The 72,089-nt window shown below is 42.2% G+C and overlaps 1 pseudogene; it reads right to left on the bottom strand.

Moving 5' to 3' along the window:
* Nucleotides 1–40,060: 40,060 nt before the first annotated feature.
* Nucleotides 40,061–69,022, bottom strand: LOC149199515 (DNA polymerase epsilon subunit B-like; annotated as a pseudogene).
* Nucleotides 69,023–72,089: the final 3,067 nt, after the last annotated feature.

The following is a 72,089-nucleotide window of genomic DNA, read 5'->3' as shown; positions in this document are numbered from 1 at the left end:
AGCTCCTTACTCTTTCACTGGCCCAGCTACACCAAGATCCTACAAAATGGCAAGAGAGGGAAACTACAAGAAGCATACATTCATAATTGATTCAAGGATTAGAATAAATCAAATACACAAGTATGACAATACATCATTGAGACACATGCATATAGAAGAACCTCAAATGCTTTATTAATGGAAGAAGTAAAGTTCAGGAAGTGATACAACCATAAGAGGCCCAATCCAGCATCACCTTCCCAGCAGAAAGAAATATCCTCTTCACCTCCTTCAAAGCAAATCACCCAATAGCTCTAAACTCAAACCAACAGCACTTCCTTAAATTCACAAGATTCCAGCCTCCCTAGACCTCATGAGAGAGCTCTATATATAGGAGTTTTGGAGAAAGGATGAGTCAGCTTGAGAGCTGACTAGTGTCCTCTCTCACTTCAGTTATTCTTCAGTTATTGAGTCCACTTGGAGGTTCTTGCTTCCACTTGGAGATCTAGACCCTCTTACTCATCACCAGTCGAATTCCTTGATCCAAGTGTCATTTTGGAAGCTTCCTGGGCGTTGACACCTTGAGGAATGACTGTGCCACATGTCCCAACTCGCCCAGCGCAGGTAGCCTTCTTTGCAGTTGACATTCAGCGCAGGTAGACAGTGGAGCAGTTGACATTCAGCGCAGATGCTCAGTGGAGCAGTTGACATGATCCAGAATTGCCTTGTTTTTGAGTGTTTTCAGGTGGAGAACTGTTATTCAGTGTTGTGGTTTGCTGACCTTGTTCCTCTAGGGGTAGGAACAACATGTTTAGGGACTTTGGATCCCTTAGATTATGGACATTTCATGCTTCATGTTGTAAGGCACAAAAATGTCTATAACAGTTGCCCCCTAAAGTATGAGGTCGTTTATCGGGTGAAATGCTTTATCAGGAGGATCCGAAGTTCATTCAATCGCTGAGAGGTGACCTGTAATAAAATACAATACAATACATTATTTTTCATTCTGCTTTCATGATCTAGCTGAGGCGGGCATTCCCATGCTCAGCTTTATAAATTCATTTTGGTACATAGAACAGACGATCGTCTGATGGTAGACTGATAATTTTCTGCTGAAATTATCATCCTTTGAGTAGGATGATCATCTGCTGTAATGATGTACATGTCAAATGTCTTTATATTTCCTGAATATATATCGCAGCCCGGATGGATGAAACTAGATCCGGGGTCTTCAAACTCGTTCGATCTTCTCTCTAAGTACAAGTCGATCCATGTGAGAATTGCGCTGAAGTCGAACATGGAAAGACATCGCTTGATTACCGGTCAATGATGTAAACCGTTAACAAGCGCGAGAGGAATCACCGATAATGATAATGACCCTAAAGGTACTGCAGCACAATTCACGTGGTGTGAATAAAGGACTTGGCGTCGAACACCACGTAAAATCTTTCGGTCGAAGGTCATTGATGTATACCTGTCGCCGGAAGTGAGAAACTTGCCATTGAGGCATGCAAGCTTCAAAGTACTGGGGGTTTTGTTCCTAGATCAACTCCTTGGATAATGAGTTGAAGTCGACAAGAAGCGATTCGTCAAAGGAGGGCCTTAATGAATCCCACATCAGTGACACGGAACGGAGCTAATGATTTTAGTGGAGGTGAAAGCAATCTGTGACATATGATTCAGGGAGGCGGTCATGGATGGATGAAGGATAATGTATGGCAGTGGATAGGACACGGTTGACTCTTTCTGAACAACATCTCTTGAACATATAACGACACTGATGCGATGGATCGGTAGCATTACCCTAAATGGATGGTTTGGCGAGACCATGGTGATGAGACCGGTGAATGAAACAACCCAACCCGATGTGGTACGAAGGAAAAGTGTCATGTTCAAGAGCGACTTGCTACCATTAAAGCTTTGAGGTTCTCCCAATTTTTCCCCAGTCATTTCTGACCAGTACCTCTTTATTTTTGTCAAGCTTGAGGAGGATAACATATGCTTGTTCTATAACCTGCCCTTCGGGCAAGCCCATCGCTATGTTTTAACGAGCCTAGCGATAGGGAAACTCGTTCTCGTCTAAAGACAAGTTTGTCGCTATTTAATCATTTTAACGAGTCTAACGACAAGAAAAACTCGGTCCTTTTCATTTTTAGAGAGTCTGAAAAGGTACAGAAAGTTAACTCCAAAATTCCTTTTTCGTCATCTAATCCCTTAAGTCCGAAAAAGTGTAAAACAATACAGAAGGGATGAGTTTTCGATAACTTTAACGAGCCGAATAAAACAAGCGCTCGACCTTTTTGTGCAACAATCCCTCAGGTCCAAAAAGATTAAAATCTAGAGGAGGGATAGCTCTTCCGGTCACTTTAACGAGCTGGAAGGCCAAAACTCGGCAAACTTTTCATATTTTACGAGTCAGATGAAAAGAGCTTAAAGAAGACTCATCTTTTGAGGAACGAGTGATAAACAGGGATAGCAACTGATTCCAGGTATAGGTTGGAATTTTCCAATCACGGCAGTGTCACAAGGATGGCTAGGTGAAATCACTCTTCGCAGCTGTTCCTCAAAATGGGTAAACAATCATATGGAGGTGAACGATCGGCCAAATGACGGTGGAGGTGGCAGGTGCAAACACGACCAAGGCTTTTTATGGCTGATAAATTTACGATCACAGAGGTTATTTACCAGAAATAGGTTCATTTTTTATTTAAAAATGAGCTTAAACTCTGGGGGAAACATTGCTCACTGCTTTTATTTATTTTTTAACGAGCATGAAGACCGCGTTAAAACTGCTCGGATCTTGCGTTTATTTTTTAACGAGCATGAACTTTATGCTAAAATTGCTCGATATACCAATCATAAGATAAGAATCTCCTGAAAGATTCCATTTTTTATAGATCTTGCTCCTTACCAAAGCTATGCTCCCTCTCATCCTTTCTTTATGCAAGTTTGGAAACGGCTAATCCTACGAGTTTAAAGGGTTAGACCTACAGGTTTAAAGGGAGGACCTAAAAATTAAAAAAATAAATAGTCGCCCCTTGCTTTCACTCCAAAAGGTTGCATGCCCCCAGGTATAAAACAGAGTTTCAAGGTTACCTCTACTTACCCTCCGCCAAAACATTTTTTTAATCGAGAGAGGCTTACCTCTTTCTGGTTACCCAAAGATTATCTCGTTAATCTTTCAAACAAAACACTTCCTCGGCAATGCCTACCGAAATAGACAAGGGTGAATGACTGGTGCCAAACACGTAACTTTGACAAAAGAATCCTATTCTAGAACAACCCCTCTTCCATCCACGGACGGGGTACGGACTAGTCATATTCTCCCGCGGAAACCTACCCTATACCCAAGGTTTTTTCTGCCTAAAGCAGACCAGGATGCATGCCCCCTAGGTTCTAGTCCTATCTTTGCGAATCACTCGCACTCATCGGGAAGAAGGACGGGGGGTGGAGAAATTTCTTGATTGAATAGACCATTCAAGGTTGGTATGTGACTATTTGCGATGCGTGATCCCGGAAATGAAAGTTGGTCTACGAGCTTGACCATTCTTCCTTCGTGTGGAAAACACATTACTCTAAAGAGTGAGGAGACTATTGCTCCCATGCAATATATATAGTCTCGTCCAAGGAGTAGGTTATAATCCAAGGGTCCTTGAACAACCATCACGTTCATTTGAACGGTCTTCCCTTTCAATGTTATAGGCACATTGGGGAGGATCCCTAATGGTCGACTGGTTCCTTTATCGAAACCCGAGAGATTTCTTATCTCAGGCAAAAGCGCCGGGGAACCCAGTGCTTTCCAAGCAATAGAGGAAAGGATACTCACAGATGCCCCTTCATCAATGATAGTGCCAGCCATTACCATTCTGTATATTTGGACTATGATTCTGAATGGTATACTGGCTGGCAACCGGGGTCTGCCTAGTTGATTCCAATCAAAGGATACAACCAGGTTGCTTGGTGGTGGGACCGAATATACGGCCGGATATGACCCTGACGATGTTCCTTCCTGCGATAAAGGAATGGGCACATTGCCCTGATTCTCATCAGAGTCTGTGTTGATGAAAAGAATCTGGATGGTGTCATCCTTATTCTCTTCAGTGAGGGTGTCATTTGAAGATGAGTCTTCAGTGACGGTGTCATTTGAAGATGAAACTTTTGAAGGGAGAACCGGGTCAACTGCCGTTTCGACCTTTGGACTTTCGTCCGGTCTGGATTCAGTAGGTTCATTTTCAGTGACTGACACTTCAGCCGACCACTTGAGCGGGCCAGCTGTATTCTCAACCAACGAAGGACTTGGCATGAGTTTTTTGTATCCAGGAGGAAGTCTCAACAGTGAAACCGGATGATCTTCCAAAACTCTCTTCGCTTCGTCTAAGAAGGGACAACGGTGGATGGCGTGATCGCCTTCACACAGTCTGCAGGGGGATCTTACTCCCCCTCTTTGTCTTGAACCTTCACTTTCGCTGGTTGACGGTAAGCATTCAACATGGCTATCAGAGGTTGATGCTCCCGAGTTGTGCAAACAAGGGGACCAGTCACTTAGTATCCGGGGAATACAGGGACAATCTCTATGGAAGTGGTCTCCTCTACATATGACACATGGCGATTTAGGCCCGGTCTGTGCTGTGTGTGAATTTTTGTCAGATGTCTTTTGCTTGCCCCCAGTCGCCTTAGGCTCCTTCTTCTTCTTCTCTCTCTTCTTCTTCTCCTTCTTCTCCATGGGAGCTTGGCTTTTGCCGGCTCTACCTTGCGAAGACGAGGGATTGGAGGAAGAGTTATAGGAAGTAGAAGGCTGGTGGGCAGCTCTAGACTGATCTAACTGTTGACTCGACTGTTCAGGAACCATGGTGTTCTGAACTACATTGGTTGAGAATAGCCAAATTGGCAGGCCAATTGTCAGTCCTGGAAGCGACAATGTGGCCATGTGGGGCGCACCAACTTCTCCCCAAGAGGAGAAAGGACTAGGATTTCCATCATGGGGAATTCCTTGGTTGGGGCGTTCCATGTTCTCAACCTACAGATCAATGCAGGAATAGGAGGTGATTATGTTCCGTTTAAAATAAATTTTATAACGACGCTTTAGACACAACTTGCTTTTTCACTTTTTAAGAGTCGAGAAAAAGCTAAAGATGACTCTAGTCTCCTTCGATGTTTTAATGAGCCCGAAGTGACAAATGCTCAGATGGAATTTTTCAGTTATAGAGTTTCAAAAAGGCCAAAAGAAACTGCTCTGGAGATCTAGGCAGAGGGTGTGCCAAACCTTTCGCAAAACCACAGAATACGTTTTACGGTACGGGTGGTCGATCTTCGTGAATGCTGTGTTCACTGCATTGGGATCAGTAGGGCGGCCGACACGGCTTCCTATGGATAAAGGCTTTGTTCCTATAGGGGTCTCCCAATATATACGCGACGGTACGTGGGAGCACAAGTCCGTATTGATACTTATCGCTTCACCGTGGAGGAATCACCCAACCACTCAACGCTAAGATATCACGTTTAACGACACCGGAACACGTCTCTAGCTTAGACCTCTATGTGTTTGCGTTATGTTTCAAAGCGTTGTTATGTAAATTCAATTCATTTTAAGTTGATCTTGTTTAGCAGTTTGCCTTTATGGATCACCACGAGATGTATAATACAACTTCCTAAATGCAGTCTAAGATGATAAGCAAGCTTTTCAATCTTTCAACTTTGAAAATCTTAACTACTGAGGGAAAAGAAAGACATCATCTTTTCACACAGATCATAGAGCACACACTAATGCACTTTTCCCTAAATCAACATACAAGCTGTCAAAATGCACATGCACAATGCAGGTATTTCTTTTCTCTTTCTTAATGTTGATGTATTACAAAAAGAAAGTTGTTGTATAATTTTGAATTCAATTTCAAGTGAAAGCAAACAAGCTTTGTCCAAAATCAAAAGACACCTTAAGATTTACTTGTTTCAACACTAGAAATACATAAATTCAAACCATATGACGAAAGAAAAAGCTCAATCAGCTATGAACAGTAAACAAACTAACTCTTAAGATCAATACGACACTTATCACAGGTCTAGATCTAAGAGGCCACAGCAAGACTAGTTCACTTTTCGTTATGGGAAACTGCAAATGATATAAGAAATACACAAAGAACAAATACAGTTTCTTTATACAACCGAGGCGGAATAGTGGCAAGGAAAGGTGGTTTCAGATAGGTACATTGACTGATAACAGGCTGCAAAAACAAGGATGAAAACAAGGCAATAAACAGCAGGGAACCCCAGTTGCACAAGGAAAAACTGGTTCAGCGCAGGTAGTACACTGTCAGTTTGACATTCAGCGTAGGTAGCCCCTTCGGGACCTGCGATGAAATGCAGACTGCCTTCACAGTGCCTGCAATGAAGAGAGAAACTCTCGTTTCTCTTGGTTTCCGGGTCACAGATTGCTCAAAAATTCACAGTTTTTGGCCAAATCAAAAGCTATCAATCAAGTACACACTAAAGGGTAATTAGGAGGATGAAAAGCTATCACTAAGAGCTGTTCAGAGTCCTTGTGGATCAGCTCTTCAAATCATAAACATGCCCAGAAACTGAGCTAGAGTAGCTGCCCTCTACTTTGCATTTGAAAGATCCAAATGCAGTTCGATTCGGTACTCCCTATGTTTAGGAAATGAATAGCAAAAACACAAACAACCAACAAGATACGATCCCCAGCGGAGTCGCCAATTTGTTGTTGGGAAAAGTATCCAATACGGAATAACCCTATCCCACTCTAAGGGTGATAGTACCTCAGCAACAATCGAAGCAAAGCTATCTAAGATTTCTTCTTTATGAAAGTAAAATAGGGGAGAAAGAGATCCACTAACCGATGTCTTTCACTAATGGTTGATCCAATCTTCTCTCCTTGCTGCTTGCTCCCAGCTCCTTACTCTTTCACTAGCCCAGCTACACCAAGATCCTGCAAAATGGCAAGAGAGGGAAACTACAAGAAGCATACATTCATAATTGATTCAAGGATTAGAATAAATCAAATACACAAGTATGACAATACATCATTGAGACACATGCATATAGAAGAACCTCAAATGCTTTATTAATGGAAGAAGTAAAGTTCAGGAAGTGATACAACCATAAGAGGCCCAATCCAGCATCACCTTCCCAGCAGAAAGAAATCTCCTCTTCACCTCCTTCAAAGCAAATCACCCAATAGCTCTAAACTCAAACCAACAGCAGTTCCTTACATTCACAAGATTCCAGCCTCCCTAGACCTCATGAGAGAGCTCTATATATAGGAGTTTTGGAGAAAGGATGAGTCAGCTTGAGAGCTGACTAGTGTCCTCTCTCACTTCAGTTATTCTTCAGTTCTTGAGTCCACTTGGAGGTTCTTGCTTCCACTTGGAGATCTAGACCCTCTTACTCATCACCAGTCGAATTCCTTGATCCAAGTGTCATTTTGGAAGCTTCCTGGGCGTTGACACCTTGAGGAATGACTGTGCCACATGTCCCAACTCGCCCAGCGCAGGTAGCCTTCTTTGCAGTTGACATTCAGCGGAGGTAGACAGTGGAGCAGTTGACATTCAGCGCAGATGCTCAGTGGAGCAGTTGACATGATCCAGAATTGCCTTGTTTTTGAGTGTTTTCAGGTGGAGAACTGTTATTCAGTGTTGTGGTTTGCTGACCTTGTTCCTCTAGGGGTAGGAACAACATGTTTAGGGACTTTGTATCCCTTAGATTATGGACATTTCATGCTTCATGTTGTAAGGCACAAAAATGTCTATAACAAATTGGAAACAAAAGAAACCATTACAACCAGTGCCTTGGTGTTGTGCAGGTCCCTCCCAGGGTCCAGCAAGAGTTCTCCTTTACTTTGATCAGCTCACCCACTTCCAAATGAAGCTAAGAAAGGATGGGAATCTCTCCTCTCAAGCTCTATAAGGGAGTCCTAATTTCAGCAGCATCTACCCTTAGGAATGTTCAGCTTTCAACCTCCCCTCCCTCTAGCCCAATACCTGTATTTATAGTGCTTTGGAGGAAGTTAATCAGGTCCACCATCAATGGGATAAGCCCCTCTTTCAATGGGATATCTCCCCTCTTGATGGGATAAGTTCCTCTTTCTTTGGGATGCATGAACCATCTGGAGGCGCTCAATCCACGTCAAACCATCTTCTAGAATGCTCTAGATTCAACCACAAGTAACGTTTTTGAAGTAAAACTTGCGCCTTTTGACCTTTACAGGAGTACGCACCCACCCCTTTCCAGACAGAGCGTACAAGTACGCAGGTATTGTGAACTTGAGGTGCGTACACGCAGGTAAGGGTAAGAGAAACTGTGTAACCAGAGTTAATTGACTTTTTAAGGACTTTCTCTCTTCCTTGGGGTTTGACATGAGGAGTAGAGGTATAAGACTTGCCAAGGAGGACAGTATGACAGTTGATGGAGCCATACCGACTGCAAATAGTCATGGTGACAAATTTTAGTGTAACACTTAGCACTCCAAGCAGTTGAGATAAGGCGCGGGACAATAAACTACACTACCCGGGTTGTAGAGCTGCGCGACTGGGGAGCTGTGCGGAAAGAGGGAATGTCACAGCATCAGTAAAAGTGCAAGGGGAGCTGCATTATCGAAGGAGAGACCACGCAAGGCTGCTAGAAAGTGACTGTTACAGTCACTGTTCATGGTTTAACAGTAAGAAAATGGCTAATAGAAGCGAGGGGGGCAACATTTAAGGCTAAATTTAAGAGCGAGATCTTTGAAAATTTGTTGCCAATCTAGCATTTATGAGCAAGGTGGTAAACCTAGAATCTAATAAGGGCATAGAAGAAACAAGTATGGGCATAGAGGATATTGATATTGAGGGGGTAGATCCTATTTCCAAGTTACCAGAATACATCCCTTCGCTCCAAGGTAAGGTGAAGGTCCCGAAGGACCCAGATGAGGGAAAATTTTTACTTAACACATCGCTGCTGCCAAACTAGATCACATTCAAAGGTCCGTGCTTGGCACGCATCCCACATCTGAAGTTAGAGGATTGGGACTTGGCGAACACTGAGCGGTTCCCCCAGTTGGAAATTGATACATGTCTTCTATAAATGTTATGTTGTCACCATGCTGGAGCCAAGGAAGTGGATTAGAGGGGTGGACAAGGCAGGACTGTTAAACCTGCTATGGGTGTCACATTACAACCATGCGCCCATAAATTTGTTGGTGATCAAACAATTGGTATGCTTGGTGCACGACGGTTGCCTGTGGTTGGGAGAACCGATACCAATCACTGATATGTTGATCCATAGGATCACATTGTTACCACACTCAGGGTTGAATCCAGCCAAGGCATTTGGCGAAAAGGTAGGCGAACGCAACCTCACCAAGAGGATGAAGGACAAGTTTAAGCTTGTCAAGAAACTGCGTGGCTACTCAATTTCCATCATAACCAACCCCGTGGTTAAGGTAGCCACCTGAATCTTGGCTGGGAAAATAATGAGGAAGTGTCGCACAGATGAAGTGTCGACACTAGTTGTGTCATTAGCAGCCCAATGCACAGAGGGTGTACAATTCAATTGGGTACACTACCTCTGCAGTCCTCGTGAACTACAGAGAAGCACAATACCAAAGTAAGACTTTCCATTACGCATGGCTTCTGCTATCAATTGTACTAGTCACGTGGGAATTACCAGAGGACAACCAGTTTCCTCCAATTGCATCAGATCTGCCAGAAGAAGCGAAGTTTACTTCGCTCTAGGCCACAAAGGACACCGAGAGGGTCAAGGACAGTAAGATGTTTTGGGTGCTGATGGAGGCAAGGATCTGCACCGCAATAAACTACAAGCTAAGGCTCTAACCAACTGTCTTTGAGCAATTGTCGGGATCTGTGGAGTTCAAAGCAAACTTCCACAGTATCTCCATCCAAGTGCGAAAGGACCCTGAGCAGAAGTGGTATGATCTCCCATACCTTGCGACAGATGATGCAATCGCAGCGGTCCTTGAGCGTTGGCCAGCAGAGTGGCGCACGGCCTCAGATTTTTCAGCTGGGTCCAGTAAGTCCACAGGAAAGCAGAAGAAGGAAGAGGCCTGGCTGAAAATGTAGTAGTTGGATTCAAGATGGAAACAGGAGGCTGAGGACAAATCCAGATCAAAGCACGCTGCTAAAGAGTAGGCATAAGAGAAGGAAGGTGAGGAAGAGCGTGAATTTGACAGAAGCCAGAGGTCTCCTTTGTCACAGACAGAGGAAGAAGAGTAGCAATCAGAACAGGGTGGTGGAGACCAAGAGAATGCTCCATTCCGAGTGAAGCACACTAGGGAGCAGGAGAAAGAAGGGTCATGGAATAAGTCTAAGGCCAGTAAATCATCGCTCAACCCGATCACCTTGACATATGGTGATTTCGATGACATCAGGGAGAAAGTAAGGAATGTGACTGCAGAACTGCTGCAGCAGTTTGAGTAGCAATAGAAACAAGCCTTGGTCGTCATTCAGATGGGTCTGTGCGAGTTACAGATCCAGACTACTCAACTGCAGAATGGTGTAGGGCAAGGCAGAGCAGCGTCGACTAGTTTGGCGCCAGGAACCTCTGAAGTAGCGGAGATGGTTCTCTCTTTGGACCCCTGGGTTGTCCCACTGTCGGATGGAGCTTTGACTGCAGAAGCAGAAGCTAACAAGGGTACTGTCAGTGCTCTCAAGAAGGTTGGGTTGAACTTGGTCGCGCTTCCAAGTGAAGCCCTTCACACCCTGCTAGCAGGTGTGATCGGGTAACTTCGGGCTCGAGAACAGCGCGCGCTGAGCGTGATCAATGAACAAAAGGTAAACAATGCACAGATGTTTGTCAAAAATACTTCGAAAATTAAGACATGGAAGAAGGTGCAGCAGAAAAATGAGCACATCGTGGCAGTAGTCGTTGAAGCATGCAAAACTATTCTGGAACTGCGTATCCCAAAAGAAGCGTCGGTGGAGGCCAAAATTTGGAAATTAGTTGTAGGTGTGCACGATGCCAAGACCGAGCTCGGAGCTGGCCAAGGTTCAGTTTGAGTTGAACCTTAAAATTACAGAGCTCGAGTTGAAGGCCCAGCCTTTGACTCCACTTGAAGTAAAAGAATAGTGCAAGGAAGTTGTTAAGGATGTATTTGTTGCAGTGGATAATGTGGTGATGGACTGCACTGCGCTCTTCGAGCAGTCGTTGGAGGTACTTACCAGTCTGTAGGAAGATCCCAACTTGCAAAGTTTAGAAACTGAGGCAAAGGAATTGCAGCAGTGATATGATGAGGTCAGAGCGATGGCGTGCGCCATCGCCATCACATAGAGATTGGCGAAGTTGTAGGAAGCAAATGCATTGAAGGAAGAGGTGGACACAGCACAATGAAGAGAGGCAGTACTCAAGGCCAGATTGGGGCCTTGGCTGGATGAAGCCTATTTTCTCACCGCCACCATTGAGGGCAAGTTGGCTAGCCTGCAGGCAATGTAGAAGAAGATACAGGCAAATAGCACAGGACCAATATTGGAGCAACTAGTAGAGTAGGTTAAACAGGCGGCGACGCAGTCTACCGTCGAAGTTGTAGTGGTGCAAGTGGAGTTGGGAGGTCTTCACAATAAGATCTTCATGCCAGCTGAGTGACTCGGGGGCAAGTCACCATAATTGTGTTGGGGGCCTATTGGGAACAGGTCCCCTAGAGTCAATTTTGGGGTTAAAAGCCCAAGTTTTTGTATAAGAAGTATAAAGTATCTGCATTTTGTGGCCGTGGAGCACGAAGGTGTAAAGTGTCATAAAGGGTTTCCACCCTTCTTTTATGTAAGTCATGTCATCTTTAGGAGATCTACCCATGGTCCACGGACCATGGGATTGTATAAAAAGGAGAGTCTTAGAAGAGTCTAAGGCAGTTCTAAGTATGTGTTGAGTGATTGATGGATGTAATGGGTCTGTTAGAGCTAAGAGCGAAGAGTCCTAGCGTAGCAAAGAGGCTCTGAAGCTGTGTGTGTAGAGGCCTAGGGAAGTCCACAGCTGAGTGCTCAGACCCCTGCAGTTGTGTGCGTAGGGTAGTTAGAGTCTGTAAAGAAAATCTAAAGCATTAATAAAGAGGTTTATTCTAGAATTACATGTGTTTGATATATTTTACTTCTGTTATGAATTAATGTGATTAAGTTATGTTGAATAATGGGTTTGTGATTTAATGCTCTATTGATGTGTGAATCTATATGTTTTACCTTGTTATATGAACACAAGTAAGAATATATGTTTACGCGAAGGCCATCTTAATGCATGTTGAAGTTATCAGATACTGAAGCTAGCAGGGTAAATACAGAAGTAAGAGTAATTATAGAGGTGCGTAAGTGTCATATTCACCTATTTAGGGTACGCGAAGGATAGTCGCAGACCTTCGCGAAGGTCTAGAGGATGACTAAGAGAAGTATATCGATAATCCCTAAAAGGCTTATCGATCTGCGCAAAGGAAGGTGTATGGTATAAAACGACATCACTACCATCTCTAGGTGCAGAAACTTGGTTCCTACATCCCCCAATAATGCTTCAGGTGAGAGTTGAATCTGCGCTTGATGGATTGATGCCGAAAGGGCCAGTAGTGCAAGGATTTGCTTGGCTAATTAACACTGAACCTGGGTCAGGGCCCATCAAGCCAACAATGGGCATCCAGTGGCTTACCACAGTGAGACACTTTGAGACATAGTCCGAAAGTACCCCACTTACAACAAAGAAATGTACTCCATTGTGCACGCTTTCCATCAGTGGAAGCATTAAATTATGGGGAAGGAAATGGTCATCCACATAGACCACCAACCTCTATAGTTCAGACAGACACAAGGGAAGTTGCAAAATGGTCGCCATCAGAAATGGTCGACCTATCTACAATAGTTCCATTTGAACATTAAGTATAAGAAGGGCAACACCAATAATGTCACTAATTGCCTCAACTGACCACCAGTCATGGCGCTAATCACTGTGCTCGACTCATGTGGGCATGAGACATTGAGGTGGCCGCATCTTTATAAGAGTGATACAGAATTTGCCAACATATTCCATACACTCCTGGAAGGGAAGAAAGTTCCAAATTTTCAACTTCAGGATGCACTGTTATGCCACTTGGGACACATATGTGTTCCTTCAAGTGAGCGTGCCAAGATGATTGGGGAGGCGCATTACAGTCAGGTCACTGGACATTTCAGAGTAGAGAAAATAGTAGTGGTATTGTAGAGGTATTTTTATTGGCCGAAACTTAGTCAAGATTTTGGGAAGTACATTAGATCCTACACCACCTACGCCATTTCCAAACCAACCATCAAGAATAAAGACCTGTATACTCCTCTACCTACTCCTAGTCGGCCTTGAGAATCTATCTCCATCGATTAGATGTCAGACCTTCCTTCTACTAAGCACGACAATGTTTGCATTTTTGTGGTCGTCAAAAAATTCTCTATGATGGCCATCATGACAGCCTGCAAGAAGAGTATCACAATAGAGGTCACTATTAAGCTCTTCTTTAAGCAAGTGTGGATACACTTTGGTATCCCATAGTACATTATATCAGATCGAGACAGCATATTCCTAAGTCATTTTTTTCAATTCTCTGGTCGATGCTAGATACAAAACTCACTAAGTCCACAATTTTCCATCCCCAAACTGATGGCCAAACAGAGGTTGTCAATAGGATGATTGTACACATTCTGCGCATGTACAACTCAAAGCATCCACGCACATGGGATGAAAGTCTCCCCTATGTCCAACACAACTGGAATAGAGCTCTCCATAGCTCAACAGGCCACAACCCCTTTTAGTTAGGGTTGGGATTTTAGCCATTATGCCCCATTGATGTGGCCATACCACTTGTAGCCACTCAGGTAGATTTAGCTCATGTGCAGTCCGAAGCTAAAAGGGCTGACATATTCATTGAGCACATTCCACACATCCGCCGACAAGTCCATGATATATTGGATAGATCCAATGCTAAGTACAAGCAACACTATGATCATGATGAAAATAACAACAAGAAATGATAAAAAATGAATCCATAAATTCCAGTTTAATTTGTCCTTGAATTAAATTGAGAATTAAAATCGAATTTTATTCTCATAGAAACTTGTAATAGTTAACTAGAGTGAGTTGACTTAGTTAACTTAGGAATTTCGAGTTGGATGTCTTTCTGAAGTCATCTATATGTTCTCCCTATATTATATGTGTCCAAGATGAGTTAAGTATGAGTGTTAATTAGTTAACTTAGTTTATTGAGTTAAGTCCAATTAAATTAGTTCCAAACTTTTTGAGGAACTAATAGTGAGTTAATAGTTAGATGATGCATTAGTGCACTCAACTAGTGCTACTGTAGTTAATTGAATATTCCCTCATCACAAACTCATGCATGTCGATTTTGAGAAAGACCCAGTTGAGACTAGAGTGCAGGGAAAATGTACTATTTTCTTTATATTTTCCTGAGCTGCACTGATAGTGCATGCAATCAGGAACTGATCCTTGAAAGGATTTCACAGTGAGGATTTCCCTTTAAATACGGGCTAATTCTCTCAAGAATTGTGTAAAGAATTAAAAGCTTGATGGCTTGGAAATTTAGCTAAGTATTGGCCCAAGGAAGTCATCAAGTGGAGGGTAGGAAATGCTTGTGTAGGTTAAGCTCAAGGTTGAGGAGAGCATATTATATTCATTTGAATTCTTTGACGAAGGACGTAAGGAAATATGGACTTGGAGAGCAAGAGAATTGGCTAAGAGTTTGCCAAAAGTTTGCTTGTGAGTTGGAGATTGATTTTATTGAGTGTTGGGATTGTTCTTAAGAGAACAAACATTGTAATTTCATATTGATTTTATAGATTAATACAATACAGGTAATGGGGTTTTGAGCTGTGGCTTTCCCCAGATATTTATTGTGTTATGTGCCATTGATGCTCTTCCTCTTGTTTATTGTTTTTTGCTCGATCATTATGTGCTTCTGTTGTAAAGAGTAGAAGTATATTCTTGTCTCTTGTTTTAGTAGATTACATGAGCCAGTTGAGAATGTTGGGTCGTGCTATATTCTTTCCATGACTAGCCCACGTAGTTAAGTGGGGGTTAGGAGGGGGGCGAAGCCCCCCCTTCGTTGCGCTCACTACATAGCGGGGGGAGTCACAGGGGGTTTGAGTGGTGCCAGTAACCCCACTCTATGGGGTCCGATGCAGCACCCCAAATTTTTTTATTTTTGGACCCTATGTTAGGTTGGGCGGACCTACCGATGGTTTTGTGCATGATTTTCACACATGGTTTTGGACGCGATGGTTTTTGTTCCATGGTTTTGGATGTGATGGTTTTCGGTCCATGGTTTTAGACGCGATGGTTTTTGGTCCATGGTACTGAATGCTTCGGCATGTAAAAATATGTATTGTAACATTGAAAGGAACATAATGAAAAATCAAGTTGGTAGTCACGGTTTTGGGATCCAGGGGGAAAATCTCTGTGTATATGCGTTTTATGTGTTATGCTCTCGCATTGTTTATTTTCTGTGTTTTAGAATTCGTATGCAGGTAATTTATGTACGAGGTTAAAACCTACATTTGGTATCAGAGCTGTTTTTCGCTTCAAGGGGACGCCTTTGTTGCTGAGGGATTTCGCTCGAGCCTGTGATAGACCCTGTTCAGTGGAAGATCTGTGAGATCGATTCTGGTGGTGAAAGAAGATGCAAGCAGTGGAAAGATAGAGATCGAGAAATTTAATGGTCAGAGTTTTGAGTTGTGGAAACTCAAGATGGAGGATCTGTTGTTGGATAAAGATCATTGGATCGCGGTCAGTTGGATGAGTAAGAAACAATCTATAGTGGCACTATCAAGTACAGAGGCAGAATACATGGCAGCCACTCATGCAAGCAAGGAAGCAGTTTGGTCGCAGAGATTATGTTCAAGTATGGGTTTAGTACAGGGAGCTATAAGGATAGACTTGACAGTGATCCGGATTTAAGCAGGAACGCAATAGATTACAGAGATAACCATAAATACAGAGATGCGATAACCATAAAAACAGAGATGCAGCGGAAATAATACTTCATTTCATTAATGGAGAATACTGAAATATGCTTACAAATAGAAATAACCCAGCTAGGGTGATGGTATCTTATCTCTGAGAAGAGATGTGTCGGCTACATGCCTCTGAACTGTTTCAAACTGTGATTACAATGAGGCTCGAAGGCCTATTTATTATTGAGAAACAATGGAAAACCCTTCACATTCCAAAACCTAACCCTAGAAGATGAAACACCAAATTGTGGGCCCCGTTTTGGGGTGAGTTGGACAGCCAACTTCCCGGGGTCGCGAATTGGTCGTATTATCTCCGTTTGACGCGTATGATAGCCCGTTGGAAAGATATCTCCGAGGACTATGACGAAAAGGTGATTTTTATCCAAAAACTTACTAAAGGAAGATTTCCCAAAAAACGTCGTTTAGGGCCACAAAACGGCTCCGAAAGTTTAGAACCCGAAAAACTGCTAAAAATAGTAAACTGTGCTATAATTAAGGAAACAGAAAAACTGAAAGAGATAGTTGTGGAGGTCCAAATGGGATAGGTGGGTGGCCACCAACATCCACTTGGATCATTCCTCCCCCCTTAGGAAGCAATGGTCCCCATTGCGTTGAGTTCCTCCCTGAGATGAGGAAGCTTCTACTGAGCTGGGTCTCTGGTGAGCTGTTCTGCAATCTCTGATGTGTCCAGAAATGGTGGGGAGCATGGTCGGCGATGGTCCACATTGAACACTCGGTGCAAGCGAAGGGATGGAGGAATGTTGTGTTTCAAAGCATTGTTTCCCGTAGCCTTGTTACTGGTGTAAGGACCATGTCGAAGTGGTCTGAGTTTCTGATGGGTTCTGGTAAGGTGCTCCCTCTGCAAATGTAACCAAACTTTGTCGCCCACCTGAAACTTGTGTGGTACCCCCCTGGGTAAGGAGAAGTTGTTCATGTGTTCTGTCACGACTGTATCCCTCTGTTGTTGCTGCTGTGTGGAGGAACCCTTCGTGGGGGTCATGGATGTAGCAACGATCTTCCCCTTACTTTGGGAGCGAACCAGACAGAAAATAAATTTCCTAGTCTGTGAGATGAGCTTGCTGCCTTTCTTAGCAATGATCAAAGAGGTGGCGGTAGGTGGGGCTACCTCCGGTATCCTGTATAATGAATTATCCAATGTAACAATAACAGCCCGGGGCCTTGATTCATACACAGCATGTTGCTTCCACAAGTATGGTTGTCCTAATAATACATCACAAACTTCAAGGGGAGCGATGTCACACAATACCTCATCCGTGAAGGGCTTGATGTTGTACGGAAGACGACATTGTTGGCTCACGCGAAGATCCCGTCCTTGGTGAAGCCACCCGATGGTGTATGGTTGTAGGTGTGCTGTGGTCGATAAGCCCAACCGCTTCACGACCTCCGCCGAAATGGGGTTCTTTTGGCTCCCGCTATCGACAATGAACTATAGCAGGGAGCCCTTTACCCACATCTGGGAGTGGAAGAGACGCTCCTCCTCCTCTGGATCTTCGGGTTCACTTTTCTGGATCTTGGCGGTAGCAATAGTGGCATTGGGATCAGCGTCAATGATCTGCTTCCCTTTTTCATTCCCCTTGTCGAGTTCTGACTCAGAGTCGGAATAGGTATTTGATTCTCGACCCTTTAGCTCGGCCACCAGTGACTGCTTGGCCCGACACTCACTGGTGTTGTGAGTGGAGCTCTTATGGAACTCACACCATTTTCCCGTGTCCTTTTTCGTCTTCGCGGTGCCGTTCTTTGTCTGCAGCTTTGGCGGGTTGTCTTGGGCTGCCCCGCCTTGGCTTTGCCCTTTGTTCTGCGTTTTAGGGGCACCTTTCCCTTGCTTTGGAGTCGCAGATCCAAAGTCTAGCTTCTTTTGTTTAAACTTTTGCTCGACCTTGACGGCATATCGGTATTCTGTGCCGAGTGAGGGGATGTTCAGGAATTGTATTTCTTCCTGGATGTATCTGTGTAGGCAGCCGCGGTATTTGAGTACCAGATGCAGCTCAGAATCTTTGATACCCAATTGTGTGCGAAGGGTATGAAAAATGTTTGTGAACTCCGGCACATCTTGGTCTCGTCCCTGCCGTAATGTGGTCCATTTGATGTATTTTTCCTCATAGCTTTTGACAGGGTAGTACTGCTCCTTGATGGCATCCCGAAAGTCATCCCAAGTGGGTGCGGCGGAAAAAAGTGAGCCTGTACTTTCATCCTTTTGTTCGCAGTAGGTTTCCCACCAGTCCTTGACATGGGGGGATGCTTTGAGAAGAGAAAAAACAATCTTTTCCCTCCTTGAAAATTCATGAACAGAAAAATACCCATCGAGCAGATTTAACCATTTATCTACCGCATCTGCGTCTATTTGACCCTCGAAGATGGGGATTTCAAAATTAACTTGTACCTTAAACGGTGTGGCGTTTCCAGAGTAGCTGTTGGAAGCCGATGCGTCGCCTCTGGGTAGCCGCTGAAGGATCTGCGCAAAGCTATCCATCATCGCGTTCCTTTGCCGCTCGAGGGATTCTTCGAGAAAGATTTTGATAGGATCTCCTGCCCCCTCATCTTTCTTCTCATCCACCATGGGAGGTCGTCGAGATTTGCAAGGCTGGTCTTGCAAAGGTTCGACCAATTCAAGCCCTAACTCCTTATATCCCGACCTCGTTGGGGACATGCAAAGAAAAACAGAGAAAAAGCAGACCGCTCTGATACCACTGATCCGGATTTAAGCAGGAACGCAATAGATTACAGAGATAACCATAAATACAGAGATGCGATAACCATAAAAACAGAGTTGCAGCAGAAATAATACTTCATTTCATTAATGGAGAATACTGAAATATGCTTACAAATAGAAATAACCCAGCTAGGGCGATGGTAGCTTATCTCTGAGAAGAGATGTGTCGGCTACATGCCTCTGAACTGTTTCGAACTGTGATTACAATGAGGCTCGAAGGCCTATTTATTATTGAGAAACAATGGAAAACCCTTCACATTCCAAAACCTAACCCTAGAAGATGAAACGCCAAATTGTGGGCCCCGTTTTGGGGTGAGTTGGACAGCCAACTTCCCGGGGTCGCGAATTGGTCGTATTATCTCCGTTTGACGCGTATGATAGCCCGTTGGAAAGATCTCTCCGAGGACTATGACGGAAAAGACGATTTTTATCAGAAAAATCACTGGCGGAAGATTTCCCAAAAAACGTCGTTTAGGGCCTCAAAACGGCTCCAGAAGTTTAGGACCCGAAAAACTGCTAAAAATAGTAAACTGTGCTATAATTAAGGAAACAGAAAAACTGAAAGAGACAGTTGTGGGGGTCCAAATGGGATAGGTGGGTGGCCATCAACATCCACTTGGATCATTCCTCCCCCCTTAGGAAGCAATGGTCCCCATTGCGTTGAGTTCCTCCCTGAGATGAGGAAGCTTCTGCTGAGCTGGGTCTCTGGTGAGCTGTTCTGAAATCTTTGATGTGTCCAGAAATGGTGGGGAGCATGGTCGGCGACGGTCCACATTGAACACTCGGTGCAAGCGAAGGGATGGATGAATGCTGTGTTTCAAAGTATTGCTTCCCGTAGCCTTGTTACTGGTGTAAGGACCATGTCGAAGTGGTCTGAGTTTCTGATGGGTTCTGGTAAGGTGCTCCCTCTGCAAATGTAACCAAACTTTGTCGCCCACCTGAAACTTGTGTGGTACCCCTCTGGGTAAGGAGAAGTTGTTCCTGTGTTCTCTCACGACTGTATCCCTCTGTTGCTGCTGCTGTGTGGAGGAACCCTTCGCGGGGGTCATGGATGTAGCAACGATCTTCCCCTTACTTTGGGAGCGAACCAAACAGAAAATAAATTTCCTAGTCTGTGAGATGAGCTTGCTGCCTTTCTTAGAAGTGATCAAAGAGGTGGCGGTAGGTGGGGCTACCTCCGGTATCCTGTATAATGAATTATCCAAAGAAATGATGACAGCGCGAGGCCTTGACTCATACACAGTATGTCGCCTCCACAAGTATGGCTGGCCTAATAGTACATCACAAACATCCAGAGGTGTAACATCACACAATACCTCATCTATGAAGGGCTTGATGCTGTAGGGAAGGCGGCACTGCTGGCGAACTTTGAGATATCGTCCTTCGTGAAGACAACCGATACTGTACGGCTGTGGGTGTGGTGTAGTTGGTAGGCCCAACCGCTTCACGACCTCTGCTGAAATGAGGTTCTTTTGGCTGCCACTGTCGACAATGAATTCCAGCAGCGAACCCTTCACCCACATCTGTGAGTGGAAAAGACGTTCCCCCTCCTCTAGATCTTCGGGCTCATTTTTGTGGATCTTGGTAGTAGCAACAGTGGCGCTGGGATCCGCATCAATGATCTGCTTCCCTTTGTCATTCCCCTTGTCGGGTTCTGACTCAGAGTCAGAACATGCATCTGATTCGGAAGCCTTCAACTCGGCCACCAGCGACTACTTGGTCCGACACTCACTTGTGTTATGAGTGGGACTCTTGTAGAACTCACACCACTTTCCTGTGTCCTTCTTCGGCTTCATGGTGTTGTTCTTTTCTTGCGGCTTCAACGGGTTGTCTTGGGTCACCCCACCTTGGCTTTGTCCTTTGGGCTTTGGATTTGCAGATCCAAAGTCTCGCTTCTTCTGTTTGAACTTTTGCTCGATTTTGACAGCGTATCGGTATGCTGTGCCGAGTGAGGAGATGTACAAGAACTCCATCTCTTCCTGGATGTACCTGTGTAGGCAGCCGCGGTATTTGAGTACCAGATGCAGCTCAGAATCTTTGATACCCAATTGTGTGCGAAGGGTATGAAAAATGTTTGTGAACTCCAGCACATCTTGGTCTCGTCCCTGCCGCAATGTGGTCCATTTGATGTATTTGTCCTCATAGCTTTTGACAGGGTAGTACTGCCGCTTGATGGCATCCCGAAAGTCATCCCAAGTGGGTGCGGATGAAAACAGTGAGCCTGTACTTTCATCCTTTTGTTCGCAGTAGGTTTCCCACCAGTCCTTGACGTGGGGGGCTGCTTTGAGAAGAGAAAAAACAATCTTTTCTCGACTTGAAAATTCATGAACAGAAAAATACCCATCGAGCAGATTTAACCATTTATCTACTGCATCTGCGTCTATTTGACCCTCGAAGATGGGGATTTCAAAATTAACTTGTACCTTAAACAGTGTGGTGTTTCCAGAGTAGCCGTTGGAAGCCGATGCGTCGCCTCTGGGTAGCCGCTGAAGGATCAGCGCAAAGCTATCCATCATCGCGTTCCTTTGCCGCTCGAGGGCTTCTTCGAGCAAGATTTTGATAGGATCTCCTGCCCCCTCATCTTTCTTCTCATCCGCCATGGCAGGTCGTCGAGATTTGCGAGGTTGGTCTTGCAAAGGTTCGACCAATTCAAGCCCTAACTCCTTATATCCCGACCTCGTTGGGGACATGCAAAGAAAAACAGAGAAAAAGCAGACCGCTCTGATACCACTGATCCAGATTTAAGCAATGAACGCAATAGATTACAGAGATAACCATAAATACAGAGATGCGATAACCATAAAAACAGAGATGCAGTGGAAATAATACTTCATTTCATTAATGGAGAATACTGAAATATGCTTACAAATAGAAATAACCCAGCTAGGGCGATGGTAGCTTATCTCTGAGAAGAGATGTGTCGGCTACATGCCTCTTAACTGTTTCGAACTGTGATTACAATGAGGCTCGAAGGCCTATTTATTATTGAGAAACAATGGAAAACCCTTCACATTCCAAAACCTAACCCTAGAAGATGAAACGCCAAATTGTGGGCCCCGTTTTGGGGTGAGTTGGACAGCCAACTTCCCGGGGTCGCGAATTGGTCGTATTATATCTATTTGACGCGTATGATAGCCCGTTGGAAAGATCTCTCCGAGGACTACGATGAAAAAGGCGATTTTTATTACAAAAATCGCTGGCGGAAAATTTCCCAAAAAACGTCGTTTAGAGCCTCAAAATGGCTCCGGAAGTTTAGGACCCGAAAAACTGCTAAAAATAGTAAACTGTGCTATAATTAAGGAAACAGAAAAACTGAAAGAGACAGTTGTGAGGGTCCAAATGGGATTGGTGGGTGGCCAACAACATCCACTTGGATCATTCCTCCCCCCTTAGGAAGCAATGGTCCCCATTGCGTTGAGTTCCTCCATGAGATGAGGAAGCTTCTGCTAAGCTGGGTCTCTGGTGAGCTGTTCTGCAATCTCTGATGTGTCCAGAAATGGTGGGGAGCATGGTCGGCGACGGTCCACATTGAACACTCGGTGCAAGCGAAGGGATGGATGAATCCTGTGTTTTAAAGCATTGTTTCCCGTAGCCTTGTTACTGGTGCAAGGACCATGTCGAAGTGGTCTGAGTTTCTGATGGGTTCTGGTAAGGTGCTCCCTCTGCAAATGTAACCAAACTTTGTCGCCCACCTGAAACTTGTGTGGTACCCCTCTGGGTAAGGAGAAGTTGTTCCTGTGTTCTGTCACGACTGTATCCCTCTGTTGCTGCTGCTGTGTGGAGGAACACTTCGCGGGGGTCATGGATGTAGCAACGATCTTCCCCTTACTTTGGGAGTGAACCAGACAGAAAATAAATTTCCTATTCTGTGAGATGAGCTTGCTGCCTTTCTTAGCAGTGATCAAAGAGGTGGAGGTAGGTGGGGCTACCTCCGGTATCCTGTATAATGAATTATCCAAAGAAATGATGACAGCGCGAGGCCTTGACTCATACACAGCTTGTCGCCTCCACAAGTATGGCTGGCCTAATAGTACATCACAAACATCCAGAGGTGTAACATCACACAATACCTCGTCTGTGAAGGGCTTGATGCTGTAGGGAAGGCGGCACTGCTGGCGAACTTTGAGATCTCGTCCTTCGTGAAGCCAACCGATACTGTACGGTTGTGGGCATGGTGTAGTTGGTAGGCCCAACCGCTTCACGACCTCTACTGAAATGAGGTTCTTTTGGCTGCCACTGTCGACAATGAATTCCAGCGGCGAACCCTTCACCCACATCTGTGAGTGGAAAAGACGTTCCCCCTCCTCTGGATCTTCGGGCTCATTTTTGTGGATCTTGGCAGTAGCAACAGTGGCGCTGGGATCCGCATTAATGATCTGCTTCCCTTTGTCATTCCCCTTGTCGGGTTCTGACTCAGAGTCGGAACATGCATCGTATTCGGAAGCCTTCAACTCGGCCACCAGCGACTGCTTGGTCCGACACTCACTTGTGTTATGAGTGGGACTCTTGTGGAACTCACACCACTTTCCTGTGTCCTTCTTCGGCTTCATGGTGTTGTTCTTTTCTTGCGGCTTCGACGGGTTGTCTTGGGTCACCCCGCCTTGGCTTTGTCCTTTGGGCTTTGGATTTGCAGATCCAAAGTCTCGCTTCTTCTGTTTTAACTTTTGCTCGATTTTGATAGCGTATTGGTATGCTGTGCCGAGTGAGGAGATGTTCAAGAACTCCATCTCTTCCTGGATGTACCTGTGTAGGTAGCCGCGGTATTTGAGTACCAGATGCAGCTCAGAATCTTTGATACCCAATTGTGTGCGAAGGGTATGAAAAATGTTTGTGAACTCCGGCACATCTTGGTCTCATCCCTGCCGCAATGTGGTCCATTTGATGTATTTGTCCTCATAGCTTTTGACAGGGTAGTACTGCTCCTTGATGGCATCCCGAAACTCATCCCAAGTGGGTGCAGCTGAAAACAGTGAGCCTGTACTTTCATCCTTTTCTTCGCAGTAGGTTTCCCACCAGTCCTTGACGTGGGGGGCTGCTTTGAGAAGAGAAAAACAATCTTTTCCGGACATGAAAATTCATGAACAGAAAAATACCCATCGAGCAAATTTAACCATTTATCTACCGCATCTGCGTCTATTTGACCCTCGAAGATGGGGATTTCAAAATTAACTTGTACTTTAAACGGTGTGGCGTTTCCAGAGTAGCCGATGCGTCGCCTCTGGGTAGCCGCTGAAGGATCTGCGCAAAGCTATCCATCATCGCGTTCCTTTGCCGCTCGAGGGTTTCTTCAAGCAATATTTTGATAGGATCTCCTGCCCCCTCATCTTTCTTCTCATCCGCCACGGGAGGTCGTCGAGATTTGCGAGGCTGGTCTTGCAAAGGTTCGACCAAATCGAGCCCTAACTCCTTATATCCCGACCTCGTTGGGGACATGCAAAGAAAAACAGAGAAAAAGCAGACCGCTCTGATACCACTGATCCGGATTTAAGCAGGAAGGCAATAGATTACAGAGATAACCTTAAATACAGAGATGCGATAACCATAAAAACAGAGATGCAGCGGAAATAATACTTCATTTCATTAATGGAGAATACTGAAATATGCTTACAAATAGAAATAACCCAGCTAGGGCGATGGTAGCTTATCTCTGAGAAGAGATGTGTCGGCTACATGCCTCTTAACTGTTTCGAACTGTGATTACAATGAGGCTCGAAGGCCTATTTATTATTGAGAAACAATGGAAAACCCTTCACATTCCAGAACCTAACCCTAGAAGATGAAACGCCAAATTGTGGGCCCCGTTTTGGGGTGAGTTGGATAGCCAACTTCCCGGGGTCGCGAATTGGTCGTATTATCTCCGTTTGACGCGTATGATAGCACGTTGGAAAGATCTCTCCGAGGACTACGACGAAAAAGGAAGATTTCCCAAAAAGCGTCGTTTAGGGCCTCAAAACGGCTCCGGAAGTTTAGGACCCGAAAAACTGCTAAAAATAGTAAACTGTGCTATAATTAAGGAAACAGAAAAACTGAAAGAGACAGTTGTGGGGGTCCAAATGGGATAGGTGGGTGGCCACCAACATCCACTTGGATCATTCCTCCCCCCTTAGGAAGCAATGGTCCCCATTGCGTTGAGTTCCTCCCTGAGATGAGGAAGCTTCTGCTGAGCTGGGTCTCTGGTGAGCTGTTCTGCAATCTCTGATGTGTCCAGAAATGGTGGGGAGCATGGTCGGCGACGATCCACATTGAACACTCGGTGCAAGCGAAGGGATGGATGAATGCTGTGTTTCAAAGCATTGTTTCCCGTACCCTTGTTACTGGTGTAAGGACCATGTCGAAGTGGTCTGAGTTTCTGATGGGTTCTGTTAAGGTGCTCCCTCTGCAAATGTAACCAAACTTTGTCACCCACCTGAAACTTGTGTGGTACCCCTCTGGGTAAGGAGAAGTTGTTCCTGTTTTCTGTCACGACTGTATCCCTCTGTTGCTGCTGTTTTGTGGAGGAACCCTTCGCGGGGGTCATGGATGTAGCAACGATCTTGCCCTTACTTTGGGAGTGAATCAGACAGAAAATAAATTTCCTATTCTGTGAGATGAGCTTGCTGCCTTTCTTAGCAGTGATCCAAGAGGTGGCGGTAGGTGGGGCTACCTCCGGTATCCTGTATAATGAATTATCCAAAGAAATGATGACAGTGTGAGGCCTTGACTCATACACAGCATGTCGCCTCCACAAGTATGGCTGGCCTAATAGTACATCACAAACATCCAGAGGTGTAACATCACACAATACCTCGTCTGTGAAGGGCTTGATGCTGTAGGGAAGGCGGCACTGCTGGCGAACTTTGAGATCTCGTCCTTCGTGAAGCCAACCGATACTGTACGGCTGTGGGTGTGGTGTAGTTGGTAGGCCCAACCGCTTCACGACCTCTGTTGAAATGAGGTTCTTTTGGCTGCCACTGTCAAAATTGAATTGAAGCGGCGAACCCTTCACCCACATCTGTGAGTGGAAAAGACGTTCCCCCTACTCTAGATCTTCGGGCTCATTTTTGTGGATCTTGGCAGTCGCAACAGTGGCGCTGGGATCCGCATCAATGATCTGCTTCCCTTTTTCATTCCCCTTGTCGGGTTCTGACTCAGAGTAGGAACATCCATCTGATTCGGAAGCCTTCAACTCGGCCACCAGCGACTGCTTGGTCCGACACTCACTTGTGTCATGAGTGGGACTCTTGTGGAACTCACACCACTTTCCTGTGTCCTTCTTCGGCTTCATGGTGTTGTTCTTTTCTTGCGGCTTCGACGGGTTGTCTTGGGTCACCCCGCCTTGGCTTTGTCCTTTGGGCTTCGGATTTGCAGATCCAAAGTCTCGCTTCTTCTGTTTTAACTTTTGCTCGATTTTGACAGCGTATCGGTATGCTGTGCCGAGTGAGGAGATGTTCAAGAACTCCATCTCTTCCTGGATGTATCTGTGTAGGCAGCCGCGGTATTTGAGTACCAGATGTAGCTAAGAATCTTTGATACCCAATTGTGTGCGAAGGGTATGAAAAATGTTTGTGAACTCCGGCACATCTTGGTCTCGTCCCTGCCGCAATGTGGTCCATTTGATGTATTTGTCCTCATAGCTTTTGACAGGGTAGTACTGTTCCTTGATGGCATCCCGAAAGTCATCCCAAGTGGGTGCGGCTGAAAACAGTGAGCCTGTACTTTCATCCTTTTGTTCGCAGTAGGTTTCCCACCATTCCTTGACGTGGGGGGCTGCTTTGAGAAGAGAAAAAAAAATCTTTTCCCGACTTGAAAATTCATGAACAGAAAAATACCCATCGAGCAAATTTAACCATTTATCTACCGCATCTGCATCTATTTGACCCTCGAAGATGGGGATTTCAAAATTAACTTGTAGCTTAAACGGTGTGGCGTTTCCAGAGTAGCTGTTGGAAGCCGATGCGTCGCCTCTGGGTAGCCGCTGAAGGATCTGCGCAAACCTATCCATCATCGCGTTCCTTTGCCGCTCGAGGGCTTCTTCGAGCAAGATTTTGATAGGATCTCCTGCCCCCTCATCTTTCTTCTCATCCGCCATGGGAGGTCATCGAGATTTGTGAGGCTGGTCTTGCAAAGGTTCGACCAATTCAATCCCTAACTCCTTATATCCCAACCTCGTTGGGGACATGCAAAGAAAAACAGAGAAAAAGCAGACCGCTCTGATACCACTGATCCGGATTTAAGTAGGAACGCAATAGATTACAGAGATAACCATAAATACAGAGATGTGATAACCATAAAAACAGAGATGCAGCGGAAATAATACTTCATTTCATTAATGGAGAATACTGAAATATGCTTACAAATAGAAATAACCCAGCTAGGGCGATGGTAGTATATCTCTGAGAAGAGATGTGTCGGCTACATGCCTCTGAACTGTTTCGAACTGTGATTACAATGAGGCTCGAAGGCCTATTTATTATTGATAAACAATGGAAAACCCTTCACATTCCAAAACCTAACCCTAGAAGATGAAACGCCAAATTGTGGGCCCCGTTTTGGGGTGAGTTGGACAGCCAACTTCCCGGGGTCGCGAATTGGTCGTATTATCTCCGTTTGACGCGTATGATAGCCCGTTGGAAAGATCTCTCTGAGGACTACAACAGAAAGGGCGATTTTTATCAGAAAAATCATTGGCGGAAGATTTCCCAAAAAACTTCGTTTAGGGCCTCAAAACGGCTCCGGAAGTTTAGGACCCAAAAAACTACTAAAAATAGTAAACTGTGCTATAATTAAGGAAATAGAAAAATTGAAAGAGACAGTTGTGGGGGTCCAAATGGGATAGGTGGGTGGCCACCAACATCCACTTGGATCATTCCTCCCCCCTTAGGAAGCAATGGTCCCCATTGTGTTGAGTTCCTCCCTGAGATGAGGAAGCTTCTGCTGAGCTGGGTCTCTGGTGAGCTATTCTGCAATCTCTGATGTGTCCAGAAATGGTGGGGAGCATGGTTGGTGACAGTCCACATTGAACACTCGGTGCAAGCGAAGGGATGGATGAATGCTGTGTTTCAAAGCATTATTTCCCGTAGCCTTGTTACTGGTGTAAGGACCATGTCGAAGTGGTCTGAGTTTCTGAAGGGTTCTGGTAAGGTGCTCCCTCTGCAAAATGTAACCAAACTTTGTCGCCCACCTGAAACTTGTGTGGTACCCCTCTGGGTAAGGAGAAGTTGTTCTTGTGTTCTGTCACGACTGTATCCCTCTGTTGCTGCTGCTGTGTGGAGGAACCCTTCGCGGGGATCATGGATGTAGCAACGATCTTCCCCTTACTTTGGGAGCGAACCAGACAGAAAATAAATTTCCTAGTCTGTGAGATGATCTTGCTGCCTTTCTTAGCAGTGATCAAAGAGGTGGCGGTAGGTGGGGCTACCTCCGGTATCCTGTATAATGAATTATCCAAAGAAATGATGACAGCACGAGGCCTTGACTCATACACAGCATGTCGCCTCCACAAGTATGGCCGGCCTAATAGTACATCACAAACATCCAGAGGTGTAACATCACACAATACCTCGTCTGTGAAGGGCTTGATGCTGTAGGGAAGGCGGCACTGCTGGCGAACTTTGAGATCTCGTCCTTCGTGCAGCCAACCGATACTGTACAGCTGTGGGTGTGGTGTAGTTGGTAGGCCCAACCGCTTCACGACCTCTGCTGAAATGAGGTTCTTTTGGCTGCCACTGTCAACAATGAATTGCAGCGGCGAACCCTTCACCCACATCTGTGAGTGGAAAAGACGTTCCCCCTCCTCTGGACCTCCGGGCTCATTTTTTTGGATCTTGGAAGTAGCAACAGTGGCGCTGGGATCCGCATCAATGATCTGCTTCCCTTTGTCATTCCCCTTGTCGGGTTCTGACTCAGAGTCGGAACATGCATCTGATTCGAAAGCCTTCAACTCGGCCACCAGTGACTGCTTGGTCCGACACTCACTTGTGTTATGAGTGGGACTCTTGTGGAACTCACACCACTTTCCTGTGTCCTTCTTCGGCTTCATGGTGTTGTTCTTTTCTTGTGGCTTCGACGGGTTGTCTTGGGTCACCCCACCTTGGATTTGTCCTTTGGGCTTTGGATTTGCAGATCCAAAGTCTCGCTTCTTCTGTTTGAAATTTTGCTCGATTTTGACAACGTATCGGTATGCTGTGCCGAGTGAGGAGATGTTCAAGAACTCCATCTCTTCCTGGATGTATCTGTGTAGGCAGCCGCGGTATTTGATTACCAGATGCAGCTCAGAATCTTTGATACCCAATTGTGTGCGAAGGGTATGAAAAATGTTTGTGAACTCCGGCACATCTTGGTCTCGTCCCTGCCGCAATGTGGTCCATTTGATGTATTTGTCCTCATAGCTTTTGACAGGGTAGTACTGCTCCTTGATGGCATCCCGAAAGTCATCCCAAGTGGGTGTGGCTGAAAACAGTGAGCCTGTACTTTAATCCTTTTGTTCGCAGTAGGTTTCCCACCAGTCCTTGACGTGGGGGGCTGCTTTGAGAAGAGAAAAAACAATCTTTTCCCAACTTGAAAATTCATGAACAGAAAAATACCCATCGAGCAGATTTAACCATTTATCTACCGCATCTGTGTCTATTTGACCCTCGAAGATGGGGATTTCAAAATTAACTTGTACCTTAAACGGTGTGGCGTTTCCAGAGTAGCTGTTGGAAGCCGATGTGTCACCTCTGGGTAGCCGCTGAAGGATCTGCGCAAAGCTATCCACCATCGCGTTCCTTTGCCGCTCGAGGGCTTCTTCGAGCAAGATTTTGATAGGATCTCCTGCCCCCTCATCTTTCTTCTCATCCGCCATGGAAGGTCGTCGAGATTTGCGAGGCTGGTCTTGCAAAGGTTCAACCAATTCAAGCCCTAACTCCTTATATCCCGACCTCGTTGGGGACATGCAAAGAAAAACAGAGAAAAATCAGACCGCTCTGATACCACTGATCCGGATTTAAGCAGGAACGCAATAGATTACAGAGATAACCATAAATACAGAGATGCAGTGGAAATAATACTTCATTTCATTAATGGAGAATACTGAAATATGCTTACAAATAGAAATAACCTAGCTAGGGCGATGATAGCTTATCTCTGAGAAGAGATGTGTCGGCTACATGCCTCTGAACTGTTTCGAACTGTGATTACAATGAGGCTCGAAGGCCTATTTATTATTGAGAAACAATGGAAAACCCTTCACATTCCAAAACCTAACCCTAGAAGATGAAACGCCAAATTGTGGGCCCCGTTTTGGGGTGAGTTGGACAGCCAACTTCCTGGGGTAGCGAATTGGTCGTATTATCTCCGTTTGCCGCGTATGATAGCCCGTTGGAAATATCTCTCCGAGGACTACGACGAAAAAGGCGATTTTTATCAAAAAAATCGCTGGCGGAAGATTTCCCAAAAAACGTCGTTTAGGGCCTCAAAACGGCTCCGGAAGTTTAGGACCCGAAAAACTGCTAAAAATAGTAAATTGTGATATAATTAAGGAAACAGAAAAACTGAAAGAGATAGTTGTGGGGGTCCAAATGGGATAGGTGGGTGGCCACCAACATCCACTTGGATCATTCCTCCCCCCTTAGGAAGCAATGGTCCCCATTGCGTTGAGTTCCTCCCTGAGATGAGGAAGCTTCTGCTGAGCTGGGTCTCTGGTGAGCTGTTCTGCAATCTCTGATGTGTCCAGAAATGGTGGGGAGCATGGTCGGTGACGGTCCACATTGGACACTCGGTGCAAGCGAAGGGATGGATGAATGCTGTGTTTCAAAGCATTGTTTCCCGTAGCCTTGTTACTGGTGTAAGGACCATGTCGAAGTGGTCTGAGTTTCTGATGGGTTCTGGAAAGGTGCTCCCTCTGCAAAATGTAACCAAACTTTGTCGCCCACCTGAAACTTGTGTGGTACCCCTCTGGGTAAGGAGAACTTGTTCTTGTGTTCTGTCACGACTGTATCCCTCTGTTGCTGCTGCTGTGTGGAGGAACCCTTCGCGTGGGTCATGGATGTAGCAACGATCTTCCCCTTACATTGGGAGCGAACCAGACAGAAAATAAATTTCCTAGTCTGTGAGATGAGCTTGCTGCCTTTCTTAGCAGTGATAAAAGAGGTGGCAGTAGGTGGGGCTACCTTTGGTATCCTGTATAATGAATTATCCAAAGAAATGATGACAGCGCGAGGCCTTGACTCATACACAGCATGTCACCTCCACAAGTATGGCTGGCCTAATAGTACATCACAAACATCCAGAGGTGTAACATCACACAATACCTCTTCTGTGAAGGGCTTGATGCTGTAGGGAAGGCGGCACTGCTGGCGAACTTTGAGATCTCGTCCTTCATGAAGCCAACCGATACTGTGCGGCTGTGGGTGTGGTGTAGTTGGTAGGCCCAACCGCTTCACGACCTTTGCTGAAATGAGGTTCTTTTGGCTGCCACTGTTGACAATGAATTGCAGCGGCGAACCCTTCACCCACATCTATGAGTGGAAAAGACGTTCCCCCTCCTCTGGATCTTCGGGCTCATTTTTGTGGATCTTGGCAGTAGCAACAGTGGCGCTGGGATCCGCATCAATGATCTGCTTCCCTTTGTCATTCCCCTTGTCGGGTTCTGAGTCAGAGTCGGAACATGCATCTGATTCGGAAGCCTTCAACTCGGCCACCAGCGACTGCTTGGTCCGACACTCACTTGTGTTATGAGTGGGACTCTTGTGGAACTCACACCACTTTCCTATGTCCTTCTTCGGCTTCATGGTGTTGTTATTTTCTTGCGGCTTCGACGGGTTGTCTTGGGTCACCCCGCCTTGGCTTTGTCCTTTGGACTTTGGATTTGCAAATCCAAAGTCTCGCTTCTTCTGTTTGAACTTTTGCTCGATTTTGACAGCGTATCGGTATGTTGTGCCGAGTGAGGAGATGTTCAAGAACTCCATCTCTTCCTGGATGTATCTGTGTAGGCAGCCGCGGTATTTGAGTACCAGATGCAGCTCAGAATCTTTGATACCCAATTGTGTGTGAAGGGTATGAAAAATTTTTGTGAACTCTGGCACATCTTGGTCTTGTCCCTGCCGCAATGTGGTCCATTTGATGTATTTGTCCTCATAGCTTTTGGCAGGGTAGTACTGCTGCTTGATGGCATCCCGAAAGTCATCCCAAGTGGGTGCGGCTGAAAACAGTGAGCCTGTACTTTCATCCATTTGTTCGCAGTAGGTTTCCCACCAGTCCTTGACGTGGGGGGCTGCTTTGAGAAGAGAAAAAACAATATTTTCCCGACTTGAAAATTCATGAACAGAAAAATACCCATCGAGCAGATTTAACCATTTATCTACCGCATCTGCGTCTATTTGACCCTCGAAGATGGGGATTTCAAAATTAACTTGTACCTTAAACGGTGTGGCGTTTCCATAGTAGCTGTTGGAAGCCGATGCGTCGCCTCTGGGTAGCCGCTGAAGGATCTGCGCAAAGCTATCCATCATCGCGTTACTTTGCCGCTCGAGGGCTTCTTCGAGCAAGATTTTGATAGGATCTCCTGCCCCCTCATTTTTCTTCTCATCCACCATGGGAGGTCGTTGAGATTTGCGAGGCTGGTCTTACAAAGGTTCGACCAATTCAAGCCCTAACTCCTTATATCCCGACCTCGTTGGGGACATGCAAAGAAAAACAAAGAAAAAGTAGTCCGCTCTAATACCACTGATCCGGATTTAAGCAGGAACGCAATAGATTACAGAGATAACCATAAATACAGAGATGCGATAACCATAAAAATAGAGATGCAGCGGAAATAATACTTCATTTCATTAATGGAGAATACTGAAATATGCTTACAAATAGAAATAACCCAGCTAGGGCGATTGTAGCTTATCTCTGAGAAGAGATGTGTCGGCTACATGCCTCTGAATTGTTTCGAACTGTGATTACAATGAGGCTCGAAGGCCTATTTATTATTGAGAAACAATGGAAAACCCTTCACATTCCAAAACCTAACTCTAGAAGATGAAACGCCAAATTGTGGGCCCCGTTTTGGGGTGAGTTGGACAGCCAACTTCCTGGGGTCTCGAATTGGTCGTATTATCTCCGTTTGACGCGTATGATAGCCCGTTGGAAAGATCTCTCCGAGGACTACGACGGAAAAGGCGATTTTTATCAGAAAAATCACTGGCGGAGGATTTCCCAAAAAACGTCGTTTAGGGCCTCAAAACGGCTCCGGAAGTTTAGGACCCGAAAAACTGCTAAAAATAGTAAACTGTGCTATAATTAAGGGAACAGAAAAACTGAAAGAGACAGTTGTGGGGGTCCAAATGGGATAGGTGGGTGGCTACCAACATCCACTTGGATCATTCCTCCCCCCTTAGGAAGCAATGGTCCCCATTGCGTTGAGTTCCTCCCTGAGATGAGGAAGCTTCTGCTGAGGTGGGTCTCTAGTGAGCTGTTCTGCAATCTCTGATGTGTCCAGAAATGGTGGGGAGCATGGTCGGCGACGGTCCACATTGAACACTCGGTGCAAGCGAAGGGATGGATGAATGCTGTGTCTCAAAGCATTGTTTCCCGTAGCCTTGTTACTGGTGTAAGGACGATGTCGAAGTGGTCTGAGTTTCTGATGGGTTCTGGTAAGGTGCTCCCTCTGCAAATGTAACCAAACTTTGTCGCCCAACCCCTCTGGGTAAGGAGAAGTTGTTCCTGTGTTCTATCATGACTGTATCCCTCTGTTGCTACTACTGTGTGGAGGAACCCTTCGCGGGGATCATGGATGTAGCAACGATCTTCCCCTTACTTTGGGAGCGAACCAGACAGAAAATAAATTTCCTAGTCTGTTAGATGAGCTTGCTGCCTTTCTTAGCAGTGATCAAAGAGGTGGCGGTAGGTGGGGCTACCTCTGGTATCCTGTATAATGAATTATCCAAAGAAATGATGACAGCGCGAGGCCTTGACTCATACACAGCATGTCGCCTCCACAAGTATGGCTGGCCTAATAGTACATCACAAACATCCAGAGGTGTAACATCACACAATACCTCGTCTGTGAAGGGCTTGATGCTGTAGGGAAGGCGGCACTGCTGGCGAACTTTGAGATCTCGTCCTTCGTGAAGCCAACCGATACTGTACGGCTGTGGGTGTGGTGTAGTTGGTAGGCCCAACCGCTTCACGAACTCTTCTGAAATGAGGTTCTTTTGGTTGCCATTGTCGACAATGAATTGCAGCGGCGAACCCTTCACCCACATCTGTGAGTGGAAAAGATGTTCCCCCTCCTCTGGATCTTCGGGCTCATTTTTGTGGATCTTGGCAGTAGCAACAGTGGCGTTGGGATCTGCATCAATGATCTGCTTCCCTTTTTCATTCCCCTTGTCGGGTTCTGACTCAGAGTCGGAACATGCATCTGATTCGGAAGCCTTCAACTCGGCCACCAGCGACTGCTTGGTCCGACACTCACTTGTGTTATGAGTGGGACTCTTGTGGAACTCACACCACTTTCCTGTGTCCTTCTTCGACTTCATGGTGTTGTTCTTTTCTTGCGGCTTCGACGGGTTGTCTTGGGTCACCCCACCTTGGCTTTGTCCTTTGGGCTTGTGATTTGCATATCCAAAGTCTCGCTTCTTCTGTTTGAACTTTTGCTCGATTTTGACAGCATATCGGTATGCTGTGCTGAGTGAGGAGATGTTCAAGAACTCCATCTCTTCCTGGATGTATCTGTGTAGGCAGCCGCGGTATTTGAGTACCAGATGCAGCTCAGAATCTTTGATACCCAATTGTGTGCGAAGGGTATGAAAAATGTTTGTGAACTCCGGCACATCTTGGTCTCGTCCCTGCCGCAATGTGGTCCATTTGATGTATTTGTCCTCATAGCTTTAGACAGGGTAGTACTGCTCCTTGATGGCATCCCGAAAGTCATCCCAGGTGGGTGCGGCTGAAAACAGTGAGCCTGTACTTTCATCCTTTTGTTCGCAGTAGGTTTCCCACCAGTCCTTGATGTGGGGGGCTGCTTTGAGAAGAGAAAAAACAATATTTTCCTGACTTGAAAATTCATGAACAGAAAAATACCCATCGAGCAGATTTAACCATTTATCTACCGCATCTGCGTCTATTTGACCCTCGAAGATGGGGATTTCAAAATTAACTTGTACCTTAAACGGTGTGGCGTTTCCAGAGTAGCTGTTGGAAGCCGATGCGTCGCCTCTGGGTAGCCGCTGAAGGATCTGCGCAAACCTATCCATCATCGCGTTCCTTTGCCGCTCGAGGGCTTCTTCGAGCAAGATTTTGATAGGATCTCCTGCCCCCTCATCTTTCTTCTCATCCGCCATGGGAGGTCGTCGAGATTTGCGAGGCTGGTCTTGCAAAGGTTCGACCAGTTCAAGCCCTAACTCCTTATATCCCGACCTCGTTGGGGACATGCAAAGAAAAACAGAGAAAAAGCAAACTGCTCTGATACCACTGATCCGGATTTAATCAGGAACGTAATAGATTACAGAGATAACCATAAATACAGAGATGCGATAACCATAAAAACAGAGATGCAGCGGAAATAATACTTCATTTCATTAATGGAGAATACTGAAATATGCTTACAAATAGAAATAACCCAGCTAGGGCGATGGTAGCTTATCTCTGAGAAGAGATGTGTCGGCTACATGCCTCTTAACTGTTTCGAACTGTGATTACAATGAGGCTCGAAGGCCTATTTATTATTGAGAAACAATGGAAAACCCTTCACATTCCAAAACCTAACCCTAGAAGATGAAACGCCAAATTGTGGGCCCCGTTTTGGGGTGAGTTGGACAGCCAACTTCCTGGGGTCTCGAATTGGTCGTATTATCTCCGTTTGACGCGTATGATAGCTCGTTGGAAATATCTCTCCGAGGACTATGACGGAAAAGGCGATTTTTATCAAAAAAATCGCTGGCGGAAGATTTCCCAAAAAACGTCGTTTAGGGCCTCAAAACGGCTCCTGAAGTTTAGGACCCGAAAAACTGCTAAAAATAGTAAACTGTGCTATAATTAAGGAAACAGAAAAACTGAAAGAGACAGTTGTGGGGGTCCAAATGGGATAGGTGGGTGGCCACCAACATCCACTTGGATCAGACAGCCAAAGTGTAATTTTCTTTACAAAGAACCCTACTTACCATTCAAATACAAAACACATTGATGTTTAGTATCACTTTGTGAGGGATATGATAGAAGACAAAAAGGTGTTGCTCGTAGAGGTGGACACTTTGAAGAATAATGTAGATGCATTGACAAAATCTGTGAGCTCTGAGAAGTTCTCTTGGTGTAGAGAAACAATGGGCATTGCAGGGCTGGATAAATGACTAAGCTCTCTTGTGGCCCCTTGTGGAAATAAAACAACAACTGGGAGAATGTTGGGTTGTGTTATATTCTTTCCATGACTAGCCCACGTAGTTAACTGGGAGGTTAGGAGGGGGGCGGAGCCCCCTCTTTGTTGCGCCGACTACGTAGCGGGAGGAGTCACAGGGGGTTTGAGGGGTGTAGGTAACCCCACTCTATGGGGTCCGGGGCAGCGCCCTAGAAAATTTTGGTTTTGGACCCTATGTTAGGTTGGGCAGACCTACCTATGGTTTTGTGCATGATTTTTGCACATGATTTTGGACGCGATGGTTTTCGGTCCATGGTTTTGGATGCAATGGTTTTTGGTCCATGGTAATGATTGCTTTGGCACGTATAAATATGTATTATAACATTGAAAGGAACATAATGAAAAATCAAGTTGGTAGTCCCGATTTTGGGATCCAGGGGAAAATCTCTGTGTATATGTGTTTTATGTGTTATGCTCTCGCATTGTTTATTTTCTATGTTTTAGAATTCGTATGTAGGTAATTTCTGTACGGGGGTAAAACCTACATAAATCTACAGGATTTTATATAGATCAACATCGAGTGCCACACAAGTTCCAGGTGGGTGACAAAGTTTGGATTCTTTTGTAGAAAGAGTACCTTACTGGACCCTACCACAAGCTTCCCCTGCTCTGATATGCACCATACACCATCACCAAGGCCGTCGGTGACAATGCCTTCGAGATCAGCATCCCACTGTTCCTTGGTCTGCACCCAGTGTTCAATGTAGATTGCCTTCGGCCATACTTCCCACCATTGTTGGACACATCTGACATTGCAGAACAACTCACACCAACAGAGCTCAACTCAAACTGCATGGAACAGGCCACAACTGATTAAGAACACTCAGAAATAGAGGATACAACTATATCGAGTTGCCAAAGCAAGCCAACTCCGTCACCAGGGTAGGTGGTTAACTAGGGACCAGGTTCAACAAAAATTTCCTCACCCCATGGAGGCTTTGCACGTAATGGGGACCTGTTGATGGGCCAAAATGTACTACCAACAAATAAGGGGTCTCCTCAGTGTGAAGTCCCAATTAGACCTCACACCGTTTGGGATAGGAGCCCCATCCGGTATGTGGGCCCGACTGCCACCATGAATGTTTTCTTCTCTTGGTTACCAAATGAGAAGATGCCAAAGTGGGGCAAGAATGAAGTGCTCGGGTAGTGAAACAAAATCATCCCAAGATTGAAAAATTGCAGAAAGAGGTGAAAAAAAGTCACAACAATGATAAGAAGAGATAAATGATGAGAGGGATTAGTGAGCTAAAACCCCATCAAACATAATAAACAGGAACATACGAGAGGTCAATTTCAAAGTAGTTCACAATAGGTTACCGACATGGCAAGGGACAAGTAAACACAGATTCAAAATTGAAACATAAATGCAACCACTATGTATCAGTACATAAAATCTCACGTATATGCAAGGACACATACAACTATGGTGAGGTATCAGATAGCTAATACAACCACCATGAGTAAGCATGGGAATCAGTGATAAAGTTAAAAGAAAACATCTTATTAATATTGCTGCAACTTCAAATACATATCATGAAATTGGTCAATACCCAATAGTGGAACATGGGTTGTTCATACCATCGCCTGATGCCACAACCCTAAACCCACTGCAGATCCACTCTACTAGCTACCAAGAGCTAAGTGACCCTAGCTCTCAAGCATACATCAACTATCTATCTCTGCCTCAACTCAAGTGCTAAAAGTCCTTGTGAATGAGGCCTAAGGGAACATTTATAGAGGTGAGGTGACTGCTCACCTATCGTGACCCTTGGCCTCCCTTATGACCTTTCGGCTACCCTCATGACTCTTGAGATTACCCACTTCTTCCTTAGGCCACAATGATTATTACATGTTGTGATCAAACCTAATATAGTGGATGATATGATGGTGGGTGATATTTACATCATGATGAAAGAGATAGAGAGAAAGATGTGGAGGGTTATTGGAAACCCTAGAATGCTTGATTCCCAAATATCACAACGATGTGGATGCTTGGTCCTAAAATCGATTCGTTTTCTTTCCACTATGCCTCACTTGCCTTCATCTATCTTCTGGTGATGTGCCTTTGAGTTTATTGAAAGGTTATTAGAACTTGGAAGGGACCACCTGGCTTACTGAAGGAAAACCTAGTTATGCAAGCTCCATGAGAAACCCTAATCCTTTTGCGTAGACCAATATTTGTTCCATTCCTTCTACCTGCAGGAAAATAACATTAATCAAACATAATTTCAAACAAAGAATGATAATGGAATTACAACCAACTAATTTGAAAGAATGACATTAATAAATAATTAATCTAGACCCCTGTGTGGTCAATTGTTGTGCCACAGTATTATCAATGCATGTGGCCTTGGGGGGTCCTCTTGGACTTCCTCAGATGTATTCTCATTTACTCTCATTATTGCTTCACTGCACATACTGTCCTAGTATCACTGTCTAATCAAGGTCACTAGTGTACACCAAGGTTAGACATTGTCACATTGGTCAGTTATGCAAATTCTCATTTGACAAGAAAACTCTGTCCAAGCCCTTAACTCACAATGTTGTTCCTTTTGAATAGGTATTGGTTTTCTGCCTAGTATATCTCAGTTCTTAGATTCCAGAGGCCTGATGCTATTGAAAACTCTTCAATTGAAACAGAGATGAGCCATTCTTTGAATCTGTTCCTCCAATACTACATCAAAACTCAACACCGCAATATGCAACAAATGAGTTTCCTTAGTTACTAATGACTAGGCATCAAGATCTTCTTTAGCTTAGAGAACACAACACTACCTTTTGTCAACATTTCTTCAAATTTTCAACCTACAAATTGTGTCATGGTTGAGTCTAAGGAAGTTCCAAGAGTCTGCTATTGACAATAGGTCACTATCTTCCTGAAACGTCTTCCTCCACTACAAAACAATCCTTATCTTTGATTAATTCTCCAGATTCTAATGCACAAGTCTTTGTTGTTGTAGATGAGGGCTCTTAGTTGGGTTTTGAACCTGATCAGTGCTCTTGTAGCCCAACACTTTTAATTCTGAAACAGGAATCCAATGCATCAAGCCTTATTTCTACTGCTTCAAAACTTAATTTAACAATGTCTTAAAGGATGCATAGTAATGTATCAAAATAGATTAATACAGTATCACACTTTCATAAAACCTGACACAAATGCGCTCAAATTTTCCTCACATCATCATGCAAAATTAAGCTTAGAAATAGTCCAAAATATGTCATAAGAAAATCCTAAGTTCCTTCAAAGTATAGAGAGCTGAAAAATGAATATAAGACAACAAACCTGGATTGAGGGATCTAGAACAAGTTGAAGGATGAAATAAGGCCTTAGAATCTGTGAGCATAGGAAACAAACCTTATGCAACGTGATCTTCTAGAGTTTTCTCGTAGATAGCTCCAAGATTTTTCTTAGTCTTTGGCTCAAACTAGCCCTGTTACAAAGCAAGAAAATTCGAATTGGAATGGAGTATTCAAACCGATCTCATTTGGAAGTGTGACTTAAATAAGGTGGGCGGAATTGCGAGTTAGAAGTCGCAGAGTCTTATTTTGCTAGAAGTCGAAACTCTGATGGCTAGTCACGCCTGCGATTCTGCGACTTCCTGTAGGGGATACTTGAAAATCGATCGCATAGTCGCATAAAAGGAGGAGTTGCATCAACCTCTGTCTGCTTTGGGAGCGATTTTGTGATCATGCGACTTGGGAGAGGTTACAAGTCACATTGAGAGAAAGTCGCACCTTCTGTCCCCTAGATGTCATGCGACTCAGCGACTATGATATATTTACAACTCACTGGGCTGACATGGTCACAACTATTATGGTCACACCTTGCTGGTGCTTATTTGAGGTTCCGAAACTACGATCTTGCGACTTGGAGAGGTCATCATGTGGTTGGAACCAAGCGACTAATACGCTTCCCTTCCTGTCATGTAACATGCATGTTTAGAAGAGCGAATATTTCAACAAATTGTCATTTAGATATTTGGAATGCAGTAGAAGGAAATCTCTAAATCGGGTAATTCAATTGGCTTTCTGTTCAAACTTATCTGCTAATACTATCATGTGTGGTGTGGGGTACAAACACAAACAATGGTCATAATTCCAGATAATAGGTTGCACCATGAGAGGAAATGGGCAAAGATGACTTTGATGAGTTATTGCAATGACCAAATGTTCAAAAGGCTCATTTTTTTCTTCTGATGAAGGAGGGATTAGACAGGATCAACGCATCTGATATAATGTATCCTGCCAAAACATGACAATCTCCTGTGTGTAAAATTTAATTCTAGAAGGATTGATGCAGAAGATAGCATTCAAAACATGCTTGGTAACCTCTTCAAAAAAATACTTTGGAAAAGAAAACCTAGGAAGCATATTTGCTGGACCAGCATCATCAAGACTTGGTATAAATAAGAACTGACTCCCTTCTTTTAAGTGGGGATTTTTATCAATAGTTGATCCGAGCTTACCAAATTGTGTTCAAAGCTCTAGAAAAGCATGGAAAGAAATATTGCATGGTCGAGAGCAAATGTTTCCCATGAGAACAAATAAATAAGGTACAATTTGCACCGAATCATATTCATTCAAAACTGTGGTTATCTTTTCCATGGTATTTTCTTTGCACTGTCAACCTAAACATTAGAAACAATGACAAACAAGTCTTTCAATGCCTACTATTCTAGATCATGAATCTGATAGTTTCATTTGTTGTCAGATTCCCACCCCCAAAGAAATCAAGGCTTGTTGTTACTGAAAGAGATACATCCTAATTCTCTAATGGCAAAAAACTACATGTATGAACCCGTGATGACCATATAATACCCCTTATGCTCCATGCATCATCTCTCGTGTGTGTTGGACTTCAAGGTAGCTAACCACATGGCTATAGTCCCCTCTCAGAAAACAAAACTTCCATAATACTTTCAAGTGGGTTACGGTAGTTTAACTAAGAATTAAGTTACACTTTATTCACTAACAAAAAATCCACCATGTCATCTATTAAATAATCGCCATGCACTAAAGAGTGTATCTTGTGTCCAGTTCATTTTTCCATTCGATTCCTTAGAAGAGTATGTGAAGTTCATCTTGAGATCATCTTAGCATTTTCGGGCCAAGGGATTTCTTGTTGCATAGTTGAATGTATACCCCTAGTATCTTCGATCAATTTCCTAAAAAGGAGGTGGGATGAAAACAAGTTAGCCCCCGATAGTGATATTTTCATGTGAGAACATGGAAATCAATGAATAAATAAACTAATTCACTTTAGGTGCATAGACAATGATTTATCCAAATCAAAGTGCTACAAATTATATGGGTTGGTCAAGTGCGCTCAAGTTTGGAGACCGACTCAAAACCCTTTGGATCTATTAATTTCATTTGTCTCTGATATTTCATGATGCCCAAGGTGATGGTGCACTCATAGGGCGCGTTCCTTGAAATTCTCATGAGCATGCATTTAGAGGGTGGAGATTAATGCAAAGTCGAGCTTCAAAGACACACGTAAAGGTGACAAACTTACAAACCCTAATACACATGTTGGGATGGGGAACCAATTATGAAAGAAGGTGAAACATGACATTCAATGATTCTTACCATAATGCCAAACATAGAATGCATATCTGGAGGAATATGAATTAGGTTAAATCATGTAGGGAGACATTCTTGTGCAAATTTAGGGTTTCTCTCCAAACCCTAGTATGGCCAATCATAATGAAAGTTAGATTGGGGTCTTTCCTGCCTATATATGGTGTCACCATTGATTTGAAATGTATAGGGAAAATATCTGAAGTCTTGGGCAAGACATCACACTTCCAAAACCCTAATGGAAGGGTTGGGTCGATGCACAAGATGGGGCATGAAAAAAGAATGCAATATATATCGCATGATTACATGAGTGAATGCATCGACAAGGTTTGACAAGAACAAGCCATGTGGTGAATTAGCCAATGAACAACTGGAGCGTCACTGGATGGCTTGAGGCGAGCAACGGGGGACCCAAAATTTTCGATATGGCCAAAATTTTTGGTGATTTTGTAGTAGCTACAACAATTGGCGAACCACTAGTAGAATCCAGTATCTCTGTCAACATCCCTGTAATAGTCTGAGTCTAGGTATGATGCAAGGAATATTGAACTCTTACTATGGGCACCTCTTGCATTGTGTCGACCTTTGCAGATATGCCTTCCCTTCATGTCTCTTGTGTCGACCTTTGCAGATATGCCTTCCCTTCGTGTATCAGCTAGGTCTTGCCAGTTAGTAAACACCCAATTAAAGTTCACATGTGTCGGTATTTGATGATGATGCGAAGAATGTGGCAGAGGGCTTATTGTATTCATAATTTTAAAAGTAAGTTTCTGGTGTTGCTCCACTTCCAACGGGCTTGGACAGTACCCCGGTGGAGTCACTCCAAGAAATCACAAACGTTGCTCCACTGCTAGCGAGCTTGGTCAAAACCCTGGTGGAGTCATTGCATTACCTCTCTATGCATGAAGCCTTTCTCGATCCTTTACCCTTTATATCGTTTCATTTTCTTTTATCTGTGCATTTCCAGTTATTTCTGGGTGTTCATTGCATCAAAGAGGATGAGGGATCCCAGCTTATTTTACGAGCAAGGGAGGTTGTTTCTTGTTTGACAGAAAATAAGAGATATCATGATTTAGGTTTGCCCTTATGCCAAGCTTCCACGTCTCATTTCCAATTAGAAAGTGAACAAAGAACACAAGTCATTGAAACAATCAAGACCACATTGAGAATGAGGTTCAGGTTATGGGTATAGGTCATTCAAACAGATTAGGGTTCCCCATGAGAAATTTATTCTTATCTTCCTTGTTAATAAATTAGACTCGTAGGAGAGATATCCAGGATGCAACTTTGATGACTGGCTCTAAGAGAGGCTACCCATTGGCGTAACCATCACAAATTCACACAATCATAGGGTTAGGGTTTCAGTTATAGGGTTATAAAATAGGTGTGAAGAGGTCGAAGCAATGCACTTTGATTCTAGAGTGAGAGAAAAAGGTGTGAGAAAGCTATTCATAGCACCACAGGTTTGAAAACTTCAGGTTCATGAACGCTCATGTAGCGGCATGCAACATAGGGGAAATTTCTATGCTAGGTCAAACGTGAGTATGTGCCAAGCGAGAAGGAAAGTGTATGATGCAATGCATCAAACAGGGCTAATGGCGCAATGTAATACTATGTGCAGAAGAGATCAACTAATTGCAATTAAAGGACCAATGCAATACATCTGCAAAGATTTCATGAATTCCATGCAACAATAAACAAATGTAAGTACATGAGTGAATAAATAAACAAGCAGGGAACTAACTACCTACAGTAAAGAAAATGAAGCGTGACAAATTTAAATCATAAAGAAATTTTTTATAACCCAACTAATAAGTGAAACTAAAGCCTAACTAGTCTTAACCCTAAATCCTAATTTAACCAAAGCATAGGTCGGGTTATGTGAAACCAAACTCCCAATGCTACCACCAAAGCAGAGTTGTGCAAAAAATAACATGCTTACCTGTAAAGTATGCAGAACAGAAAGAAAACATCGTCTACTTATAGGGAAATGTGCTAGACAAGACCTTTCAAGGCAAATTGCAACCTGATCCTGGTAAAACAAATCACAAGCGTGAAATTTATAGTCATCTAGACATGACAAACATCCATTCATCCTTAACCCTAAATCCAAAACAAGTAAGGAAAGATGTTGTTAGCTAGCAAAGAAATCCGCTAGATTAATCCGATCTGCAAACCTATCATGATGTAGAGGATGATCAACTTGATAACCCTCAAAAGAGGGGCCTCTGCCAAGTGTAACTGAGATGCCTGAGGATTCAAACGCAGAAAACCTAGTTTGAAATTGTTCATAGAATTTGTCTAGGGCTCGAGGACTTGGTATAGCCACCAGCAGATGCTGAAGTGCCTCAACGTCTTGACAAACCTATGAACCTCCAAACGATAAGCCATCAAATATCGGTAGCTTTGCAAGATCTATAGGTGCATGTATGTGGTTATCATTGGTTGTGACCAGACAACTCTCGATGAAAATAATGTGAATTGGATCTGATGTATCAATATTGATAGATGGGCAGCTCGACAAATCAGATTTTTTAGATTCCCAAGCATGTACTGAATTAACTGAAAGAGTCTCAAGCAGAGGGGAGGTCATGAGATTGGCCCCTTCCCAAATGGAAGATTGTAAGACATCATCTGATTGTGTATGTTGATAGGTTGTACTGGCTGGGAAACAATCAAATAGGTTTGGGACAAGGGCCAAAGCACTCCCTTCAACAAACAAATTAGGATATAGAGGTTGATGCACATCCACTGCAAAGTGATGGAAAGGTTTTATCAGAGTGGCATTTCCTGAATCAGAGGATTTCCAAGATGAGCTCACATCCAGCAAGATGATATCGAGAGGAGCGTGATGTGCATAAACCCTATTTTTATAAACCCTAATTCGGCTTGGTTTAAGGTTCTCATCAAGAACGTGAGAACCTAACATAACCATCAGCGAAAGCTGAAGTGCCTCAACTTCTTGATGAGTCCCTAAACATTCGAAAGGTGGGTCATCAAATTTTGGTGGCTGTTGGGTTTGTGTTATATTCTTTCCACGACTAGCTTCCCTAGTTAAACTGGGGGGTTAGAGGGGGGCGTAGCAAGGGGTTTGAGGGGGGAGGTTAGCTCCCTCTACAGGGTTCAGGGCAGCGCCTTGGGGAATTTTTTTTGGACCCTATATTAGGTGGGCATACCTACCTATGGTTTTGTGCATGGTTTTCGCACATGGTTTTAGGCGCGATGGTTTTTGGTCCATGGTATTTTGTAGATCCGGTCAAGGGAACTAAGGTTATGTTCTAATCCAGGGTTAATGGATTGGGGTTATGGATGCTTCGACATGTATATATATGTATTGTAACATTGAAAGGAACATAATGCAAAATCAATATGGTAGTCCCGGTTTTGGGATCCAGGGGAAAACTCTGTGTATATTTTCTTTATGTGTTATGTTATCGCTATTGTTTATTTTCAGTTCTTTTTGGAATTCGTATGCAGGTAATTTCTATACGGGGTTAAAACCTACACTTGGTATCGGAGATGTTTTGGCTTCAACGAGATGCCTTTGTTGTTGAGGGGTTTCGCTCGAGCCTGTGGTAGACCCTGTTTAGTGGGAGATCTACGTGATCGATTATGGTGGTGAAATAAGATGGTGAGCAGTGGAAAGATAGAGATCGAGAAATTTAATGGTCAGAGTTTTGAGTTGTGGAAACTCAAGATGGAGGATCTGTTGGTGGATAAAGGTTAGTGGATCACATAGATCCAGGTACTAAACCAACGAGAGTGTCCAATGAAGAATGGAAGAAGTTGGATTAGAAAGCAAAGAGCATAATACGATTGTGTGTCTCAGATTTAGTATTGTTGAATGTATCAAGGGAAGCTACGAAGAAGGCTTTGTGGGATAAGTTAGGGACTTTGTACCAATATAAGTCTTTGGCGAATAAACTGTTCCTACATATTAAGCTGTATAACCTAAGGATGAAATATGGAGACTTGGTGACAGAGCATCTGAACGCATTTAATACTGTGGTAAGTCAGTTATTATCTGTTGATATTAAAATTTTAGATGAAGATAAGTGCATTAGTTTGTTGTGTTCTCTACCAGATTTGTGGGATAGTCTCATTATTGTAATAGCTGGCAATGCAACTGCTTTGCAGTTTGATGAAATAGTCTCATCCTTGCTGACAGAGGAGATGAGATGGAAAAATATGGAGAGCCAGAATGGTGATGCCTTGTATGTATGAGGACGGTTCCAGAATTGAAACAAAAATAAGTCATCAAGTGGGAGATCTAAATATCCAGGAAAACCTGTAAAGATGTGTTGGAAATGCGGAAAGGATGGGCATTAATGTAAAATATTGAAATATGCTTACAAACATAAATGGAAATAAACTAGCTAGGGTGATGGTAGCTTATCTCTGAGAAGAGATGTGGTGGCTACATGCCTCTGAACTATGTTACAATGAGTCTCAAAGTATTTATTGTTGAGAAATAATGGAAAACCCTAAACATCCAAAAACCTAACCATAGGAGATGAAGCGCCAAACTATGGGCCCCATTTTGGGTAAATCAGTACATCAACTTCCCGGGGTCATAACTTTGGCATACGATCTCTGTTTGACACACATAATACCTCATTAGAAAGATATATCCAAGAACTAAAATTTTGGGAAGAGAAACATTGGTCCATAGACCCATGTTGCTCCCAGTGTTCCTAAAAATGTCACTTAGGGCCTCAAAACAGTTCCAGAAGTTCAGGACGTTAAAAACTACTATAAATAGTAAATTGTGTTGCAATGAAGGAAACTGAAAGAGACAGTTGTGGGGGTCCAAGTGGGATAGGTGGGTGGTCACCAACATCCACCTGGATCAACTACAAAAGGGACTGTAAATGTAAATCTCCTGAGAAAGGAAATGGATCTGATGATTCTCCTTCTGCAGAGGCAAAAACCACCTCATATGAAGGAGGGGATGTGTACTTGGCTTCTTCTTCAAGTACACATGTAGATCATGAGGCACAGTTGATTGAATCAGGTGCATCCTTTCACTTCACTCCCCATAGAGAGTGGTTCTACAAGTATGAGAAATACGATGGTGGTGATGTCTTCTTGGGGGATGACAAGAAGGCTAGAATCATTGGTCACGGAAAAGTCAAGTTGAAGTCGCAAGGTGGAAGGATTAGAACACTTCCAGGTGTTCTGCATATTCCTGCATTAGCCAGAAACCTAATTTCTGTAAGCAAGCTGGATGATGCAGGTGTGAAAATAGTGTTCGAGAAAGATACCTGCAAGATGGTTTGGGGAGCACTGGTATTGATGTGAGGAGTTCAAATTGGAACTTTGTACAAGCTGCAAGGTAGCACTTTTGTTGATCGGTGCAACAGTTTTGTGGTTCCTAAAAGTGGAGCAGAAAATCTAGTGGTCTCTGGTGTAAATACCATGCTATGGCATCAAAGGCTTGGACATATTGGAGAGAAGGGCCTTCGAATACTTCATGGTAAAGGTATGGTAGAAGGTATGACTAATACCTCTTTGGGTTTTGATTTCTATGAAAATTGTGTATATGGGAAACAGAATCTGGTGAGTTTCCCCTCTAGTGGTAAGAGGGCGAAACAAATATTAGAGCTTGTGCACAGTGATGTGTTTAGACCTGTGAAGGTTCCATCACTAGGTAAGTTTGTGTACTATGTATCATTTACAGATGAATTCTCAAGGAATATATGAATATATTTCCTCAAGAAGAAATCTAAAGTCTTTGACAGGTTTAAAGAATTTAAAGCTTTGGTGGAAAACCAGATAGAGAAGAAGATAAAGACGTTGAGGACAGATAATGGTGATGAATTTTGCAAGAAGGAATTTGAAGCGTTTTGTAAGAAGTGTGGTATAGCATGACAGAAGACTACTCCATATACACCTCAGCAAAATGGAGTTGCAGAAAGAATGAACAAGACATTGATGGAAAGGGCAAGAAGCATGCTCAGTGGTGTCGGGTTAGGACAGGAATTCTGGGCAGAGGCGGTGGAGATTGCATGTTACCTGGTTAACAGATCACCTTCATCATCGTTGGAGGATAATACTCCAAAAGAGGTATGGATTGGTAAGAAACCCCCTCTTTCACATCGGAGGGTATTTGGATGTGATGCATGTGTACATGTTCCAAAGGAGAAAAGAACAAAGTTGGATAGTAAATCTGAAAAGTGCATCTATATTGGGTATAAGGATGGTTTAAAAGGCTATAAGCTTTGGAACCCAATAACAAGGAAGGTTGTGTATAGACGAAACGTGGTGTTTAGAGAGGTGAAAGATGTTATTAAACATGAAGTCCCATCAAAGGAACCTAAGAAGATAAATTTTGAGCTAAAGGAGGAAGAATCAGACTCTACAGTAGAAGAGGAATCAGAAGATGAAGAGCCACAAACTCCGGTTGTGAGAAGATTAGTTTGAGAAAGAAGGTAGCCAAAAAGGTACAGTCCATCTGATTTCTGTTTAAATTTTTCTTTATCTATTACTGATGATGGTCCCAAAACTTTGAAGGAAGCAATAGATTCAGAGGACGACAAACTCTAGAAAGAGGCCATGGTTGATGAAATGGCATCTTTGCACAAAAAAGAGGCCTGGGATCTGGTGGAGTTTCTAGCTAGAAGGAAACCCATTGGAAGAAAATGGGTGTTAAAGAAGGAGACAAATGTAGAAGGAAAGGTGGAGAAATACAAAGCTCGGTCGGTAGCAAAAGGTTAATTCCAGGTGCCAGGAATTGATTTTGGTGATATTTTTTCTCCTGTTGCCAAGTTAGCTTCTATTAGATTACTTTTATCTGTTGCTGCTACTTTTGATTTTGAGTTAGAACAAATGGATGTGCAGACATCATTTATTCATGGGGATCTGGAAGAGGAGATCTGCATGAAGCAACCTGAAGGCTTTGCGGTGAAGGGTAATAAAGAACCACTATGAAAGTTAAAAAAGTATTTGTATGGGTTAAAATAGTCACCAAGGATGTGGTATCAAAAATTTGATACATTTAGACGGGGACTTGGATTCGCTAGAAGAAAAGAAGATCATTGTGTGTATTTTAAACTAATTGGTGACCGTGTTATTTATCTGGTCTTGTATGTGGATGATATGTTGCTGGTTGGAAATGACAAAGAAATTATCCAGGATTTGAAGACCCAATTTTTCTCCAAATTCAACATAAAAGATCTTGGTGCTACAAACTATATTTTGGGCTTGGAAATTAAGAGAGATTGGACAAAGAGGAAGCTTTGGTTAAACTAGAGGAAGTATGTCGAGACAATACTGCAGAGGTTTAATATGCAGGATAGTAAACCGGTGAAGGTTCATATTCCCGTAAGTGTAAAGCTATCTGTTGAACAGTGTCCCAAGACACAAGAAGAGGAAGAGGAAATGTCCCGTGTTCCATATGCAAGTGCAGTCGATAGCTTGATGTATGCAATGATCTATACTAGACTAGAAATTGCACATGTAGTGGGAGTATTGAGCAGGTTTATGTCAAAACTAGGGAAGGAGCATTGGACAGTAGTGAAGCGGGTTTTCAGGTATTTGCGCAGCACTAGTGATTATGGTTTATGCTACCAAGGAAGACTAGGATTAGACAGAGTTTTGGATATCTGTGGCTTTGTTAATGCAGATTGGGCTGGAGATCTAGATCAGAGAAGATCTACAAGTGGGTATGTGTTTAACCTATTTGGAGGTGAAGTTAGTTGGATGAGTACGAAACAATCTGTAGTGGCATTATCAACTACAGAGGCAGAATACATGGTAGCCACTAATGCAAGCAAGCAAGTAGTTTGGTTGCAAACATTGTGTTCAAGTATGGGGTTAGTACAAGGAGCTATAAGGATATACTATGACAGCCAAAGTGAAATTTTCTTGGCAAAGAACTCTACTTACCATTCAAATACAAAGCACATCGATGTTCAGTATCACTTGGTGAGGGATATGTTAGAAGACAAAAAGGTGTTGCTGGTAAAGGTGGACACTTTGAAGAATACTGCAGATGCATTGAAAAAATATGTGAGCTCTGAGAAGTTCTCTTGGTGTAGAGAAACAATGGGTGTTGCAGGGTTGGATCGATGACTAAGCTCTCTTGTGGCCCCCTATGGAAAGAAAACAACAAGTGGGAGAATGTTGGTTTTGTGTTATATTCTTTCCATGATTAGCTCCCCTAGTTAAATCGGGAGGTTAAAGGGGGGTTGGAGCCCCCCTTTCGTTGTGTCAATGCGTAGTAGGGGGGTCACAGGGGGTTTGAGTGGGGCAGTTAGCCCCCCTCTACATGGTCCAAGGCAGCACCCTGGGGAAAAAAAATTGGACCCTATATTAGGTGGGTGGACCTACCTATGGTTTTGTGCATGGTTTTCGCACATGGTTTTGGGTGCGATGGTTTTTGATCCAATGTATTTTGTAGATACGGTCAAGGGAACTATGGTTATGTTATAGTCTAGGGTTAATGGATTGGGGCTATGGATGCTTCAACATGTATATATATGTATTGTAACATTGAAATGAAGATAATGAAAAATCAATCTGGTAGTCTCGATTTTGGGATCTAGGGGAAAATATCTGTGTATATTATATTTATGTGTTATGCTCTCACTATTATTTATTTTCTGTTTTTTTTAGAATTCATAATTTCTGTACAGGGTTAAAACCTACAGTGGCTTTGTAGGATCAATAAATAGATATGTAGGATAATCACCAGAGGCGTGAGTGAATATATTTCCAGTAAAATGAGAATCGTTGAAAGCACCAGTTTGATCAAGTTGGGTATCTGATACATAAGGATCTACTTGGATTGGGAGTGAAGAAGGATTAATGAGAGAACTTGCTTGAGCTGGGTGAGATGCATGGCCCTCTTCTTCAACTATTAAAGATTGCGAGTCATGAAGATCAAGAATAAGAATTCATAATTTGCATCCCTTGATTGTGAAACATCACCCCCATGTACATGATTGCAATTACCATGGTGACCAAATGTTCAAAAGGCTCATTTGTTTCTTCTAATGAAGGAGGGATTAAAAAGGATCAACACATCTGATATAACATATCCTGCTGAAACAGTATATTCTCCTGTGTGTAAAATTTAATTCTGTAAGGATTGATGTAGAAGATAACATTCAGAACATGTTTAGTAACCTCTTCAGAAAAATACTTTGGCAAAGAACACCTAGGAAGCACATTTGTTGGACCAGCATCATCAGGACCTGGTATAAATAAGAGCCGACTCCCTTCTTTTAAGTGGGCATGTTCAACAATAATTGATCTGAGCTTACCAAATTGTGTTCGAAGCTCTGGAAAAGCATGGAAAGTGTTGTACCTTAAGAAACAAATTTCCTGGATGTGGAGAAATTGTGCTTAAGACATTAATGATTATTGTTTGTTGTCACTTATTTGCCACTTTATTGTTTGTTGTATTTTTAAATGAAGGACCTGGAAAACATGGTCTTTAACCCTTAATACATATGTGATCTGAAAATCTCATAATGCCATTTGTTGCTAGATATAAATGATGAATGAAGAAAGTTTGAAGGAGAAGTTAAAGATAATATGTTGCTTAACACAGAACCTACTATCTGTCACTTAGAAGAATTGTGAAAATGAGAACCGAATCATAGAAAATATGCTACTTGACACAAAAACTATTATCTGCGACCCTTGGAGAAATTAAAGATAATATGCTACCTTACTCAGAAACTATTATCTATAACTTGGAAAGGAAGGTGAAAACTTCAAGTATAGGAGTGCTCTTTTAAAGGATTTTAACTTTATCTACATACGAAAATAAAGACCTGCAGCTTCATTACTATACTTGAAAGAAGAAAATATAAGATGACACATGACAGAGAAGTTACAAATTTATACCCAACAATTCATGGAAACCTCTGATTCTTTCATTAATCAACAGCTATACCAAGAATACAGTGGTTTAGTCTCCAGGTTCTCCAAAATTCTGAACCCCTTCTCTATAAATCTCCCTCCTTTTATACATTTGTGAAACGGTTGTTGGTCTCTGAAACTATCAAACTACTAAAACTGTTTCTCTAACTATCTGAACTAAGAATTATTAAAAAATATTACATAGAGGATAAAGACATCTCAATAAACATAAAATAACAGAAAATAACTTATCACAACAATGACTACTGGCTTTTCGGCTCTGTTAATCGGCTCTTGAATTATTTTGTAGATTCTTTAATAATGATTAACCCACTTTAACTATAATAAACGGTGTTTGACTTTGACTTGTGCATAAATCTGGGCTTACGCATGTATCGGGTGCGCTTTAATTGGCCAAAATGCAATTGAACCGCACTAATTACCTTCCTTTGAATTTGCCTCTAACACTGATTTTTCCCCTTTACACAGCGAAATCAACACAACCTTTGATTATTATGGAACTCAAAAAGAATTAATTCTACATCATAAATCCATTGGATCCGCCTGTTCAATACTCCATTGACTTCGTATCGCAAATCGCAATCGGCGCATTCAATTGATATATCAATACAAAACTTAACAATATGCGACATAATGGACGTGTCAGAAGAATTAAACATAATATATACCATATCGGGTCCAGCCATCACATATCGCAATCGGCATAGCCATATACACATATATAAAGTGTTATGCGATATCATGGACCCACCGAGGCTTTAAAACATAATGCATATATTTTCGGGTACGGCCAGGGGTGATTTCATATAAGTACCACTTCATTTTGCAATTGCGATTTAATCACATTGCTAACACACACACACACACACATATATATGATTTCATATAAGTACCACTGCATTTTGTGATTGCGATTTAATCACATCACTAACACACACACACACAGATATATATATATATATATATATATATATCGGATATATATCGGGTCCATTCTCCACCGTAGATTTCAACCCCAGGATCCGACGGCTGATATCAATTTCGGGTGGACTACTTGCACAAGAGTTACCCGCCCGAAATGAGCAGTTTTTCTCTCTCCTCTAGTTGCTACATGTCAACCATTGAATGGAATCGGGCGCTTTCCTCTAAATACCATTTACCATTTTGCATCCGCCCGAAATCCCACTTATAGCTTTAAATCCGCCCTTCATCTTGGTTAACGCCTGGACTTGTTCGCGCTCGATGACCGTAGATCTTCGACCATCGACGATGGTGATGCTCCTTTGGATTTCTCTTCCACCAGCGCTTCTAGTTAATCTCCATCATTCATTCCTTGATTCCAATCTACATGATTTAGTCTGGATCATTCATTTCCTTCGACCTCATCCGTTGATCTCCAAGATCCAACAGTTCCTGTGCGTTCATTCTTCATCTATCCACTCACTTTGACTTTGTGCCATTTCTTCAGTATTTTGTGGTTCCATGGTTTTCTTCAAGGTTTTGGCCTTTCATTTTCCCACTGCTCAACTCTCTCAGAGCTTGACTTCTATGAATTCTCACTTCGTTGTTATTCTTGGGCTTTACAACATAGTGTGTGTGTGTGTGTATATATATATATATATATATATATATTTCGGTTATGGCTCCATATAACCATTTATATTATGATTTAACTTGATCGCATGGGTATACTGGGACCGATTCTTTTATACTTGTTCCTTTAGCGATTCCGCTATGTCATTATCACTTCTTCCTCTTGCTTTTATCTTTTTTGAAATATTTTCAAGTTCTTGAATGAAAAATGAATACTACAAGCAACAAAAATGCATGTTACAACATCTGGCTCCACCTGGGGATAGTGCTTTTGCCACAGAAGCACTAAGAACCGCAGATTAGTGCCTTCACTTCGGGCATGGAGTCATATATTGCTTCGCATAAATTTAAATTCTATGGCATTTGTACACTGATTTCACTCCAGTATTTACAATGAAATGACGCTTATTCTTTAGAACTGGAAGTAATGCTTTAAGTATTGCCCATTGACAGGCAGTTGTAGAGTTTCACCATCAAGATTCTCAAGAATGAAGGTATTATTGGATCTTACTTCAGCAATTCTAAAAGGGCCATACCAGAGAGGATCAAACTTCCCATGTTTACCCTTATCTTCTCTTCTGGTATCCCATCTCAATACTAAATCTGCAACTTTAAAATCAATTTCCTTGGCTTTTCTGTCAAAAATATTTTTCATCTTGGATTAATACATAATCAAGCTGTTTCTTACCTTGTCCCTATTCTCGCTTAGCTCCATCACTTTATTCATTCTTCTTATCAAAGCATTTGGTTCTTCTTTCACCTCCTGAATCATTGCAATCACAGGCTTCACAAGTTGACTTGGAAATAGAGCCTAAGTTCCATATACTAATTCAAAAGGTGATTTCCCTGTAGATTTTCTTGTAGTTACTCTAGTAGCCCACAGAGCAAACTTTAACTTAGAATCCAAATCTCTTTGATTTTTTTCAATGGTTTTCTTAAGGATCTTTATCAAAGTTTTATTAGTAGATTTAGCTAATCCAATTCCCTGTGGATGGTAAGTCGTTGAATGGGACAAAGTAACATTATAATTGTGAAAAAAAGCAGTAAACTTACTTGAATTGAAGACTTGAGCATTTTCTATTATAATTTTGATGGGGCATCCAAACCTGCTGAAAATATTCTCCTCCAAGAACTTCATTACTATCTGATCATTTCTTTCTTAGTAGGTATAGCCTCTACACATTTTGTGAAATAATCAGTTGCTGTGAGAACCCACTTGTGTTGTCTACTTGAAGGTGGATTGATCTCTCCGACAAAGTCCAATCCCCATTGTCTGAATGGTTCCTCTATGAAGACTGGGATCAAAGGTAAAGGGGCTAATCTCTTCTTTTCAACAAAAATCTGACACTTTCGACAACTTCTAACAAACTTATATGTATCACCAAATAAAGTAGGCCAATAAAATCTTGCTTGAAGGATCTTATGTGCAGTTACTTTCCAACTGTAATGTCCTCCACATAACCCCTCATGATAATCTTTGATTGTTTCTTTAAATTCATCCTCTATTAAACATAGCAACAAAATTCTAGCAGGATCCTTCCAGTACAATCTGCCTTCCACAATCACATATGGTTGTGCCTTGATCTTTAGTGCCCTATACTTTGTTCTATCTAAGGATTGGGAATAGGAAAGAAAGCACAAATAATGAAATATATTCTTATACCATTCTGAACACAAAAATTTATACCTGATCTTCATACCTGGATCTTTCTTTCCTTCACTTTCTTCAGCCGCTTTTTCATCCACAGGTGCCAGCAACTTGATTCCCAATGCCTGAAAGTTTGATTCTGTCAACATTTTTTCCAATCCTTGCCCTTTCACCAAATTTGTGGGTTTTATGTCCAAATCATATTCTTGAATCTTGGCTATCCATTTTCCTCTTCTGCCTTCAACGTCAGCCTGTATTAACACATCTTTTACTGTAGCATTTGGCACATAAGAAATGATTTGTGAATGCATCACGTAAATTCTAAAGGCTTTCAAGGCTTTTACCAAAGCATATACATGTTTCTCAAGAATATTATATTTAAGCTCATCTTCCCTGAGAATCTTACTGAAGAATGCAACTAGTTGTTCTTTCTCTTCATCATTCTTTTGCAGTAAGACAACAGCTATTGAACTTGATGATGCAAATGAAAAAACTTGGAAAGGCTTTTGGTAATCAGGGCTGATTAAGACTGGATTTGCATGTAATGCCTCTTTAATCCTGGAAAATGATTCTCTAGCTTCTTTGGTCCAATTCACTTCATTCTCCTTCTTTAGCATATTAGTAATTTCTTTTACAATTTCTTCATAGTTGGATACAAATCTTCTCAGGAAGTTTATCTATCCCAGAAACTTTTGAATATCCTTTTTACTCCTAGGAAATGGTATTTTTTGCACAGATTGTACTCTGGTTGGATCTATCTTCACTCCATCTCTGGAAACAATGTGCCCCAATAGTTTTCCTTTTTCTAGAGAAAAAATGGATTTCTTGGGATTTAAGGAAAGTCCAAATCTTCTACATTTATCAAAAGTCTTTTTAAAATGGTCCAAATGTTCTTCATCAGACTTTGACAAAACAGTAATATCATCCAAATATATTACTACAAACTTATCTCCAACAAAAGCAATGTCCATAGCCCTTTGAAATGTAGCACCTACATTCATCAATCCAAAAGGCATTCTGGCATACATAAAGGTTCCCCAGGGAGTTGTGAATGTCGTTTTCTTCTGATCCTCCTTATCCACAGCCACCTGGTTATAACCAGAAAATCCATCTAGCATTGACATTCTAAAAGATCCTGTTACCTTTTGTAGCACATGATCCATTTTAGGCAATGGATAGTTATCTTTCAAAGAAGCCCTGTTGAGATTTCTGAAATCCACACATAACCTTATTTCTCCATTTTTCTTTCTCATAGGCACTAAATTAGCCACCTAATCAGAATACCTGAGTGGAACTATTATTTTGGCATCAAGCAACTTCTTGACCTCCTTTTCAATTGATGGTAGAAGCAGAGGATTTATCTGTCTAAGCTTCTGTTTGTAGGGTTTAATTCCCTCCTTCAAGGGAATCTTGTGTTGAATAATATTTACATCATAGGTTTTGAGATCTTCATAAGACCATGCAAAGACATCAACATAATTCTTAAAAAGTTTAATATATCTTTCTTGAAAATTAGGTGGAACTCCACTGAATAATTTCACTAACCTGGGATTCTCCTGAATTCCAAGGTTGTGATTCTAAATGTGTTCTTCCTGTGAAATTTTCCCTGAGTCAACAGCCACATCATTGGGATTAAAAGGTATTTCAAGGGGAATAAGTCCCTTTGGAATAATATTATCTTTCAATTGAAAGATTTTCTGATTAGCTATTGATTCTTTTAAACCACTAACTTCTGCAACTTCTGATGTTTCTTCTTCATCTTGATCAATTTTTGTGCCCTGAAACTCTTCGACCATAGTCAAAAACTCCTTAATCTTCTGATCATCCTCAAAAACTTGCCAATTCTTAACATTATCAAGAACAGAGGGTCTGTGTCTCATCTCTATCTCGTATCTTAGTCTTGGATTAATAGGAGGCTTGAAAGTACTAGCAGCCACAGCCAATGAATCTACTAAACTATTCTCATCTCTTCGAATGAATTGAATGTTAAAAGCCTAAAAAAAGTTCTCAATCAAATCCCATACCTCATTTCTATATGCCCTAAGCCTAGGGTGCTTTGTTTGGCAGTGATCTTTTATTTTCTTAATAATCAGCTCCAAATCTCCAAAAGCAGAAATTGACTTAACTCCCATCTGTTTAGCCGTTTGTAAAGCAATAATCAAGGACTCATATTCTGCCACATTGTTTATGGCCTCGAACTCTAATTTAAAGGAAAAAGGGAACATATTACCTCCAAGTGCAATTAGAAGAAAACCAGCACCTATTCCTTCCTTGGAATAAGCTCCATCAAAGAAACATTTCCACACTTCTTCAGTTTGTAGCTCTGTAATTACATTGGCTGAAGCAAGCTACCTCTGATTATCTTTAGCCAGCTCTGCATTATCATGCAACATGAAACAATCAAAGTCATCCTTCTCCTGGCTATATACAGGTGAATTACCTGCTCCATTTTTTGTAACTGTTTTTAAAAATCTAGTTTCTTTGTACAATCTCCTCTCTTCCCCACCAAAAGTTGATATAACAGCATACGTAAAATCTAGCTTCAAAACACCACCCAATTTAGCCCCCCAGGACCTAGATAGAAGCATTCCAAATCTAGTAGGAATATCTGCTACTACTACATCCATGACCAAGCTTCTAGCTGGAATTTGAGCTAGTGACACTACCAGATCCTTAATTGATCTGGATTTAAGCAGGAACGCAATAGATTACAGAGATAACCATAAATACAGAGATGTGATAACCATAAAAACAGAGATAACCATAAACATAGATATGCAGCGGGAATAATACTTTACTTCATTAATGTAGAATACTGAAATATGCTTACAAATAGTAATGGAAATAACCCAGTTAGGGCGATGGTAGCTTATCTCTGAGAAGAGATGTGGTGGCTACATGCCTCTGAAATGTTTCGAACTGTGATTACAATGAGGCTCGAAGGCCTATTTATTATTGAGAAACAATGGAAAACCCTTCACATTCCAAAACCTAACCCTAGAAGATGAAACTCCAAATTGTGGGCCCCGTTTTGGGGTGAGTTGGACAGCCAACTTCCCGGGGTCGCGAATTGGTCGTATTATCTCCGTTTGAAGCATATGATAGCCCGTTGGAAAGATCTCTCTGAGGACTACGACGGAAAAGGCGATTTTTATCAAACAAATCGCTGGCAGAATATTTCCCAAAAAACGTCGTTTAGGGCCTCAAAACGGCTCCGGAAGTTTAGGACCCGAAAAAGTGCTAAAAATAGTAAATTGTGCTATAATTAAGGAAACAGAAAAACTGAAAGAGACAGTTGTGGGGGTCCAAATGGGATAGGTGGGTGGCCACCAACATCCACTTGGATCATTCCTCCCCCCTTAGGAAGCAATGGTCCCCATTGCGTTGAGTTCCTCCCTGAGATGAGGAAGCTTCTGTTGAGCTGGGTCTCTGGTGAGTTGTTCTGCAATCTCTGATGTGTCCAGAAATGGTGGGGAGCATGGTCGGCGACGGTCCACATTGAACACTCAGTGCAAGCGAAGGGATGGATGAATGCTGTGTTTCAAAGCATTGTTTCCCATAGCCTTGTTACTGGTGTAAGGACCATGTCGAAGTGGTCTGAGTTTCTGATGGGTTCTGGTAAGGTGCTCCCTCTGCAAATGTAACCAAACTTTGTCGCCCACCAGAAACTTGTGTGGTACCCCTCTGGGTAAGGAGAAGTTGTTCCTGTGTTCTGTCACGACTGTATCCCTCTGTTGTTGCTGATGTGTGGAGGAACCCTTCGCGAGGGTCATGGATGTAGCAACGATCTTACCCTTACTTTGGGAATGAACCAGACAGAAAATAAATTTCCTAGTCTGTGAGATGAGCTTGCTGCCTTTCTTAGCAGTGATCAAAGAGGTGGCGGTAGGTGGGGCTACCTCCGGTATCCTGTATAATGAATTATCCAAAGAAATGATGACAGCGCGAGGCCTTGACTCATACACAGCATGTCACCTCCACAAGTATGGCTGGCCTAATAGTACATCACAAACATCCAGAGGTGTAACATCACACAATACCTCGTCTGTGAAGGGCTTGATGCTGTAGGGAAGGCGGCACTGCTGGCGAACTTTGAGATCTCGTCCTTCGTGAAGCCAACCGATACTGTACGGCTGTGGGTGTGGTGTAGTTGGTAGGCCCAACCGCTTCACGACCTCTGCTGAAATGAGGTTCTTTTGGCTGCCACTGTCGACAATGAATTGCAGCGGCGAACCCTTCACCCACATCTGTGAGTGGAAAAGACGTTCCCCCTCCTCTGGATCTTCGGGCTCATTTTTTTGGATCTTGGCAGTAGCAACAATGGCGCTGGGATCCGCATCAATGATCTGCTTCCCTTTCTCATTCCCCTTGTCGGGTTCTGACTCAGAGTCGGAACATGCATCTGATTCGGAAGCCTTCAACTTGGCCACCAGCGACTGCTTGGTCCGACACTCACTTTTGTTATGAGTGGGACTCTTGTGGAACTCACACCACTTTCCTGTGTCCTTCTTCGGCTTCATGGTGTTGTTCTTTTCTTGCAGCTTCGATGGGTTGTCTTGGGTCACCCCGCCTTGGCTTTGTCCTTTGGGCTTTGGATTTGCAGATCCAAAGTCTCGCTTCTTCTGTTTGAACTTTTGCTCGATTTTGACAGCGTATCGGTATGTTGTGCCGAGTGAGGAGATGTTCAAGAACTCCATCTCTTCCTGGATGTATCTGTGTAGGCAGCCGCAGTATTTGAGTACCAAATGCAGCTCAGAATCTTTGATACCCAATTGTGTGCGAAGGGTATGAAAAATGTTTGTGAACTCCGGCACATCTTGGTCTCGTCCCTGCCGCAATGTGGTCCATTTGATGTATTTGTCCTCATAGCTTTTGACAGGGTAGTACTGCTCCTTGATGGCATCCCGAAAGTCATCCCAAGTGGGTGCGGCTGAAAACAGTGAGCCTGTACTTTCATCCTTTTGTTTGCAGTAGGTTTCCCACCAGTCCTTGACGTGGGGGGTTGCTTTGAGAAGAGAAAAAACAATCTTTTCCCGACTTGAAAATTCATGAACAGAAAAATACCCATCGAGCAGATTTAACCATTTATCTACCGCATCTGCGTCTATTTGACCCTCGAAGATGGGGATTTCAAAATTAACTTGTACCTTAAACGGTGTGGCGTTTCCAGAGTAGCTGTTGGAAGCCGATGCATCACCTCTGGGTAGCCGCTGAAGGATCTGCGCAAAGCTATCCATCATCGCGTTCCTTTGCCGCTCGAGGGCTTCTTCGAGCAAGATTTTGATAGGATCTCCTGCCCCCTCATATTTCTTCTCATCCGCCATGGGAGGTCGTCGAGATTTGCGAGGCTGGTCTTGCAAAGGTTCGACCAATTCAAGCCCTAACTCCTTATATCCCGACCTCGTTGGGGACATGCAAAGAAAAACAGAGAAAAAGCAGACCGCTCTGATACCACTGATCCGGATTTAAGCAGGAACGCAATAGATTACAGAGATAACCATAAATACAGAGATGCGATAACCATAAAAACAGAGATGCAGCGGAAATAATACTTCATTTCATTAATGGAGAATATTGAAATATGCTTACAAATAGAAATAACCTAGCTAGGGCGATGGTAGCTTATCTCTGAGAAGAGATGTGGTGGCTAGATGCCTCTGAACTATTTCGAACTGTGATTACAATGAGGCTCGAAATCCTATTTTTTATTGAGAAACAATGGAAAACCCTTCACATTCCAAAACCTAACCCTAGAAGATGAAACGCCAAATTGTGGGCCCCGTTTTGGGGTGAGTTGGACAGCCAACTTCCCGGGGTCGCGAATTGGTCGTATTATCTCCGTTTGACGCGTATGATAGCCCGTTGGAAAGATCTCTCCGAGGACTATGACAAAAAAGACAACTTTTATCAAAAAAATTGCTGGCAGAAGATTTCCCAAAAAACGTCGTTTAGGGCCTCAAAACGGCTCCGGAAGTTTAGGACCCGAAAAACTGCTAAAAATAGTAAACTGTGCTATAATTAAGGAAACAGAAAAACTGAAAGAGATAGTCGTGGGGGTCCAAATGGGATAGTTGGGTGGCCACCAACATCCACTTGGATCATTAATGACCCCAAGACACTTGACTTTGTTCGAATCAAAAGAATACAAGTCCCTATAGGGTTTGGTAACTTGTAGATTTAGTTGCTTCATTACTGACAAAGGCATAAGATTGTGTGAAGCTCCCAAATCAAACATATAATTATGTAAGAGTAAATCATGGACCAATAAAGAAATATAAAAAGGTGGTATTGAAGAGTCTATTTCCTCTACATGCGGGCCAAAAACCACTACTGGTTTATCTTCTTGCAAATTTACAGTGTCATTTATACTCTCATTTTCTTTTAAATTAATAAACTCAGCAATCTCCTTTTGATAAATAGGTATTTTTGTCAATTCTGTAAGAGGAACTTGAATTCTTACCTTTTCCAACTCCTTAGTAAGACTAAACAAGTGACCTTGTTTAGCAGTCCTTTCGTTCTCCTCTTCACCTTTTTTCATGACTGGTATTACTTGAGGAATTGAAACAAGTTTCTCCAAAGGAATTTTTCTAGTTTGATCTTGAGAAGACTCACCTTGAAGTATTTGTGTCTTGCCATTTGCATTCTGTTGCTACTTTCCTTTGTTCACTTGTTTTACAGTCTGAGATTCTTGTGGATTCACCTTTGGTGAGGAAGTTGAAACTTGCTGCTCACTTTCATTTTCTTCATTTCTTGATCTCTTCCTCGATCTCAAGTCATATTTCTTATGTAGTTCAGCCTGCATAAAATCAAAGAATTGCTTTCAATATTCATCAATTTTATTTTCATCATGAATGGCATATGTTTCATCATATTCATACTCTTCTCCTTCGATACCAAGTTCATCTTCATCTACTGCATATAATGTAGAAATTTGATCTTCAGAATGCTCATGTTCTTCACTAGGATCTGCTTCTATATATAATGGTGCTTGAATATGATTTTGATCTTTTCTTTCCTTTTGCAAGATTTGCAAAGGTTGTCTTCTATATTGGGGATTAAAGTTCCTATTATATTGTGTTTTCTTCTAAAAATTCTTATTTTCTAACTCTAATTTATTTAACTTATCTGACAAAGTTTTAATTACATTACACATATCCTCCAATGCTCTACTTTGAGAGGATTCCATCTTTGCCTTTCCCTTGTCTTGAATAGGCTGTGTATCTGGTGCTTTTCCTGTAGCCACCAGATTTTCTTCTATATCTAATGCATCTGTTTGGATTTGATCAAGGGTTGGAGATATTCTTTCCCTTAATGTGAATCCAAAATTTGATTCAAAAGCCCCTGCAAAAGTTATTTTTGCACCAGCAGGAGGAGGCTTAATCTCCGCTCGGATACTATTGTACAATTTGTTAAATCTTCTAACAAATTTGACCACAGTTTCATCAGACTTCTTCTTTATGGCATTAAAATCTGTTAATGGATACGCATGGTCTTTTTTTTCTCCCCATTTTTGAATGAATAAATGTTCCATATCTTCCCAAGAAGGAATAGAATTATTGGGAAGTCCTTTAAACTATGTCCTTGCTTCTCCATCCAAGGACTGAACAAAAATTCTTAGAACAAAATCTACATGTTCAACATTTTTGTTTTCTACAAAATTGAAAAATACTGACACATGATTCTCTGCAATTTGTTCATCTTCCCTTGTAAAACGAGGAAGAATCTTGAGGTATTCCTGTGGCATTTGATTTAACGGTTGTGGCAATCAAAGAGGTGCATACCTATTAATCAAGAATGCAGGTACTGCCATGTTTAATGAACCTTTATTACCAACAAATGCAGAACCTGACTTAGAAGTAAATGGAGTGTGCAGAGGTTGTAATGTGGATATTGGTTCAGGTTGAATAATTATAGCAGGTAAATGAAAAGTAATGGACTCTAAAGATTTCTCTTGACAGTTAGGTTCTTGAAATGAAGATGATGAAAAAGATGACTCTTTATCAAATGAATGTTTGGATAAGTTACTACCTGATGCAGACAATGTAGGGATGGGTGTAATTGGGATCTTAGACTTTCCAGCCCTCCTAGAAACCAGCTTTTTAGGATCTAAAAGAGCTTGAACCTTCTGTTGTGAAGTGTCTGATCTTGTATGGGGTCTCCTTGAAGCCAAAGTTATTGCTTTGATTCAAAACAACCAAATATTTTCTCCTCACTGAACAACTAGAGGAAAATATTGAAAAACCCAGGGAAAAGTGTTCTTGTCTTCTCTCCCCGGCAACGACGCAAATTAATGTTGTACCTTAAGAAACCAATTTCCTGGCTGTAGATAAATTGTGCTTAAGACATTAATGATTATTGTTTGTTGTCACTTATTTGTCACTTTATTGTTCTTTGTATTCTTAAATGAAGGACCTGGAAAACTTAGTCTTTAACCCTTAATACATATGTGATCTGAAAATCTCAGAATGCCATTGTTTCTAGATATAAATGATGAATGAAGAAAGCTTGAAGGAGAAGTTAAAGATAACATGTTGCTTAACACAGAACCTACTATCCGTCACTTAGAAGAATTGTGAAAATGAGAACTGAATCATAGACAATATGTTGTTTGACACAAAAACTATTATCTGCGACCCTTGGAGAAATTAAAGATAATATGCTACCTTACACAAGAACTATTATCTATAACTTGGAAAGGAAGGTGAAAACTTCCAGTATAGGAGTGCTCTTTTAAGGGATTTTAACTTTATCTACATAAGCAAATAAAGACCTGCAGCTTCATTACTATACTTGAAAGAAGAAAACATAAGATGGCACATGACAGAGAAGTTACAAAATTATACCCAAAAATTCATGGAAACTTCTAATTCTTTCATTAATCAACAGCTATACCAGGAATACAGTGGCTTAGTCTGCAAGTTCTCCAAAATTCTGAACCCCTTCTTTGTAAATCTTCCTCCTTTTATACATTTGTGAAACAGTTGTTGATCTCTGAAACTGTCAAACTACTAAAATTGTTTCTCTAACTATTTGAAGTAAGAATTATTAAAAAATATTACACAGAGGTTAAAGACATCTCAAAGAACATAAAATAACAGAGAATAACTGATCATGACAATGACTGTTGGCTTTTTGGCTCTGTTAATCAGCTCTTGAATTCTTCTATAGATGCTTTAATCATGATTAACCCACTTTAACCATAATAAACAGTGTTTAACTTTAACTTGTGCATAAATCTGGGCTTACACATGTATCGGGCATGCTTTAATTGGCCAAAACGCAATTGAACCACACTAATTACCTTCCTTTGAATTTGCCTCTAACACTGATTTTTCCCCTTTACACAGCGAAATCAACGCAACCTTTGATTATTATGGAACTCAAAAAGAATTAATTCTGCTTCATAAATCCATCAGATCCGCCCATTCAATACTCCATTGACTTCGTATCACAAATCACAATCGGCGCATTCAATTGATATATCAATACAAAACTTAACGATATGCGACATAACGGATGCACCGGAAGAATTAAACATAATATATACCATATCGGGTCCGACCATCGCATACTGTAATCGACATAGCCGTATACACATATATAAAGTGTTATGCGATATCACGGACGTGTTAGGGCTTTAAAACATAATGCATATATTTTCGAGTCCGGCCAGGGGTGATTTCATATAAGTACCGCTGCATTTTGCGATTGTGATTTAATCGCATCACTAACACATATATATATCAGGTCCATTCTCCACCGTAGATTTCAACCCCAGGATCCGACGACTGATATCAATTTCGGGTGGACTACTTGCACGAGAGTTACCCGCCCGAAATGAGCAGTTTTTCTCTCTCCTCTAGTTGTTACGTGTCAACCATTGAATGGAATTGGGTGCTTTCCTCTAAATACCATTTACCATTTTGCATCTGCCCGAAATCCCGCTTATAGCTTTAAATCCGCCCTTCGTCTTGGTTAACGCCCGGACTTGTTCGCGCCCGATGACCGTAGATCTTTGACCATCGACGGCAGCGATGCTCCTTCAGATTTCTCTTCCACCAACGCTTCTGGTTAATCTTCGTTGTTCATTCCTTGATTCCAATCTACATGATTTAGTCTGGATCATTCATTTCCTTTGACCTCATCCGTTGATCTCCAAGATCCAACGGTTCCTGTGCATTCATTCTTCATCTGTCCACTCACTTTGACTTTGCACCATTTCTTCAGTATTTTGTGGTTCCGGGGTTTTCTTCAGGGTTTTGGCCTTTCATTTTCCCGCTGCTCAACTCTCTCAGAGCTTGACTTCTGCGAATTCTCACTTCATTGTTATTCTTGGGCTTTACAACATAGTATATATATATATATATATTGGTTATGGCTCTATATAACCATTTATATTATGATTTAACTTGATCGCATGGGTATACTAGGACTGATTATTTTATACTTGTTCCTTTAGCGATTCCGCTATGTCATTATCACTTCTTCCTCTTGCTTTTATCTTTTTTGAAATATTTTCAAGTTCTTGAATGAAAAATGAATACTACAAGCAACAAAAATGCATGTTACAAGAGAAAGAAAGATTGCATGGTTGAGAGCAAAATTTTCCCATGAGAACAAACAAAGAAGGTACAATTTCCACCTACTCATATCCATTCAAAACTATGGTTAGCTTTTCCATGGTCTTTTCTCTGCACTGTCAACCCAAACATCAGAAAGAATGACAAACATGTCATTCAATGCCTTCTGTTCCAGATCAATGAATCTGATAGTTTCCTCTGTTGTCAAATTCCCACCCCCAAAGAAATCAAGACTTGTTGTTACTGAAAGAGATACATCCCAATTCTCTAATGGCAGAAAACCACATGTATGAACCTGTGATGACCATATAATACCCCTTATTCTCCATGCATCATCTCTTGCATGTGTTGGCCTTCAAGGTAGCTAACCACATGGCTATAGTCCCCTCTCGGCAAACAAAACTTCCATAATACTTTTGAGTGGGTTACAGTGGTTTAACTAAGCATTAACCCTTTATTCATTAACAAAAAATCCACCATGTCATCTATTAAATAATCGCCACGCACTAAAGAGTGTATCTTGTGTCCAGTTCATTTTTCCATTCGATTCCTTAGAAGAGTAGGTGAAGTTCATCTTGAGAGCATCTTAGCATTGTCGGGCCAAGGGATTGCTTGTTGCATAGTTGAATGTATACCCCTGGTATCTTCAATCAATTTCCTGAAAAGGAGGTGGGATGAAAACAAGTTAGCCCCTGATAGTGATATTTTCATGTGAGAACATGGAAATCAATGAATAAATAAACTAATTCACTTCAGGCGCATAGACAATGATTTATCCAAATCAAAGTGCTATGAATTATATGGGTTGGTCAAGTGCGCTCAAGTTTGGAGACCGACTCAAAACCCTCTGGATCTATTAATTTTGCTTGTCTCTGATATTTCATGATGCCCAAGGTGATGGTGCACTCATAGGGCACGTTCCTTGAAATTCTCATGACCATGCATTTAGAGGGCAAAGATTAATGCAAAGTCGGGCTTCAAAGACGCACGTAAAGGTGACAAACTTACAAACCCTAATGCACATGTTGGGATGGGGAACCAATTATGAAAGAAGGTGAAACATGACATTCAATGATTCTTACCATAATGCCAAACAGAGAATGCAGCTCTGGAGGAATATGAATTAGGTTAAATCATGCAGGGAAACATTCTTGTGCCAATTTAGGGTTTCTCTCCAAACCCTAGTATGGCCAATCATAATGAAAGCCATATTGGGGTCTTGCCCACCTACGTATGGTGTCACCATTGATTTGAAATGTATAGGGAAAATATATGAAGTCTTGGGAAAGACATCACACTTCCAAAACCCTAATGGAAGGGTTGGGTCGATGCGCAAGATGGGGCATGACAAAAGAATGCAATATATATCGCATGATTACACAAGTGAATGCATCAACAGGGTCTGACAAGAACAAGCCATGCGGTGAATTAGCCAATGAACAACTGGAGCATCCCTGGATGGCTTGAGGCGAGCAATGGGGACCCAAAATTTTAGATATGCCCAAAATTTTGGGTGATGTCATAGCAAATACAACAAGACCATTACTTCCTAGGGGGGAGGAATGATCCAGGTGGATATTGGTGGCCACTCTCCTATTCCACCTAGATCCCCAAGTCAGTTTCATCTATTTCCTTAATTGTAGCACAATTTACTATTTTTGGCAGTTTTTGAGGTTGTGAACTTCCGCAGCCATTTTGAGGCCCTAAACGAGGATTTTTTGGAAAAATTCATCTGTCAATTACAAAGGCGAAAATGCATTAGTAGTTGTATTCCTTGGAAAGATCTTTCCAACGAGGTATCATATGCATCAAACAGATATAATATGACCAAGTTACGACCCCAGGAAGTTGGCTGCCCAACTAACCCCAATGGGGCCCATAAACTCTTGGTGTTACATCTCCTCGTGTTAGGGTTTTGGTTGTTTAGGGTTTTCCCTTATTGTTCAATAATAAAAAGGTCCTTGAGCCTCATTGTAACTCAGTTTAGAGGCATGTAGCTGCCACATCTCTTCTCAGAGATAAGCTACCATCACTTGAGCTATCTTATTTCCATTCTGTTTGTAAGCATAGTTCAATATTTTTCTATTAATGAAATGAAGTGTTTTTCTGTTGCATCTCTGTGTTTATGATTATATTTGTAAGTTGTTGCATTCCTGTTTAAGTTTGGATCAACATCTCTTCTCATAGATAAGTTGCCATCACCTGAGCTAGTTTATTTCTATTTATGTATGTAAGAATATTTCAGTTCTTTGATATTAATGAAATGCATTTTATTTCTGCTAAATCTATGTTTTTCATTGTGTTTATCTATATTTTGTTGCGTTCCTGTATAAGTCTGGATCAGTGTAGCACCCTCCAGATCAGCCTTGATAACTATGATATGACAACAGGGGATATGAATTCGACATCCGTAGCATGATGAGGTGGGATTTGAATCCAAGAGGGTCTGCATAATACTGATTTCTTGACGGATACAAATTTATATCTTTTTTTTAGGAGACAAGAGAATTCATCTAGGTTGATCTTCATGGAATAATTTTCATTCTAGGGTCCCCATTCATCATTTATTTCTCAACTACAAGGAGGTGTGCTTGATTTTCTAGAGCATATACTACCGCTTTTTGACGTCTTAGAATATGGAAATAGGAATTCAAAGAAAGAGTCCAAAAGATTGGTGGTCCTGGATAGGAGGAGGTTGAGATAGTTGTTTTCAGGAGAGGATCCCTTTAGGAGATGTTGAATAATGATGAGGAGATGTTGAATAATGAGGAGGGAATATCCAATGATCACAATTTCAGACACCTTCCTCTCTTATGCTAATAGAAGGCCAAGATAGAGACCATACATTTATGACACATTATTTGTCCTTTGTCCTAGTCCCCAGGCCTACTGGACTTCTTGTTTTCCACCAGGAACCAAAAGGATCCCTCCCCCTCTTGCCTCCCCAGAAGTGTTTATCAAATTTCCTCTTAAGATTTTGTCAAAATGAAATTTTAATATATATATATATATATATATATATATATATATATATATATATATATATATATATATGAATTTCACCCCTTGGAAATTGTAGTTGCAAAAAAGAGGCATGATTCGATACTTTTTTTTGTGTAAATCAGCTGATATATTAGATCGCAAAAATGTTACATATGGTTACAAATAAGGGCCTGCCATTTTCAGAGGGAAAAGAGAAAATGCAGGCCTGCCAAACAAAAGACCACTTATATAAGCCCTGTAGCCGATCGTTGTTCAGACAGGAAACATACTGCATAACAACTAACACAAACTTAACCTGAGTCAAACATAAACTGAAACAGAAAACAGCCAACCACACAAGGCTGCCGGACAAAAAGAGAGCAACTACTATCATATAAGGCCGCTTAAAGGCCCGCCGAAGCTTACATTCATCAGACATAGAAAACAACAAAAGCAAAGGATAAACAAGAACCATCAGTAGAAGACCACCCACCAAGAATCCTACTGGTCGATTTTGGCAACACCTGGAGAACCAACAGCACTCGGACCAGCGCCATCATCTCCCTTGGGAACATTGCGGGGCCTGTGGCGTTTGATGATGGTTGTTTTGGAATCATCTTCAGGGATTTCAATAGAGACATTTAGCCCATGGCGCATGTACAACTTGAAGAGCCAAATAAACCCTCCCAGACTCTGAGCAAGCATTTTAAGTTCTTCCGTGAGGGAGTTGATGGTAATCTCCAGCTTGTCCAGCTACGCCAACTTCTTGGTAGAGGCGAGGGAGTTCACCTGGTAGGCCTCCTTGAAAGCGGCACCTTGCATGCTCATGGCTTTTGCAAGCATCGCTTTCATCTGCCAAGCCACACTCTGCGTTCTCAGGAACTGGGTAGCTCTGGTTGTTGGGGTGCCCGGGTCCGAGATCCAATCTACCTCCTCTCTAATGGCTTTACTGTCCATCCCTTCACTGGCTTTGTCCACCTCAATTTGGAGCTCTTCAATAATATGTTTTCCTTTTTTGGAGACGGAAGCCTCATAATCCTTCTGGGCTCTCTTTAAATCTCTGGCAGCTTTGGAGCTGCGGAGGTTGCGCTCGGCCATGGCAAGATTGTAGGTGCAGACTATTGAAATGTGAATTCCTATACACGAAACCATAAACACAGGGCTAAGCTTTGAGGAATACCGTGAGCAGGTGAAATCTTTCCCGATTGGCTCTGTATTAATAGTGAGAGACGCGGTGCAAGGGGTCGCGATCTTAACTGAAACTTCCGTCTTTTCCATGTTTCTGACAGCCTGGATCTCCAACAGGTGACTAATGACATTCCTATTATTACGATTGAGTGTGTTCGAACTGCCACGCTTATCACTTAAGAGAAGAGGCCACACGTACCCCAAATCGTAAAAGGTATGCTGATCTTCCATCTTTTCCGATGCGAGCCATAGGACAACCGCTAGCGATGCCACCACCAGGCATTAAGGATTAGGGAATAAACATTAAGAGAAAACCACATTATTCATTGATGATCGGTACCTTGTAAGCCGTCCTCCTCTCCTGACACGCCTGTGAGGTCTTGCCTTGAGATTTGAAGGCATTTATTCTAAAGATTAGCACATGTGACGCTCTGCCAACAGGTGTCAATGTCATCATTCGGGTGGTCGACCGCGTGGTTGGCTAGGCTATCCGCCATTGCATTCGCACTATGCCTGATTGCCTGCAGAACGACTCCATTGAGAGCAGAGAGATGTTTGGCGATGAGTGTGGTGACCATGGCGAGGTGCCAGTGCTTAGTAACCTTCTCAAAACGCGAACCATTTTTCATTTTCCTCGCAACATTAATGGCTAAGAGCGAGTCTCCTTCTACTATTGCTGCCCCACTACCTAGGCGGATTAGGATTTGCAAACCCTACTCTAGAGCTGCAAATTTTTCCTCGTTGTTAGTGCCTTCCCCCAGAGAATTGTTGTAGATATAAAGAATTTCCCCTTTATCGTTGCGTATGACACCTCAAATGTCGGTCAGGCCAGGGTAGCCCCGAGAGGCTCCATCAAAGTTTAATTTGTGGAACCTCGGGATAGGAGGTTGCCAGGACAGTAGAGAAGGAGCGGGTTGAGGTCTTTGCACCAGAGAATTGAGGCCAGTTGCAGCACTCATGCCAAATAGCTGCAGAATTCGCCTGTCATTAGCGGAAAGCCTGTTTTCCTGTTCTGCTTTACTACTGGTAAGGGTAGTTTCTCGCATATTTTGCATGATGTTTGTTTTGATGGTATCTAGCTGCCTAGATTCCCTCTAAAAAATTCTTCTATTTCTTTCTTTCCATGTGGACCAGACTATAAAACCAGGGCTTAGCCTCCATAGGATGTTTACAATGTTGCAGCTAGAATATTTGGTTCGCCAGTTGGCTATGTTGTCTTGTATGGACTCTCTGTTCCTGTCTGTTTGTCTAAAGATCTCCTCCATCCATACCCATAGTTTATTGGTCCATTCGCAATTGTTGAGGAGATGATTCATAGACTCCTCTTCTTTTTCACAGAGGGGACATCGGGATGGACCAATGAAGCCTTTTTTGCACAGGTTCTCCCAAGTGAGGATCTTACGATGCATTAGGAGCCATAAGAAAGTCTTTATCTTCGGCCAGATGATGGTATCCCAAACATTATTGTGCCAAATCAGTTTCTCTTCCAGCTCCCTGTGTTCTAAGTAAATTCTGGCTTCCTTTAGGTTGAAGGTGCCTCCATCAAGTTTGCCCCACCTTATTTGATCTTCATCCTGAGAGTAGCAGATCTTCCTCTTATCCAGACATGGCATGATTCAATACTTATAAACCCTTGAAAAAAGATTTAAAAATTATGAATTCTACCCCATTTTATAGGGATTTTGTGGAGGTTAAATTTCCAGGGGGTGAAATCCCCTCATCTCTTTCATGTTAGGATGTGGGAATTCATCATTGAATCCTCCATCCAATGGCATATGATTTTTCCATTGTGATTTTTATATTATGTTATGTTATTTATTTTTGTTTTAAAACTTATCAACAAACTTGTTTTTCATTAAAAAAAATGAATTTAAAGAAAAAAATAAATAATATATTAAAAACTACAAAACCAAAAAGTTAGAAAAATAATTTTAAATATCCAGAATACTCTTTAGAGTGTTTATTTATATTTATTTTTAATTAAATAAATAGAAACAAAATAAAAATTATGAATGTAAAACTACATAGAATGAAATTGAAATATTTATTAAATAACTTCAAAATATAATAGAAAACACAATTTTTCAAAAAAATAATTGGAATAAACTACATTAGGTGTAAATAGTGCTTATGTTTGTTTTTTGGCTGTTGGAAAAGGTGTTAGTAAGTGAAAAAAATAAAAAATAAAAACAAAAAACTAACTAAAAATATATTTATATTTCATAAAATGTGTTGGGCACACTTGTGAGGCTTTACAAGTATTGATTGTTGGTCCACACTCATCAACATTGTACTAAGTAGCAAAATTCTAAATTGTGATCCAAAGAGAGTTGTCCCAAGGACATTACAGTGTTCTAAAACTAAAACTACTAACTTGTAGATCCACAAAAAAAACCTAACTAAAACTCACTTACAAAACATGGTTTGTAGGCATGCTCAAGGAACTTGGGTTAATTTTAGAATCACTTCTACTTTAAAGGTTTTTTTTGCTCGATAGGCCCCTCATTTTATCTTCTTATTGTTGTGCGTGTGGACATGAATTATTATTTGGAGTGAATACTTCCAAATATATGGTATATATTAT

The sequence above is a fragment of the Pinus tabuliformis genome, chromosome 2_1 (genome assembly GCF_031772625.1).
Source record: "Pinus tabuliformis cultivar Carrire ecotype Pingquan chromosome 2_1, CPIR1, whole genome shotgun sequence".
NCBI lineage: Eukaryota > Viridiplantae > Streptophyta > Pinopsida > Pinales > Pinaceae > Pinus > Pinus tabuliformis.
Note: the sequence above shows the minus strand (reverse complement) of the source record. Positions and strands in the feature narration are given on the sequence as shown.